Raw genomic sequence first — 72,089 nt, 5'->3', positions numbered from 1 at the left:
TGCAAAAATGAATGTTTTTAAAGTTGTATTCCATGTGTTATCCCTTGTATTCATGTTTTTATTTAAACATGTAAAATCTTACACCAGCCTTACTGAGGATTGCCCAAACTTAACTGTAAATATAAATAGGAATGCACTGGTCCATTCACCTCAATGGTATCAGCACAGATGCTAATCTTAGTGAGCAGATCAGATATTGGCCGAGATGTGACCAAAATAATGGTCAGAATTTCACATGTCACATCAGTCAGTGTCAATATATGTCAAAATAAATTTGGTGTTTCCACTATCAGTTATGTTTTATTCTAGCTGTTTTTCTGGACTCTACTTAAGATGTTTCACTCTGTGATTTTACTTCCCATCTCCCACAGTTCACAACACACACACATCTTTGCGTTAAAAGATTGAAATCTTTATATTACAAAAAAGAAGAAAAAAACCCACTGCCCATCTTTAACATATTGTAAGCAGGACAACAGCATTGAAATAATCGTTCTACCTTTGCCAGAAAAAAATGTCATATACCTTACATATGGTCAGATAAGAACGTCCAATTGCAGCCTGCTACAGCTACCAAGGATCTGAGAGATTTCATCTTTCAATCAACAATACTCCACTAATCTTACCTTCACAAAAAGATCATCCTTGCTTGATTTCATTGACTGGGAACTTATAACACTTTAAGCCTATCACACCACCAATACCAATACAATGTGCCCAATCATCACCTCTTGAGCAATTCCAAGATGTCATTACGAACAAAAGACATTTAAAATTGTCAAAATATGAAAAAAAAGCCCAAAGGTGAAACTCAAACATTAAATCTGATATCAAAACTTTGTGGAGACATTGTAGTTGACATCAAAGCTAAGTTATTAAATTATTAAATATCTAAATATCATTTTTGTAACTTGCTTTTTGAGAAAACTGAAGAAAATTTGACTTTTTAACTATGACAATACCTGTTGCCTCATAGAATTTGGTGCAGTTTCCATAATCAATGTCTTCTTGTCTGATATCAAACTGTGGCAGAGCGATGGCATCCATTTGCACTGGGTCTCCTGTCTGCCACATGAACTGCAGGTCATCTGTGGTGTAGCCAACTGGATGAAAGAGGCACACAAAAGTTACACAAATAAAATGAATGCATACACATACAGCATACATTCAGAGGACAACAATGTAATGAAAATGCAATAATATATGCAGAAAGCTGTATGTCTCCGCAGTTGGGTTTGTTATATTGGAGGGAAATGGCTTGAGGTTATTTGCTTATTTGGTCTAAACTGCTATGTAAACAAGATGCAATAATCACAGTCATGCTCAATTAGCCGTGAGACTTTCACAACCATAAAATATGATGATTTATTCCACTTATCAAAGTAAAATTGGCTTCTAAACACAAGCAAAAAGCACCTATTTACCCCAAAACAACAACCTTAAAAAAAGACTGAATATATTCCCCACTCATAAATACTGAATCGCCCAAATACCAACAAGGAGATGTGTTAACTGATGAGGTGGTTTAAAGTGATGTCATTTCAGGAAACTCACAGCTTTCAAGTTGCATTTTACACCTCTGTGTGTCCATAGGGAACAGTGTCAGGTCCAGTGGGCAAGACAGGGTGACGGACAACCTGGAGGGGGAAGAGAAAAATTGTGTTTTCAGTTTTTTTGTTTGCTTTTTTAAAATTATTTATTTATATCCTTCTTGTTGTTGCCGACTTACACTCATAAAAGCACCTTGTTTCCATGACACTAGTATTGCCTGGTGATATTTTTCTAATATTACGCCTGTTTCTCTTATAATGAATGCGGACAGGATAAACAATGATATGCTCAAAATTGCAGACGAATCACAAGGTTTATATCTGAAACCTAACACAACAGTTGCAGTTGTATATCTAAAAACTTGCATTGAACTTATTATATCATGATCATAATTATCTGTGACTGGAAATAAAAAATAAGGAATCATTGCAAACAAAGAAAAAGCTTACCCTAACTTGCCCTAACTTCCTAACTAACAGGATTAAAAATAATCATTGAAGATTTGGAATGCATTAAAACTACAAATAAACAGTTTTTAATTTAACACTTTAGGGAGGGTTCCCAGTTAATAATCCTTTAAAGCACAGGAAAAATCATTATAATGTTTTTCTTTTGTATTATTCACACTTGTATTTAATATTAGATATAACTTTCACATTTTTGTCTGGAAATAACTTTTATGTAGCCTGGTAATATTCAGAATGAGCTGCCTTTTTCTTTCATTTGGTTTCATTCTTTCAGCCTAACATCTTCAAAGTATTTTTTCAGACAGGGGCTTTTAGTTTTGTTTTACTCTCATCGGTCAGTAATGAGTGGATTGAGTGAGAGAAGTGAAGTGAAGTTTTGGTATATATATATGTTCAATAAAGAGTTCATTATATAGTGTTCAATAGTTGCTTTTTCAGTAAATTAACTAAAAGCAACTTGTACGCCATATTTCATAAATGTATCTAGCTATGTAAGGAGATGCCATTCCCTTTCCTGATCCCACCTCCTCAGCCCTGATAACTCAATTGTTTCTCTATAATAAAGTGTGCGCTATATAACTTACTTTTTTATTAGACATCAGACGTTCTAAAGGTGAGGTTACATTTTTCTGTAGCAACTGAATTACTGCTGAAACAACCTTACTTTGGAAGCATATTTCATTAAACTTTTAAATAGCATGTATCGTGTGCATTTCCAGGTCTATATTTATATTAAGGGGCTCGACTGGAATATCACGATTTACAATTCAAAAAATTCTCTTCATGCAGCCTCTTTTTTAGTTCCTATCTCTTTAAGGTCCTCCTCCTGATGAGCCCACTCTGTTTTGATTAGTCAGATATTGGGAGCTGGCCCTTGTCAGATTTCTGGAGGCCATGTAAACAAACAGTAGCAATTTCAATTTCTTATTTATATAGTGCCAAATCACAACAAAAGGTATCTCCAGGTACTTGCATAGTTTTGCTTCTTTTTTTCATTCTTTACTCAAAATATTCTCAGCTACATTTGTACATGATATAGCCTGAGTCCAATCTAAAATATGCGTAGATAATTAGGGCAACCCATGGAACAACCTTAGCAACAAAGCCTATGGATAACCAAAGAGGTTACATAGCTATTTTTTAAACTTTGACATAGACATCCAACATCATAAAAGGAAGACAATGGAGAAAGAAAATGAACAATTATTACCTCATACTGATGAGGACATCTCCATTACGGAAGATGAAAAGGAGAATGTTTTCTTGAGTAACGTCATGAAAGTTGGCACTCTTTTCATTTGCGAAGAACAGGTCAGGTTTCCAGAGACATTTAAACATCTTGGGATCAACAGTGAGAGAATCAGACTTGAAGTCCTGTGGCAGCTTCAGCCTGGGGTCATTCCAGCGCTGCCGCAAGAAGATGTTGACTCTGTAATCCTGTTAGATTCAATGCCAGACAAAGACAAACATGGTAAATGTTTCGTGTCGTATTGATACTGCAGGACACAAAGTAAGTATATGTTTTTACCCACGACACATTTGGGATGCTCCTTGAATACTAATGCTTTGTTGTGGAGTCAACAATGCGAGATTAATGTGAACATTTGTTTTTACTTGTAGCTTACGCCTTTCCCGTGTTAATACGTGTCTTCTCCGGTTTTAACACAGTTCATTGACTTTCTTCAACATATGGAAGTTCAAAGGTATTGACAAGTAACCTTTTGAGTTGCTCAGTGTAAACATCCAGACCACTTCGAGGTGCTGAGTGAAATTCAACAGCTGCACTGAAAATTCTCATGACAGGTACATTTAAGAAAGTCAACATGCGGGGAACTGCACAGTCGAAGGGTCAAATGTTATCAATACAGCAACATATGATACGGCAAATACCTCAATAACGAACCTATATGTGAAACATCTACACTGATGTTGGTGGGAAAGTGGGAAAGTCTTTGGGGCCTTCAGACTTTTTTTTGTGCCTGTTTTCATTGTGTCCCTCAAGCTGTTCTGGGACCAGGTGTTAGGAGAGACTATTAATGCTGAAAGTGAAGATGGATGACGTGTCAAATAAAGCTGCCAAAATACCAGCTGTATGTGTGAGCGTGTTTGTGGTGTTTCCATGTTTAGCTTCTACCTTCCATCACTTCATTATTCACAGTTTTGATGATTTCAGTTTCCCTTTTTTTATTTATTTTTTTTAATGCAAGAACCTTGTGTCTGCTAAATCTGTCTTCGCTTAATCTTCTGTATTTTCATGCATCACTAATGTTCTGTTTAAATATTTAAAATGACTGCATTTTCTCATATACTGAGAACTTGTGACATCACCGGTAGGACCCATTAGAGACCATGACCCCACCACCACCCCCACTACCCACCATCACCACTGACATAAGAGACAGAACACGTACACGGAGGATGTACTTTTCAACTATAACAATGCAAATAATGGAAGTGGAGTACTCTTTTGTGCCAGTTATTTTTCCTATTTAAAAGAGCACTCTACTGATTTCACATTGCACTTATAATATATTGTCTGACTCCTGATAGTCAGATTTTTTAAAGTATAAAACCAAGCAGAATCAGATATATTATCTTTCTTATTCTACATATTCTTCTTGTCAAAATCTGGTGCCTGCATTATCCACAATTTAATCAACTGCACAGATTGAAGTGTGTCGTGCACGTAACAGCTAATGTAGCCTTGAGACACTAGCCTTAAACAGAGATGAGCAATGGTCTATAAAGGTCTGGTAAGCTCACCTCTTCCTAACCCCAAATCCCCAAATGCAGTAGGTCTCCAAAAGAGCTGTAAACAGACTTTGGTGAGTAAAGTCGAAGGAGTTCCCTTAACACAACTGTGTTCAGAAGCCAAAGTCTGGTCAATAAGTCTTCCAGTGCAAAGAAACTCACTTTAAACGGAATGGATGAGGTGTCCAAACATAGTGGAGCATAAATTCCAGTAACATCTGCTGACCTAAGTCAGACTGGATTGCCTCTTACTTCCATGACCGTTACACATCTGTTATAGCATGTCTGTGGTTGAGTCTTGCTGACTGCTGGTTCATGTGAATGACACAAAAATAATATCTTGAAAGTGTTTCTGGTGTCCCTTATGGTATGGTTTAAACTATTAGTAAATTGTGAGGGGTTTGTCAAAGTGTGATGCTCAGGAAACTACCTTCATCATTTTAGAGCTTTCATTCTTCTCTATTCTGTCATGATCTACACTTCCAACTTTGGTAACCTTGATAAAGAAAAGTCACCTTTTGGTTTCCAGTCAGTATTTCTACTGTAATTGATCTACTGAGGCAAATGGAAAATAACAAATAAAAACAAAAAACTCAATGATCCATGCTCACTGGCTATTCTTTTACATAAGCGTTTTGTCAACATGTCAACATTATTATTATCACATATTTTAGCTACAACTACACCAAGGGAGCCAATTTTGGCATAATACCTTTTTCTTTTACTACGTTTTCCCTGGTTTGCTGACAAAAATATATCCTAACTGGAAAATATTTCAGTTACTGCCAAGTTTGATACTTAGAGACAGCCAACTGACCTGAATGCAGTTATATAGAACATCTGTTCTTAATGAAAGTACATTGGTTATGTGATTTTCTTTTTTCCAGCACTGTGGTATCTTCATCTAAACCACGGGGCTGCAAACCAAATGGACTGTCTGTGTGTTTCTTTACATACACAGTAACACTACGAACATTAGAGTCGTAATCTTTCCTCCTTCTTCCTTTCTACTGTTTAGACAGTAAGACATTTTTCACACTAAAATCCTGCCTGGGGACCAAAACAACACATACACTAAGCCAAATTCTCCTCTTCTACAGATGTTTGTACCATCAAAACTATCCTAAAGTGACTAATACAACAAAAATTCTGAACCCGGAGGAATTATTTGAACTCTCAGGGCCATTTTTACCTTTCATGGAAATCCAAAAAGCTAAGCACAGTATTGTGCAACAGTTCATTATACTATATATCTTATAATAAACCAAATATCATCCTGGATACATGCAAGATACATTGTACAACACAACTCCAATGCACTGATATGATGGCCCCTCTGCTTTGCTGCTCATGAAACTGCTGTGTTCTGTCTGCAGGGGCAGGTTCCTGATTAGCTGGTACACTGATCAGCAGGATGGGACACACCTGGGCTCTGTGTGCCCCATATATAAGCTTGAGAAGCTGGCAGTCCAGTCTCTCTCTTCTCTCTGACATGCATTAGTAACACCCGCACACTCACTCACTCACCCACTCCCTACATAACTGATTTCACAGACTAACCCTAATTATCTGATGTTTTGTGTTAATTCGGACTGCTTTGTTTTGATTAAATTTACTTTTGTAATATTGACCTGTGCGACTCCCTTTTTTTGCCATAGTCAAGAGACTGGCTGTGACAAATGATTATTGTCCTGGTGAAATGCAGAGATGATTGAAAGATGAATCTCGAGCAATGCATGGTCAATGTAATTTATTGTTGCACATGCATAACCTTAGTTAACCTTAGTAAACTATGTGAAAGGCATTCTTCTTCACTGTTATAAATGCATTATGGAATAGCACAAACAATTAAAAAAAACCTCTGCTTGCACAGTTTTATACACAGAAGCCTTAGTGTTGTTTATAAACTCAGCCATAACCCAGAATGTGCTGTATTTCCCTGCCAGTAAATATTTTTAGTGAGAACAGTGGTCAAATATATCTCATTTTGGAAGGCAAACCATCATTCCTGTACAACCTACTTTCAGATTCCAGATTCCAGCTAGTCCTCAAGCGACAGCACAAACAGCTACTGCTGGCTCTTTTCTGTCTGATAGAGACACAGGCCAATTCCCACACCTTCACCTTTCTAAAAACCAGACAAGGAAATACATCTTCCCTTAGGCTCACATCATGCTGTCAGTACTGTATTAGATTCCAATGAGATTTAACACAACCGTTTACTATCATCAACAAGAAAAACTTGCACAGGAAAACACAGATGCATTTCATATCATCACACAACATCAAGTTAGTTATTCCTCTCCTGATGAATACAATCATAAAGTGAAAATAGATCTATTAACTACAGTGGATGCATGACAGTGTTTGGCTGGGGGAGGTGAAAATGATGAGAGAGGGTTTCCTGAGATCAGATACCCCACAGTGTGATAAATTGAGGGGGAGAGGTGGCCAGCTGTCTTTCTCCTCCTTGAATCGCTTCCTTTCATTCTCTTTCTGTCTTTCATAGGTCGTCCAGGGGGATAGGAAGACAGAAGCTGCCATCTGGGAGTGTCTCATCTCTCTTTTTTCTGTATCAGTCATGGCTCTTACCTGTTCGTCATTTCTCTATCCTGCAGCTTTTTCCACCTTTCTCTGTCTCTTTTCTATGTACCCTTCTCATTCTTCTCAGAAACCTACTTTCATCTTTCTCCTCTTATGTCTCCTTTTTTCATATTCTAACTCTTCTTTCAGCTTATGTATTTATCTTCCTCTTTCTCCCGTAACTCCATCTCTGTATTCATTATTCCCTTTGCTCTTAACATCTTTAGCCACTTGTGTCATCTTTCTTTTCTTTTTCCCATCTCACCTCTACTCCCATTCTTCCTGTCTCCCCCCTTTCCTGCTCTTTCATTACAGTACATTGCCTTTGACTTATTTATTTTCTCTTCTTCTTCTACTTTTTTTTGTTTAATTCAGTTCCCACCACCCCATATACCTTGAATTTGAAAGATTTTCCACTTTCACCATGTATCATCCTAATAAGTCAATAATTAATCCTTGTGTGAACGCCTCCACCTCCAGTGGTGGATTTTATAAGAGAACAGACTCTACTGATCTGAAGCCAAAAAACGTCATTCCAGACCAGATTTTCATGCGGCTCAAACTTCAGAATACAAGAGCTAAGGCTTTTCTTACACTCTCTTGAAGTGAAGTACTGTATGGTATTGATCACTACTTTTGGACTGAGACACTGTCCAAAACCAAAGAAGGACTGTGGGAGACCAAGTTGAAACTTTTGAGCATGTTAAGTTACTTTGAAGACTGAAATTGGCAGTATATTCTATGACAAAAATTATGTTGTTCAAACATCAAAATATTAATTGTACCTCAGCTGCAACACTAACCCAGTATCACACCAAAGTATTTACACCCACCGGGTTCAGTGTCACGCCTAGGTGTGAAAAGTACACATGTGTATGTTAGGAACGTTTTACAATATGATGCCTCTATCAGCAGTAATCGACAGGACAACATAATTTCTCTGTGCTTTCCAAACCCGTTACAAATCACTGTTAAATAAATAATAAATCTGTTGTCACGTAAAAAAGATCAGGCTTGATGAAACAAATATTTTCCTACTGGAGCAAGAGCCTGCATGATTTGTGGGAGATGACATGAGGAAATATTTACTTTCCAGTATTTTTTTCAGTGAGTTAAGGAGTTTAAACTCTATAAAACTCTCCAAATAACAACCTGTAAAACTGTGCAGATTATGAGAGTTTGTGAGGTAGAATCAAGTCAAATCTTGATTCAGTCTCTCACTTTACTAGAGTTACCTTGTCACATGATTAGAGTGACTATAAGAGACTATAAATGTTTATTGGCTCCTCCCCGCAGCTTTAACTTAAAACACACTGGTAAGAAAAATCTTATTAGGAACCTTCAGGAATGTTCCCTTTATTGTTTCCTAAGTGATCAAGAGTCGACCCAGCGCTGTCCTTGAGTTTAATCTGTTCATTAGTATTCAAACTGCACTTCTTTATCAGCAATTAAGCCATCAGATAAATGAGGCATGAAAACCCCCAGTCTTCATAATGATTCACTGCTAAATGATCTGATACCGTCTAGAAAACATGCTCACGCATTCTTCCTCAAATTTGTTGAATAAAGCACTTTCCAGCCATGATCCACTGCTCCTGATTGGCAGAAATATTGATTACCAATACTGTCAGGCTGAAGTGGAATTGAAGTGAATTCTTACCATAGTTGTTTCCTGGATTGAGCCAAAGCTGTTGATGAAAATGTTCACTCTGTCCTCCACAGGAATTCCTGGATTTAAAAGGAGGAAAAACAGATATTAGTATAGAGTCCACTGTGCAATGAGACTGTAGTAAAAATGTCTTTGTTTCTGTATCAATACATATTGTTATTGGTGATTAAATACATTTTATTTCTGATCAAGATTTTTGAAAGACCCTATGAACTTTACAAAGTATTTCAAATGCTCCCTTGAGATCATCCTATCCCTACGCTAAACTGCTAAATGCTGTAGACATACTGCCATCTCACTCAACGCCTTTTGCATAAACTAACAAAATCCATGAATACAGTCCGCTCAACCTGCTTTATATGAATGATTTCCTTTGAAGTGTTTACTAGAGGATAAATTCTCTCAAGCAATTCAGAAAATGAGTAAACATAATATGGAGGCACATATAGCGCACATCTTCCATGCAGCAATGAAACCAAGCAAACTAATTAATATTCACTTTTAGCATTAGCTTAAAATTCTCAGCTCTCTTTTATAGACCTGCGTGGAGTGATGCACAAGGCGCAGTTTAGGAGATCATGACATAGATGTTAATGGATGGGGAACTTTCAGCCCACCCTGAAATCAACAGCAGATGTTTGGCCATTGGACCAGTCACATGCAGTCAGACAACACATCAAACACTGAGTCCCAGATACTTCTATTGCTGCCGAGTGGATGGAAACTATCATCCATTCACCTGAAGACTGGTAAGACCATCAGTCAAACGTAGAGGCAACCAGTCACCTCTTTGTTATTTTTATTGCAGTTTCTGTGAGACTGGAGGGTACTCCCTACAGTGTGACATTTACAGTACACTGTAAACACTGTGAAGATGGATACTTGGTGGGCACTGAAGTGACAGATATTAGAGGCAGAGATTTGCTTTTCGGTGACTTACTTTCAATATTTATGCTTAAACTCAAGTAACAAGATTAATGGAATGTGAACCATAATTTCCTGTGCCAAAAAATTCCATGAAAATTCACATTTTATCTTGTTTTTTATTAAGATTTGTGTCTGTCTTAAGTCACAAAACAGCATGTGTGCATAAATCAATGAAAATGTTGAACTGACTTTGAGAAAAGACAGTCAAGCCAAGAACATCAGCTTACCGTAACCATGTTATAGTATGTGATATATGCAAGTGCATGTTAAGGAGGGAATACATTTTAATTAATGTCTCAAGCCCCATTTATGCAGATACCTGTTCCAGCACCAGATCCCGCAGAGAAATCTAGAGGTACATATTCAAACTATATTTGTTTCTGTAATTAGCATGACACCACCACTGCAAAAATGTAAATTAAAAAATAGGCAGAAACAGATGAAGAGAGAAACAGACTTGCCTTTGAAGTTGGGCCTTATTCTGGGATCATAAGTGATCAGTAACCTGTTCAAGATGTTACTGGTTGAATTTGCAGGGACTCGGGCCAGATCCTCAGATGACAGCTGTCTGCAAACAAAGAAGACCGGGAATCTTAGGCACGATTACATTAACAGATCAAATTCCTGACAGATGAACAGTGCAGATGCACAGCACACCCATTTCTACTCTGTATACTCTTTGATTAAACTAAAACTTGAGAGAGCTACCAGTTAGGGATTAAATTAGCTTTTAGTATTCGGACCACCCATGCAATGTGAGTAAAGATATGATGTGGTGCTATTCTAAGATGTTTCCAGAACCTGACTGGGAAGGATGCAGATAGATGATAGAGATTTTTTCCACCTTCAATGACAATTAAGCTAGTTTTGACTAAATACCAGCAGAAATGTACTAAGCATTTCAATTGCTAACATCTGTATGCTATCATGCTCACAGTAACAATACAAACATGCAGGTAATGTTTATAATTGATGTTCAACATTGTAGATTAGCCTCAAATATCAGTATTGGCTGAGTTACTATTAATTCACCCAATTTTCACCAGATTTATTTTTACTTGCCTTGAGAAAAAAAAGATTTCAAAGAATTTAGTCAATCACTCTGTGTGGGTATGAGTATAAATGATTTTGTCAAGACATTCAGTATATATTTGGAGTGTATTTCTACATTTTCTTGAAACCAAAGTGAAATTTTCCTCTTCAATCAACATGCGAAAGAGCAAAAAAAAAAAGCTGTCTACTGAAAATGACCACCATAATAGAAAGTGGCGACTCTCAAATACGTTGTGTCAAACAGCATTTGTTTTCTGAGGTTGACTGATGAAAAAACAATGGGACAGAGAGGAGGAAGGGGAGAACAGGATCTGGCAGGAGAGAAAGGAGAAACTTAAAGCATCCCTGTGGGTGGCAATGAATTCTCCTGCCAAAGAATTTCCCCTTCTTAAAGCACTTTACATATCATTATGTAAACCTTATCATGCACTGAGGACGAGTTAAAGTGCTCCGCAGGAATGCTGTGCAGTGTGTGTACGTTCTGCGGTTCCCCTGATCAAAGTGAAACACATAATTCCCATCCCCTAAACCCTTTTTTTTCTCTCTTTTAACAGACCGTTCTGACAACCTCCAGCACAACAGCTAAACTGGAACCAAGTGGTTCTCTTGATCCACAAAGGCATCTGCAGCACTAAACACGAGATATGTCATACAGCTTACACTTGCCAATACTGGGACTACATCAAACGGTTTCTCCCTCATTTCAAGAAGTCTCATTGTCAAGACATTTGTTACCATTTAAGGAAGCAGTGAGTTCAGCTTTCCAATACGGAGAGCTAATGGACACTCCAAAGGCACGTCAGGCCATACTGATGCTCATTCTGGACATGAGAAATATAAAGTATTTACTTATTTAGTCTATTCATGACCCAACAACTTCTCTGAAACCTTATTTATTATTCTCACACTTCTTCACAGTGACATTTGCTATCAGACAACTGCAGCCAGAAGTGCTTAGTAATGACCAAGATAGTAATCAGTGTTGTTCAAAAAATATGTAGCATTTTAAAACATGTCAGATTGTAAGTGTTCAGTGTTTTTTATTCATTTCTGGAATCCTCATTGGTAAAGCAAGAGATACAATCTGGTCAAATAAGGTACTGGGGAGTTTGATCCAAAATAAACAAAAACAGACAAGATTATTTTAGTTAATCTTTTTTACTGAATATATATTAGAAATACTACATGAAAACGTTGTATAATGTCTTCTGTGGCTGTGCAGGAAAATAAGCCGAGTGATTGCATCAGGGTTATCTCGACTTGGGCTTGAAACTACAAATGTAAAACCAGGGTCCCAGGGCTGTGAGGAAATTCTGATGCAGTGGTCACTCTGTTTTGTGGATCATGTGAGATACACTGGCTATGAAAACACTCAGAAATGTTCAAAACATCAGACAAACTCAGAAAGTATATAATGAAAATTCCATCTGTCCTATTAAGAAGTCTAAAATAACTGTATCTTTAAATGATTGTATGCCATTCATGTCTGTATGGAGCCTGCAAGAAGTCAAGCAGCATGGTCAGAAGTCTGTAACACGTATGCTCACTATCTGCTTGGAAAAAGAAGGACTCTATTGATGCAGAACGGACCTCAGGAGCCTGAAGAACGTTTTTTGGCGTGTGCGTCCACTGAGCAGCTTTCATAGGAATAAACAGGGCATCATCTTTGTTCCAGTCACCAATGAATGAAAATGTGTTATGGGAAATGTATTAAGGATGCCTTACTGTCTACAGCATCAATTCCCTGCTTTAATGTATCTCTTGTGAGTAGTACAGCTTTATGAAAGAATAACACTAAACTGCTGAAATAACCTTTTTACATAAAACTTCTATATTTGAGCAGAGAGCCGCCCTGACACTGAAATTAATTCATCACATCATCATGTTGTGTCACTGTACTAACTCCGACAGACAGCCCTGGGTGTTGTTTCCTCTATACTTACGATGGACAGTAAACCTGCTTCCCTTTCTTTTTCCCCTTCTTTGTTCCTTTTTCTTTGGCAGATCCTCCCTCTAGACACAGAGAGAGAACCAAGAGAAAGAGGGCAAACTTCTTAATGTCCATTCTGGTGCGAGTTGAGCCTGTGGAGCATAAACATAAACAGTGTAAATAAAGAGAAGAAGCCATCAGAAATTACTCAAGCTTAATAGCGTGCAATTGAACAATTCAAACTGAATTGTTTTCTTTTAGAGTCAACACATCTCAGCATTTATTTTCACACGTGACAATGGAAGGCGGTAATAAAAGCGCACATGGAGGAGTACTTAATCTATTTCCTAAACACTGTGACTTTGGCTCTTACACTCTTGATGTGATGCATTCTCATTTGTTCTGAATTCCTGTCACATACAGTACATGTCTGAAATGTAAATTAATCAATCTGACATGGTTTAATCAAGTAGAGCAAGTTCAAGCATAAATCCAATCAGTGGAGTAATGCACCTGAATAACGATGGTCATTCAGGACTCTTCAGTTGAATGTGACCTCTACATGATGGCTGAAATCTATTTTATGTGAAATACTTTCTTCTTCAGTTAAGAGCCAGCAGGCAAGAGGCCGTTGTTTTGCATGTAGTTGTAGATTCCCATTGTTTCTTCCACACTTGTGTATCATGATATTTATAAATTGTGTCATTTGATTTGATCTACAGTGTGAGAGGTGTGGCATTCAGTCACCTCTTACACCACAAATACTAAAATGTAGAAGATAATATGCTGCTATGTGTTTATCATTCATCTTTTTGATAGAAAATCTAATTCCGATATAATGCTAACACAACTATACATGTACAAATGAACAGTTCTACGAGCAGGCAGTACATTTTTGCATTTCTTGATAGGGGCTATTAATCAGCTAGCAGCTATAGTACCTGTGTGATTAATTTCCCATCTAGAATATCATTGCCCTTTCATTGCATAGGGACATTGAGACCAACAGCAAAGCCAACAGTCTCATCCTCTGCCCTGCCAGCACGACTGTATATTAACTGAAGCAGTTTATTGTCTAGACAGAGACTATCTCTCTCTCTCTTTCTCATTGTCTTGGCCCAGTAACTCCCTGTCTGCTGCCCGCCTTCACATTGATCATCATCTTCTCCAGCGGAAATCGCTTCCACTGCTGTTCAGAGCCTTTTGTCTCCATGCAAACACCTTGCCTCACCTGAACAAAGTCAACATTGTTCCATCGATTTGGAAAATTCCTACAAAACAGGAGGTTGGTTTGTGCTCCCATTCATGAGTAACGAATGGCTAACATACGTCAGTGTTGACACACACAGATCAGGTGGCACCAGCTGAAACGATGACGAATATACATGTTTCTAAGCAGACCAACTACTTTGATGTACTATCTTCTCTCCAGCATTTCTCTAGATGAAAGCTCCCATTTCTGACCCTCTACCCCAGTCTCTGACATGAAGGCACAAGAAGAAGCAGACAGAAGACGGGTCCACAACTAGAATGTATACAAATATAGAGACTGAATACGTTTTTGTGAGTTTTCACACAGAAGAGGACAATTAACAATGATGACACTGGCATTTACAACTAGATCACTGCATACTGCACATTTTTGACAGTGATTCCCAAACATTTCGGCTTGAGACCTCTTAATATCTAAGCAATGTCCAATATTAAAGCTGCAGTTGGTAAGTCTTATAAAAGTCATTCAAAAGACTGTCACTATGTAAAGACAGCATTACATGAAACTAGTAATCTGTAAAAAAAAAAAAAAAAAAAAAAAGGCTCATTTAGCCCCACCTACTCCTCAAAGTTATCAACTGCAGCTTTAATGTGACTTAGATTACAAATATTTCCTGATTCATTTATTTTATTTTATTTTTATTTGAGTTGGGGTGAAACTCTATCTTTTTTTGTTTTGTTTTTTAATTTAAATCCTTGGAAAACACATTGAGGAAGAGCTGTTGTTGACAATGGTGCCAAGGTATGGACATACAATACAGACAGACACAACTAAAGCTAGGAGGTAGCAATAAAGGAAAAGTTGCTTACATTAATTAAAAACAAGACGAAAATAAAAGGGCTAAAAATGAAAAACAATCAATACAATCAGCAATCAAACTTTGGAATTGACTCAACTTGAGGTCAACTTGAAGCTTGTTTAGAACCATAGTATGTGGGGCACAGTAACAGAAAGCAGCTCTATCTAACTCTATATGATTTTTTGGCACATGCAGTGTGGGCCTTGACTGCACGTGGGTACAATAGCTACCAACATTTCAAGAAAGCAGAGCTGAGAGATAAGGGGGAAGCTTTGGTGGAATAGCTTTATAAATAAATGGGAAAAAAAGGCTGATCCCTCCTCGTTGACCGAGCAGGCAAGCCAGGTTTAGGGTAAAATAGACAACGGTGTGTCCCATAACTAACTCCAATGATAAATCTTGGTTTGAGAGTGTAACTGGCCGCCTGCCCATAAATAACATCAATGTAATCCAATATAGAGTGGAAAAGTGTTTCAACAGTTCTTTATTGTTGTGAATAAAGAAAAACAAGATTTCTAAAAGTAGATGCCATTTTCAATCTCAGCTTTGATAAAAAAACATATCAGTAGGACTAAAATAACATTTTCATCAAACCAAGCACCCACATATTATGGTGTTATTAACATAATTAATTCCCAAACTAACACAGTCAATATTTCTCACATTCCAAAACAACATCGCAGAGTTTAGGACCAGTGTCAAATTATGAAGGTGTTTTGTTAAATGATAGTTGAAGATTTAGAGGTGCAGCATGAATACAATCTGCACAATCTGAGGTAATATTGTTTATGTAAATAGTGAATAACACTGGTGCAGGGACAGACCCTTGGGAAAAGGGACAAACCCTAGGGACAAAAAAGGACTGGATATTAATGAGCTTGTAACCCTGAGACCTATCAGAGAGATAAATCTGAAACCACAGGCAGCTAGTACAGTCAAAACTCAAATAAGGAAGTTGCTGTGAAGGCATAGGCCTACAGTGGTTAACTGTCAAAAGCTTTCATTTAATCAATAAAAGAGCAGCACAGTGAAGTTTCTTTTTTATCTACTGCTAAGACCATATTGTTAATATCTAAGGATGTAGCAGAAATAGAGAAACAATGCTATATTTAGGCCTGAAACCAGACTGGAGTTATCTTTAACAAGAACAAGTTTGAGAGAAGTCATAAGAAGATTTTATGCAGCATCAATATTTTTCTTCTTATTTCCTGTCCTGTAAAATATCTCTCAACTGAAGATTCATCTTTCCATCCCTTCTGGGGCGGGCTGGGAACAATGTTATTGTGGACTTCAAGCTTTTTAAATTACACAAGTGTCAGTACACAAACATACTGATGAACTGAAGGTTTTCATAAAAAGGTCAATACAAACAAAATAAGTCTCACAACTTTTCTCCACTATGCTTTATTCCCCAGACTTCTCTGCAATTTTACCTTCGTCTGGGTGTCATCTCAGTTTGTTTCCTGTTTCTATTGGGACTAAAGCATGGTTTATTGGAGGCGGGTTTTGCAACTTATTAAGTTTTGATGGACTAGTAATAACGCAAAAGTGTCCACATCTGTGTGTGTACGCAATCTCAAATTTACACATTTGACTGTATGTGTAATATTACATATGCCAGTCATACACACCCATGGTAAACAGATAACCATGCAGAGAAATGTGGGTTCAGATGAGTCAAAGTCCAAAAACTGACCTTAGCACTGCCTGAGTCAACTCTCGCCACCCCTTCAGAAGATTACCCATGCTTGTATTTTACTCCTGGCAATGTTTAAACTACAGAGGATTTATCATGCAATACTTGAAAGTGACTCAAGCAGGCTTACACGGTCTGCCCCATGGGTACAAGGTCAATAAGAAATTATACTCTGCCCACATAACCTCCTCAGGCTTATGCTGAATGTTACAATAAGGAGCATTAATGTAGCATCAAGGGAAAAATGATGACTGATCATAGTGGATAATATATGATGATTATTTTAGAGCTATTAATGTTAACTGTAATACCATAAACCTGTCATTTGGTGTAAATAACATTCAATCAATAATATTATATCTGTTTTTCATTGCAGATAATGTAACACAATTTAATGGATTGGATTTGGTAGTAAACAGCCATCACCCACGAGGACAGGCCTGTGCTACGCTCATCAAAATACGGATATGCAGCCAATACATAACAACCGCTATAGGTAGGCTATCAGGGGCTCTCCCCAACCTGTGGCTGCACATCGCCTTGGGTCTCTTTCTAAACAGCAGGAAAGTAAGTAGCAGAGGCTGACACTTGCCAAGAGCCAGAGCATCAGAAGAGCGTGAGTAGAGAGTGAGAACAACACAGCAAACAGCGACCACCATGACGGCAGAGGAGAGAGGGGGGTGGAGGGGGACGCAGGAAGAAAATGCCTGCACATATGAACGAGAGCATGCGATTTCACTTCACATGACGGCACGTTACTAACATATTAAACGTCATTAAAACACAAAAACATGCCACGCAATCCCACTCACCTATTGGCTTTGTCACCTGTCAATTCCTCAAGAAATTAAGACCCACTGAACGCTGACTGAGCAAATAGTCGTTAACACAGCCTCGCAGACCAGTCGCTGTTTTTCTTTTTCATTATGTTCTCCGCTTTCTCTTTCTCCACGGAAGCAATTTGTTGAATGGGTTTCAAGAAAAAAGTTACATCTCGGCAAATTGCCAATTTTTTTTCTTTTTTCTTTTTTTATTCCCTCGCCTGGTTTGTTGTTATTTGGGATTTAGTGTGTATATGGCTGCTGCCCTTTCGCCTCAGCTCGGGATGCCCAAGATGGAGGCTTGCGTGTACCTGTCATGCAACATGCGCAGTAGCGGCTGCACAGAGCCGGAGAGCATCAGTCTCATCATCAGCACCACGGACAGCCGCTCCCCGCCTCCACTCTACTCACACAGCCGCTGCTAAACGCTGACGTGACGGCAGGGATGGAGAGAAGAAGAAAAAAAGGAAAGAGAAAAAAGCCTCGCTATTTATGGCAGTGTCTGTGTGGTATTTAGCGGCAGATGGACGTGAATAGTGAGAGCTTTAGACCATAAAACACAAAACGACGGCAAATTATGGATGCATTACACTTCAGGCTCAGGCGCTATAAGCAGACGGCCATCGGTGTTTATTATAATGAACTCCCTGGCATTCAAAGACTTGGTTTTATACAGAGACTACTGTAGTACTATAGGCCTATATATAATTTGAACATTTTATGGTCTATGTCTAAGTCAGATTGAGTGCATGATTGAGTGAGAGAGAGAAAAATAAAAATAAAAAGACAGTTAGTAGCCTGATTTTTGACCATTTATCCAGGTATGCTTTCTTTGCATTTTAGCATAACTGAATGGATAGCATTTTTGACTATGTTTTAAATACTAGTGATCCAAGCAAACCCTTAACAGCAGAACAACATTTCAGAAACAAAACAAAACAGTCTTGCCATTTCAACATTAGAGATTTAAGCCATTCAAGTTCTCAGGAAGAAAAAAAAAAACAAGGAAATTTGAACTTCCTCAAAAAGTAGGCAAACACCATCTGCTGATGAAGATAATATGATATGATCAAAAACCCCAAAGCTGCAGCTAAATTAACCATGCTTTGAGATTGTTTTCTACGATTCTGTTTCCAACTTTCAAGAAACCACAGATTAATATATTAGATTTGGGTCAAGTCAAGTCAGTTCTGTCTGTATTGAATTTATACAAATAACACATTTCCCTCAGGTAGCTTTACAATATATACAGCAAGATAACATCATCAATGCTTAGACCCTACATACATAGAATAGACCAAGATGTCAAAATTATAGATAAACTGATAATATACATGGTGAATATGATAAACTGTTGTCTATTAGTCAATCTGCTGGAATACCATTCATATCATGTTCCAGTCATTTGTCATTTTGGTGGTGGGGTGACACATTTCTTTACATTTTGATTGTGTCTTTAATGAATGATGAGAAGAGCAGATGAATGACTGGGTGAATGACTAAAAGATTAGAAGCATTATACTTTATTATTAGCATTAAAAACGTTTTGGCAGGGGACCAAATAGTAACAAACTCATCAAATATTATATATGAGTCATAGCATTTCATCGAGAATATACTGTACAGTTTTGCAGCACTTTTGTATGTAACATGCTTAATGCTCCTCTACTACAAAACAATCTGCACAGAGCTGAACTTTCTGATTGTGGTGAGTCACATATGAAGCTTTCTTGGCCAATACCTTACAGTAATTGAATTAAATTCATTTTTTAAAACAGGTTCTACAGAAGAAGCATTTATAATTAATATAACCTTTGGATGAGAAAAGACTGATATAAGCATGAAATATCAGCAATCAGACATTTACTGTCAGTATTTTTATCAGTTGACCTGAAATGATTATCAACCTTTACAATATAGAGTGACACAACTCCAGCAGTTGACCAGATGTATGAACTGTAGCTTTCTAGTATTAACTTTGTGTGTCCAAATGGTTCATATAAAATGTTCTGGTCCATTATGAAATCAAGTCAGTGTTAGGAAACAGGTTATCTAGATGATGATGGAAATTACTTTGAACATTTCAAAAGAATTCCCTAATATGATTTGGTATTATTATGTTTTTTTATAAACCACAACTTTAGCCTGGATTTAGTTGTGGCTATTTACAAAAAGAACCTCTCACAAACTTAAGCTGTGTCATTTTTCATTAACAAAAAAAAAAAAAACTCAACAGGAAGTTTGATCTTTTGTTCTTTCAGTGAAAATCAAATCCATCGCACAATGCAAGCAAGCTTTTTGCGAGTTTTCCCACAGTTTTGATCCATATCTCATTTATCACTTTATGTCAAACAACTTGGGAGGTCTTTTCAACACTGATCCCTGTAGTACAATTTTAACTGACACGGCATTCCATTTGCATACACAAATTAATCGGCACCATATGCACAGAGATTAATGATTTATGTCACAGGGCATGGTTCTGGAGATACAATCAAGCGGCTTGCAACAGAGCACAAGAATCCTTTTGTGTTGTCTAGAAAAATGCTCACTGGCTGGCCGTGAGCCATGTTAGTGATGGACAACCATGTGCCATTCCAGAAATGTGTCAGGCGGGATTGAACCAATTAATTGTGGTATTATACCTGGCATGCAGGCCACATTTCTGCTACTTTACTGTAGCTGAGAAAAGTAATATATGCTGTCATATTCTTATTAAAATGAAAATAAATCTTTTGACAGAGATGGAGACACAGCAGTATTGCAGCTTAACATCTTTTTCCCCCCACCTCTTTGCACTGCTAAGTAACATGTTTGTTTTCAGGCCAGACGTTATGAATGGTTCTTCAACTGAACCTAGAGAAGCTTCATGGACATAATGTTACATCAGTGACAAGATAAATTGCTTGGAAGAGGATGTCACAGGAGCTGCCAGAGTGAAGCAAATTTTGATGTAAATCATGAAGGACAAAGATAAAACAAAGGGCAGCAGAACTGAGGGAATTTGAAAAAAAACATCAGCACAAGATAATGTTTTCAAGGGGTCTTAGATATAGTACAAATGTATGTGTGTAAAGTGAATTTGATGTTCCCACAGAATGGTAATATTATACATTCTTGAGGGTAAAAAGACATTAAAAGAAATGGTGAAATTGGATGCAGATATATTTTTTTATGAGATCAGACATTTTCTCTTTAAGGGGACACACACAAAAAGCCTCTATTAAAATAATGATTGGTGATTTTGGCTGTGATTCGTGTCTTTTCATTCATTTTATGATGCACAAATAAATACATCTAAAATTAACTCCAGAACAAAAATAGCAAAGAGCAAAATCATGCAAGACACAAAATAAAGTCCTATATTCTCTGCCTCTGCATCCTAGTTTTAGCAGCATGATAAACAAGCAGTTTTATAGATTATTGACATGTTCAGGTATTGGCATCATCCAAGCTGCTGAGTTCTTCCTTTAATTATTGATCAAGGTCTCTTCCCTACACATGGTGCTTCCTCTATCTGACCTGTAAATATCATATAAGAAATGAACAACTATTAGAAGAATTTGCAACATCTCTCAACAACACAAATGAGCTTATACAATCAACTACCAAACTGCACAGATGAAGTAGGATATTAATGCAATAGGTTTGAGTAAACATTTGCATAGAATTTCAGGCTAGCAGATGTTCACCCTCATTCAATTCATAACAACACAGTCCCAAGCTGAAGTACAATATTGTATTGATTAAGTTTGGTGCTATAGTAGATTTGACCCCTAAATCATTAAACAGATTGCCATAATGGAATCTGAGTCTTCCCCATCAGCAGATGTTTAGGGCAACACTAACTGAGAGTACGATTGAGGCATTGAGCCAGGAAGCTGTTCAGCAGGAGAGCTCTCTCCTGATGTTTTTGGACCTCTCTCTATTCAGACGTAAGAAGGGAAATCCTCAAGGAGAATGTTTTGGGTTGTCTAACAGTTTTTTGGGAAGTTACACAAAATAAAAACATGTTTTTGATTAAATGTATTGTAAACTAGTATTCATACAACATACAGTAATAGCTTTCCCATTTAAGGGATACGATTAATAAAATGAATGAATTCCACATGCAATTATATTATTTTCATTCTCAGTATTTTGCACATCACAGTAGTATTCGAATCAGGTACATTGTTTAAATTCCAGCTTGTACAACCACAGTGGGGAGCATCCAGGAGTTTAGTTCAGATTTGGCTGAAAGAGTATTTATTTGATAGCTATAGTTTCTACTTACTCTGCAGATTATGATTTTACACCAAAGATGTGGTCAGATGATACAATGTGATTCAATGTTAAATTGAACATCTCCAGCTCAACCTTCAACAGTATTAAATAGCTGATTATCTTAAAGGTGACATTATGCAAAACAGTTACTCTTGATACTTTGGGTACATTTTGCAAAAATTCAAAATGCAGGACTTTTAATTCTTGTTGTGTATTTTTGCAAATGTACTTATATTGTAGTATTGCTATTTTACTTAATCTTATGTTATTGTAGGTGATACATTTGATTGCATACCATTGAACAGTTGACCATTTTACTGTAGTCACCACTGAATTAATGGTTAGAATATTAACCCAACTAGGAACACATTAGCCACTGACATGTTGTCTTAAACACAAAAGAACAGCTTGTAAATGCCACAGCACCACAACAGAATAAATCTGCACATACCCAGTGACAAAAACACTAACACTGAGAATCAGCATGATTGTCTGGGTTTCTGTAGCTACTGTATGACTGTATGAGAGTTGTTTCTGTTAATGACAGCAGTGGAGCCCACACTGGAAAACAACCATATATCTTTCCACAATGGTCTAATGATGCATGTGTTTAGATGTGGAAATCAAAAATGTGCAAAGATTAAGTTTCCAATCCCCATGACACTGAACAGGATAAACGGATTAGATGGATGGATGGATGTATGGATGGATGGATGATTCTATCAGAAAATAGTTTTACTTAGATGTTAATGTTTTACCCTGGAATTAATTTCAGTCACATGATGAAATATTATTTTATTTAGTAGAATGAAAACACATGTTGTTTTGTACAGAACTAAGTAATTTTTTACAGTACTTGCAATGGCATCAACAAGTGATCTGGGGCAAATGCCTGACTGTAGCTTTGAGGGGCACCACCAGGGGGCTCTGGTTTCAAAGCCAAGTGCAGTCAGGGGCAATTAATCATTTTGCTGCCACACTTTACACATCTCAAAACTTAGGCAAAGGACCTGAACATCTATAAAAGAATCTCAAATACCTATAAAGGTGTACCCACATACTGAGGGGAAAAAATAGGGGAACATTAGGATGACTTTTCATCATGATAATAACTCATCAGGCATAGCAGTGGAGGTCAAAGGTTTCAATTGGTATATATTCTAAGAACAGACAGTGTCACTTCTATCTAAATTCCTATGCTGGCACATTTATCATTCTCAATGAAAACCACAAATGACTCCTTGCAGGACCACACAGTGAAAGCTGCTTCTGCTACAGATTTTACCATATAAATGAAGTCATCTCAAAGGCCTTTTTCTACAAGGTGCAATAATGAGCTGCAATCTGGATTTAGCAAACATATCCTCTCCCTTGTGTTTCACTTAATTTCACCTGGAACAAAACTGGTGTTTTTGCAGACGCTGTGACAGATGTGTTGTGTTATAGAGACTGATTGGGAAAGGGCATTTGTTTGTTTGACAAAATGCGTCCCGAAAAGGCAAGCAAGTCTAATGGGATTTAGCTTGGAGTCAACGACTGTGAATACTCAATTGTATACATTTCCATCTCAGTCTGCTCAGTGGACACAGAGCCCTGCTGGCTGGCATGTCTCTGTATGTTAGCCGTGACCCAAAAGGTCTGTCTTGTTTCTAATTTCCTTTGTTTATTATATTTCTTTGTATCAAAGCCTCGGCGTTTCACAAGACCACCGTGGAAGCGGCAATCAAATGTGGACAACGAGACAAAATACCCCGCTTTTACAGACAAAACCTCAAGGGCTGAATGAGTGTGTATGTGTGTGTGCGAAAGAGAGAGGGATTCCACAATGTGAAGTGCTGACATCTGCTGCAGGCCCTTGCAGGGCTGGAATGTGATACTCTCCTTTACACAAAGGGCCTTGGCCCTTGCAACAGGCACAAGAAGACCTCTACATGCCCCTCTCCACAGGGGCAACACACGAATGAAATGACTGTATCAAAGCCCCATGCCTTCTTTTCCCAGCCATTAACTTTGATTAAAACCACAAAAACCTTCCTTCATACCTTAATGCCGGAGAGATGGCTGCGCTGCACTTTCTTTGAGGTGGTAGTTTCTGAGCTATGTGAGACTGGGGGTAAATTGCTGCAGCATTGCATCATGTGTCTAGCTCAATGGGTTCAATATGTCTCCAGCTCTCCTTTGATTGTTGTGTCTGTGCAGCAGCAGACCTACCATACAGCAGGGGGATACACTAGTGAATTTTGCCAACAATAGGATGGGAGGAACCACATGAAACACGGTTGATGAGGTACAACATTGTGCCGGGGAGAAAGGAAATTGCGAACAGGAGGGAGTATTGTTCCAAACGGTGTCTCTGCTTTGATATGACAAATTGAGAAGCTCTTAAACATTTCCTTCCAGAAACATTTGGAGCAGAAAGCAGCACGGTGCGTTAAAATGTCCTGTGTGGGTCCACATTTATCTTTCATCTCTCTATGGGGAAAATGAATCAAGACTTTAAACAATCTTACAAACTTTGATTTTCAAAATTTTATTATGGAAATTTCCTATTGAATGATGAGGCCCCTGATGTGAATATGCAATGTGGACTGCGTGTGTTGAACCATGTTCAAGAAGGCTGCAATGTTGTAGCCCAGTAAAATTAGATGAATTAAAAGTAATATTTATGAGCACTTACACAGTGGAAGCAAATGTGATATGCACAGTAGCAAGTAAATACTTAATGTTATATCTCCAACGAGACACACTGTTAGAACATTCAGTTCTGTAAAACCCACAGTAATTGATTTTAATGGGATATATATGTATATGTACAATAAGTGATACAAAAACCACATGAATTAAAATGTACTTTCTCTTGGTTTTGCATTGTGAGGCAATATATAGAAAGTAAAATATAAACTGAAATGTGTATGTGAATTAATTATTCTTCAAAACAAACTTTCTTATTTAGTATTAAAAACGACATTTTGACAAATTCACCTAGGTACAATTTTTCAGCAGTTGTGGTAATATTGTTCTAAATACAATGTAAGATTTTAATTGTTCCAGTTTTCTGTAGGGTTATTGGTCATGTAATCTGGTGTTTTAGTATTAAACGGACTTTTTCAGTTGTGGAGCAAACAGTCTGCATAGTTATTTTAAGCGTTACCATGTGTCAAGGCTACATCTTCATCATAACAAACAGAAGAGCTTCACTCTGCGTCATCAAACTACTGGAAACACGTACTGTGTTTGCCAATTTGTCAGTGAAAGTGGATGAATCGCCTCATTGGTGGAGGCAGCAACGGAATAGTTAACATCCCGGGGAGTTTCCTCGGCTGGGAAGTTGTACTTTATGTATAGCACCTGTTGCGCCGTCAGTTGGCAGTCTCCAAAAACCCAACCCCGGCCACGCAGCGATATTTTATCTCAGTCTCCACCAAGTTATGACTCAAGACCTCGCCAGACAACAGAACTTGTCTTGGTGTTGCGAATGGTCTCTGGGTACAGACTGTATCAAGTTGCTGGACTGTCTCGCTGTCTCTCTGTGTGAGCTTTTGCTGTAATGCGTAAAGATCTGGGAGGATTATTCACACTGAGTCAAGAACGCAACGTGGACGCGCGCTTTAGCCAAAATGCATCTGTGCATTTCTAATGATCTCGAGCCATAGATGACATGCCTGCATTAGGACGCTTTCACAAGTAATTCCCGGATTATTTTTTTTGCTAAAGCCAAACTTTCTGCAACTCAGTATTCAACTTTTCTCAGAACCAACAGGTGCGCACTTGCATTGTGCAGCAGCGGCAGATGTGGAAAAGGTCTGGAAAGGATTTGCCGTGATTTAGGGAGATATAAATTTCACTTTCTCCAGAACGACTGGTGATTAAGATTATGTGGATTCTACTCTGCTTTTATCCTCTCCAAATGTGTCCAAAACAGCACTGGTGTCCTGTAAACGACGCCTGTGTGTGGTGATACAGACAATCCCGTCTACAGCGCCTTGTGATCGCCATCCACCACTCATCCAAATGATCCTTCCATTATTATTCCTTCTTGCATCGCTTCTCCCACAATATGGCTCGGAAGCTGAATCAAGTCATGTCAGCAAATTTCACCTTCCAAGCGTAAAGGAGCAAAACGGTGAGTTTTCAATGTGCTTTTTCTCGTGCAGCAAAGCCATAAAGTTTAACATAAACTTGGGAGTTTCTCACACACACACACATAACAACATGCTTATTCTTACTGGGCTTAAAGCCATTCTTTAAAATGCACATCTTGCTTGAGTTTAACTGCAATGAATGAGAACGTTTCATTCATTTCAAACAGCTTTATCCAGGATAGGAAGTGCAAAATTACCTTTTTACCTTTAAAGTGTACCCGTGTATGTTTAAGGGGGGAAACCCTCTGAAATTCCATGTCCCCCGGGAGACGTTTTCCCTGTGATCATAAAAAAGGCTCCATTCATGCAGCAGTAGACGCTCCAGGCGATATAATTTGCTTACCCTCTGCACTGCACTGAACTGCACTATCAAATTTAGAAATACGGTTTTGTCAATGTTTAATGTTACGTCCAGGTTGCAGTTAACGGTGTTCCCAACTTTAACTGAATAAGTGAATGATTACCATTCAACGATTTCTTGCCATCTTGGACAATTTGGCAATCAAGTTCTTTGGGGGGGGGGGGGTTGTTGGCACGCGTGTTTGGGTGTGCGCGTGTGAGTACCTCGAGTGGAATTTTGTGGGCAACATGGGGCTTTAAGTCATTACCTTGCACAGATGCATCTGATGCACGTGTATGTGTTGTCTTTATTTTCTTTTTCATGAAATGTATCTTATTATTTTCATTTTTCATCTAACTGTTGAACATCAGTTTATCCACTGGGTCTTTACCTTCATCACCAATAGAGTGACTTTGATGAATTATTATCCTCCAAAATATACCAATCCAGGACATAGGGTACTAGAAATATAGTTTACAAAGACAGTCTTGCCCAAACTTTCCCATCCTTAATTGGCATTTGGCCAACACTGTAAATAGAGGCCTCTTAAGCAGGAGTAGCATGCTCTTGCCATCCCAGTGATGTGTAACCAAAATATTTTTTAGGATCATAATTGCAATTTATTTAATAGGCAACACAAACAAACAACAACAAAGAAAGTTTTATAAGACCATAAAATCATCAGGATTTGACGGGGTACAGTTCAAAGCAATAACAGCCATGCATTCTGCAGATGTTACACTAGTCAAACTTCATTCATTCCTCCGTATTTTACAGCCAGTGGGTTTGACTGGCCTTGTGTGAGGACATGCAGCACTGACTTCACTACAGTAACAGTCCGGACTGGGAAATCAGAGCCTCCCCCTGGGATCTCCAGGTTTAATCAGGATGGCTTAGAAAGGAAAACAACAGGGGGGAAGAGGGGAGGGCAAGAGGGATGAAGGAGGTGGAGGAGGAGAGGATGTGTGTTGGTGAAGAGATGTTAAACTGTCAAAGAACTCTTTAAAACAGCGGTCACATTGACTCAGGGCAAAGCTGCCCAGGCCGTCTCTAACCTTTGACTGGAGTGTCTGAGAACTCACCGTCCAGGCGCGCTTGATTGCTGATGGTTTGTGAGACAATTTGATATCGATCTGGATGAGGGGAAAGAGCCAGACCTGTCTGGCATGTTTAGTAGTAGTTGCCTGGAGAGTTATGGTCCCCAGTCGTATTAAACTTGGCAAGCAGCTGCTGATGACTCCATAAGATATCAGAGGCTGTCTCCCATTGAGGGCCTTTGCTGTGTAGAGTAACCATCTGTCACAATAAATGATTTGGACAAAAGTCTCAAAAAAGCTAACAGAATAGGCATGAGCTCTGAAATGTAAATTGTATGTGTTGTGGTCGTAAATAATATGAACATTTCCTTCCTCCGTCTCTACCACTGAGGATTATGTTACAATAACATGTATTTCAGTGCCATTTTCATGTGTTTGCCACATGGCTATAAGGTTTCATGGTTATTAAGAAAAAACATCGCTGAAAATGACATCTGCAATTGCACTACAAAAATGCTAAGTATGGTTTTAGAATTAAATGTGTATACTTCCTCTCTGACCACCACCGCAACTTCTGCTTATGTCTACAAATTAGTATTTTGCTGGGAGGAAAAATCTTTCTCTCACTGTTATTTCACATTTGTATGTTAGACTATTAGGCTAATTGCTTCATGATGATTGACAAAAGGTCAATATGGTGTTGATTTGCGCCCTTGTTTCCTCAATATTACATTAATACACAACTCATTTGCATTACCAAATATATTTAGTGAGAAACAAAAGGCTTACCAGATTAAGTTTTTATCAATTTAACAAGGGATGTGTCTGCAAACCATTCACTGCCAAAGCACAATATTCATACCGAGTGCGAAACTATAACTAAACTAAAGCATTTCATTTGCTTTCCATACAATTTCCATTTCTGGCAGCTGACATATGATTTTAGCTTTGTGGTTATGTTTAGGCCACACAAAACACTTGGTCATGTTTCGGAAAGGATACCGCATCAGGGTTAAACACTGCCAAAATATACATGATAACTTGAAGTATGATATGGGTATTTTTCTAACTTCAACAGAGTATTTTAGGTGCCTTGATCCACCAACTAATGGCACATAAGACATGAAGGACAGTGATTTGTGAACATAGCCATCGTGGATTAGATCAATTGTTGTTGCCTGTGAAAGTTACTATAAATTTCTTCTATTTGAAAAATCACATATATAAACATGGGAGATATGGTTGTGATTTATTATAAACGTTTATAGAGAACGTTAAATTGATGTTCTACTGTCTAAGCAAATAGACTCAGCCATTTAATAATAAAGGTACACTGCACCTTGCCTTCAGTCGTTTTAACCAACAGCCTCTGTGAGGTTGTCTCATTACACTGAGAGAGATACAGTGTTTACAATGCTCGTTTCCATTAGGTTGTGATTCACTGGCAGAGCAGTCGGTTATATAACGTTTTACATCCAGATGAAGATACAGTACATCTCTGCTTCCGAATCACTCAGATCATGTCAGGGAGCGCCTCTTCATATCACTTCTCTGAGTTAAGTGGTCTGGCTTCACTTTCCCCGTAGAAGGCCATGTTTTCACCACCACCTAGCCCACCCATAAGCACAGTCCCAGCTCTTATTAGAAAAATCCGACTGCAGGTATTTGTAGGAGATGCGGATTACCTGCAGATATTCCCACATATCCCCACCGAGCGCCACTGGAGGAAGGTATGCACCACACCAGACCTGCCAATGATCACAGAGGCTGCTGTTCCGCTAAAGATTACGAGATTAGTGGGTAGACTAGGGTTATTAGGGTCACGGGCCTATGGGGAAAATGTGCTGTTTTCTACATATGTATACATAGAGGGTTAAAGATACAGAGCTGTATTGTGCATTCATTAGATTATGATGCAGACAAATAAGTGGTTATAGTGAGAGTTTAAAAACAGGAAAGAAAGTGGGTGGCCCGCGTCAGAGATTATAACTGTTTTAGGTGCACTGTGTACATCATCCATTCATTCAAACGTGACTGGGAGCACAGTTTTAAAAGCACACATATAGAGTTATGAAGTGGGAGGAAATATTTTAGGCATTCAGAAATCTGGAAGTGCTATTCATTTGTTTGCAGCGATTGGCAATTAGCAAACTTCCAAGGCTTGGGTGGGCAAGAAACCCCCCTGATTGAATCATGAGTGCAAAAGAAGAGCAACTGTCTTCAAAGATAACCATGTATTTGCTAAAAGAAGTTACAATTTACAAGCCTGTATACATAAAAACTTATTTGGACAAGTCAGCTACTCCCAGGAAGTATTTTTGAAACATCTAATCATGGAGCTTAAAGTTGAATTCCACACAATTTTTTCTTTTGTTTCTGTTTTTACAGCGACCCACCATACAAAACAGAAACAAAACAGAATTGAAAGAATTATAATGGATTCAACTTTTATACTCATAAGATTATCCATATCTAAATATATAAAAAAGTCATCAACCGATTATTATCAAATATGACCAGACAAGACCAAACATAGTGGTTTATCTACTGTAGGTACAGGCTTATTCTGCTGGCAACTACAAGTGTGGCCAGATGGCATTCAGGTTTCCACTATGTTATTTTAAGTGGTCTCCAGAGTGCTTAACTCTGTGTTTTAATTTGAAATTACGATATGGCTCTTAAACCGGTGAAACAAAACTAGCCGCTCTTGGAATCTCCATTCATTCTTTAATACAGGTCAGATGTTTCCTGAGCCTGCTGCCCTGGGAAAGCTTGTTTCCAGTTAGAAGAAGCTGTACTTTGATGGATATGCTTGAATGAATGAATGCAGCACTATGCAGTTAATCATTGTAGTGGGCAGTGCAATAGCAGTCTATATGCTTGGCTGAATTAAAACCATCAAAGAAAATGGATGGTTCGAATGTTCAATGAACTCAGCGTGAAATAAAGAGGGCCGCAATTACACTGAGTATATCAGCATTGTCAGATGAAAACCACATACATAAAGAGAGGTTTGTCAGCATGGTTCAAAGTGGTTTCTTAATTTTTCAACAAGGCTAATGTAAATTTGATTCTGAAAGATGTATTTTGAATAGCTCTCATGGGCCTGTCCATTCTGACAGTCACTAAACACATCAGTCCCCATGTAAACATTCAGTGTTAGCCAGAAAAAGAAAATCCCTTAATCTGCAGTTGTGTGATTTTTTCTGATTTTTCCACGATAGCAACAGTACAACCCCTCGACCACTGAATACAGGCAGGTCTATGTCTCCTGGCGGGAGGAGTTTTTCCCTTCAACATCTCACTCTGGAGAGGGGGACCCTGGATAAAAGTGTCTATGTTTTCCCTGTCAGCACTATTTGAACATAGAGTGCTGTATTTGGCAAGCAAAGCATGCAGCCGCCTGCCTGCTGTTTGTCATTTCGGGCAACGAGTGCACCATCTCTCCCACCTCCTCAAGCAGTTTTCAAGAGATCTGGGTCACAGGTTTAAGATCTACTGAAGAAATGCCCTTTACAGACACCAAGTCTATCTGTGTCTGACTGAATAAATGTTAGAGAAGTTTTTCTCTTTTCATGCAGACAGTGTTTTGTTCAGATCTAATTAAGTAAAAGAACGGGAAGTACCTTGGTCTCCAAAGAGTGTGTGAATTGACTATGATGTTTTAATGTGATAAAGCTGCTCCAATTAACATGGATAAAATGACTAAATATGTAATCTGAAGGGAGTCACTTTGTAATGATAAACACACAACGAAAATATCACTTGACTCCTTAGTTCCCACCAGCTTTAAGTAGCTTTTATTAGCTACTTTGGGCTCATAGTTTTGTTTTTATGGCCTACAACGTCACTGTTTTTTTCACCTCAGTTTCCTTATAAGTATAATTTCCAGATGCAGAAGGCATTTTTTTGTTTGTTTGTTTTTAATCAAAATAGCTCTGATGAATCCGCTGTATGCTCGCTACCAAGCACCAAACAACAAACATCCAACCAGTGCACATGAAGCTGAAACTTACCAACTTAAAAGAATGAAAAGGTTATTGAACTAACTGAGGCCAAAAAGACAAGCTGACACTATAATAAAGGCCTTGATTTATGATAGAACCTCATTGTATGAATCAGGTACTAATAAAACACTTGCCTACTGGTACTTTAATGTAGGTACGGTGGAAAAAACTAGACTATGGGGAAAAGGAAGTAACAATTGTGCATTTTAGAGGAAAGAAGAATGCATTATACTTTAAGTATAGTGCATAATAAATTACACTCTAAGATCAAAATTGGTTTAAGCTGCATAACCTCAACCGTAATAAGTTATCATATACTGTATGACTGAACTTAACCATTATCAGACGGTTTCTTAAGAAAACACATAGACACTGATATATGCACACTGTCATTAGATATAATTGGTAGTAAAGGTATATAACTTTCTTTTTATTCATAGGTACGTAATAGTCATTAGTTATGAATAGCAAGCTTCAGATTAATCTTGGACCAACATGAAGGTTCAGAGAAAAACTAAATCCTGATTAACATAAACATAAAACAACAAACCTTCATCTTAGCCGCTACTGAAGTGCCCTTGAGTGAGGCACTTAATCACAGACTGGGTATTCAGTATCAGAGTGCAATGGTTGGATTTGCAGCTCCCAGGTGTGCCTGAAACGGTATGAATAGAAATCAGGGTGTTGGTGAGGAAATACATTCATTCTGAGCAAACATTGCCTGGATAAATAATGTCTTTAAATAATATCTTTGATGTGGCACTGTGTTTCTCTTCATTCTGTTTCTTATCTGCTCGGCTTCTGTAGTGGTCTCATTGTCCAGCCTCCGTCTGCTGCCCTCCAATAAGAAACCCACTTTCTGGAATATTACCAGTTTGCAGATAAGGATTGTCAGCCGGTTACACCATCAGCTTAGCAATATCACATCAAATGTTTGGCTTTGTCAGTATTTCATTGAAAAATACAACTTCTGAAAGCCACCATTTCATTGGCAGTTACAAAGATGTTCTATTAACATTTTCCCATCACAAATAATATACATACAGATAACATTTCTATCATGTGTTTTTCTCCTTATCTGTGGAATGAAATTACTCAAATCAAAAAGCAATTTAACTTCCTAAGCGGAAGAACTTGAATGGTGAATGTTATCAGCTGCCTTTGCACAATGATTCAAGTAGCTACAGTCTGACTAGCTGGCACAGAGCAAAAGAGCTCTGCATGAAGCAGACTGATTGAAACAAAAACAAAAAAATAGTAATTGTGAGTCAATTTAAGTGATATTTCCATGGCAGAAAAAAATGTACAGTACATACATTTAGACTTCTAAACAACGTCAGATTAATAGTACCAATGCTAACATTGATTCTGATGGATAGAGTGAAGTGTCTGCCTGGTGCAGTCTAAACATGAAGGGTGGAGTACGTGTGCCTAAAGTCAAGCTTACTTGTCAGAGCAAATACCTGTTATTCACTGTGAGGTTGCACCATTTCCTCAACTCACTTTGTTGTTTTTTTACATGACTGAGTGTTGTCTTGACCTACTGTGACTAAGTCAAAAACACATACAAAGAGGAAGTTGTGCTAACCCCTCACTGGCACTATATATATTTTTGAAGTGTTTTTTTTTTCACAAGTTTGAAGGACTTTGGGTCATAAAAAAATAAAAGATGCGTCATTTTCACTCACAAGAAGAACAGCTGTATATTTACTCACTCTATGCAACCAACACATCCCTCAAAAACATACATACAGAAAACATAATGCATTTCCAACTTTGTGTATTCCTACATAATCCAATATTCATTAAGGGGTGCATCAGAATGTAAGTAATACAATGGTAATTTTTGAGCATTTCGCACTGAAAACCAAGCATGTCAAGGCATGTACATGTATTTATCTCCTAAACTATGTCGTATAAAAACTATGATAGTGTGAAAAAAAAGAGGAGCTCTGAAAGATTGTTTGATCTACATGCAAGAATGATCATCATTCTGCTGTTACAACACATTTTCTCCCTAAAACAGAAGCTTCCATTGATAAAAGACTTGGATCTGCTTGAGGCTGTGAGCTTTTGAAACGTCGCCAAAATGGCACTGTTTTTATACAGAGCTCAGTTGTCCTGCGAGTATTGGTTGTCTTATGGCAACTGGAATTCCACTGGACTAAAAATCTTGGCAGCGAGTTGAGTTGACCTTGGTTACCGTCTCTGGAGGGCATGTCTGCATAGCTTGGCAGATGTCATCACCTCCTATCAGAGAGGTATTTCAGTGTCCTGTAATGACTCTTCTTTTCAATCCACTGGGCTCCGTGAGCATCACCTTGCAGTTGACTGACAGGGAGCTTGACCCAGATCAAGTACTGAAGAATCTCACAGCTGCGTCTCTTATGATTGAATAAGAGTTTCTTGGTAACACAAAACAGACGTGAAGTACTGAGTAGCAAGGAACAAGTTAGAAACAAAATAATTAACTGCAAATCAATTAATAGAAAGTAGTTCCTGATAAATTGACTGAGAACAGACTGCTGCATACTCACTACTTTCTAAGGAAATCAGCTGTTATTAACTGTAAATCAGGTGATAAATGAAACAAATATATAACCATAACTATCATTATTTTCTTGTTTCTTTGCATATTTGTCACTATTTGTGTCTCCTTTTTTTGGCAAATAATTACTGAGAGGTCACTGGGAATGTCACCTCTCATGAATACATAAAATAATGATCAATAATGACAATGATCCTGCAGACATACATTCACTCTGAAACTTTATTATTCTATTAAGGTAGATTTATTTGATCATTACAGCCACCATACACCCTAAACTGATTCAGTTTGTTGTGGGACAATATTTCAAATAAAATTATTACCATTTTCTCTTGGAATCCAGAGGCAACAGCAGACAATGTCACATTGCTTGATAGCAGTAACCACACTGCCCCAGAGGTTATAGTATGCAGACCCATCAATGTGCTATCAACAAACTCAGCTGGTTTCACTTCGCAATGTCTCCCTCCTTTGCATTATGAATGTGTCCTCATGTGTGAAACAGAGCTACTGGATTAATCTGATGCAGCAGAGACATTTCATGGTTATCAAGCACAATCATTAGGCATGCTAATTTTAGAAAGCAGCAATGACAGTTACTGATGCATGAACAGCCTCATACAGTTTGGAATACACATTGGACACCTCAGTGCAGATATGATATGAATCTCTAGCTTCAGCAGTATAAACAAGAATAAAACCAAGACATGTTTACAGTTATTTTAATGACTGTAAAAGACTACTCTGTAAGTTAAAGGTGAGTGTTATAGTTTCTGCTAATGTAATATAACATATTGATGTTCCTTTGAATACACTCAGTTAACCAAAAATAAGTGGCTTCATAAATAATATGTTCTATAAGTGAGTGGACTTACAGTAGGCTACTGTTCAGATTTGTGCTCAAATCCTAAGACTGTAAGGAGGTGCAAAGGTGTTGGTGACTTGTTCAGGTCAAATGTTTGCTAACAGTATTTATCACTGCATATATTGCCAAACCCTGTATTGTGCAAATACATTCTTTATTTAAACTGTACACTTTATGTAGAGGCAGTATGTAGACTCAATATTGAAATAAATCACTTGTTAGATGGGCACTTTCAACAGTGTAGTCGCATTTGATATCAGAAATACTACTGGGACATTGTACTGGCTTGTCTTGATAGAGCTCATTTATGCATAGGGGGAACTGATGTATACCTTAATGGAATCATCTATTTTCTCCATGTAGCATTCATGTGGCACACAGTGCATCCCTGGGGTGTGACATGACTCAAATGTTCATCCTTTCAAAGTTTATAGGAGACATTCTTCTTGTTTCACTTTCTATTACTTAAAATACTCACAATACCAACTCATAAGTCATGCATGCTCACTGAAATGAAGCCACCACTGTGTCTTCTTTATGTGCCATTAGAGTAGAGTGAGAAAAGAACCAAAAGCTATTAAATAGAGATGTGAAATATCCCAGCTCAAATGCATTTAAGGGGGGAATAAAAAACACACCTGTCCCAGTAATCATCGGTGCAGTGCCGCTCCATGCTCGCTGGATTATGTCACCTAGCACATGGTGAGATGTGATATACGACGCTATGCCACTGGCATACAGAGACGGTAACCCAATCACACATACTATTTTGAGAATGTATGGCTTTTCCCAAAGCACAAATAGGTTTTCGGTGCAGACTGGATACGCTCTGCCACGGCATGCTTACACTTGGATCCCCGTGGGAGGGTATCCATTTCTAGGGCCCAAATGGAATGAAAATGCACATTAGCTATTAGGTCTTATGACTGACTGGAATGATTTCACCAACTGTGTGTGTGCATGTTTGTGTGTAGCTCACCGCACACTGAACAGGCTCTGCAGCAATCCCCATTTAATAAAATAAGAATGAAATTACCTTTTAACTCAAGCCAGTTCCTCTGTACAGAACAGGGTTGTTCTGTGTTATTGGGGAAATGTTTAGTCTCTGAGATGCAGCTTCATTCTTTTACACTCTTGGCTTCTGGTTGTTCCTACTGTTGATAATCTGGAATTGTATCCTCCTGTAACACTTAATAAAATATGATCCCAAGGACAACTGACCATGTGTAATAGAAAACATAGTTTAATACCCACTGGATGACATTTTTAAGCATCATTTATAATATCCTAATATTTGGCTTGGTCTCATCTATTCCACAGCCAATTGTACGTTGAGGAAATAGTTGTGATTAATATTGTACAATGTGCAATCTGTACCTTTGTTGCAGTGTGAGGAGCTGCTGTCCTTGTACGAGGTGAAAAATAACTTGGCAGCAATAACTGACTTACTGGAAGAGGGCACTTTATTCATTCAACAGCCCCATGTCAAAAACACGAAGACTCTTCCAGTAAATCAGTCAGTGATGCCGAGTTATTTTTCACATTTCGTTCTCTTGTTACTTGGACATCTAGCCGACTGCTGAAGTTGCAACACTCTTTCTACCTAGCACCGTGTGCCAGTGCGTACTGTGAGTAGCTGATTTGTCTCTGCACACGTTGCCATGCTAAATGCCTGTAAATTTATCATGCTTGATGATACAAAGATAATCTCATTCTGGTGGTTGTTAGGCAGTTAGCGCAAATGTGTGGAGAGGAAAGGGCTTGATGCCTCAGATGCTGCATGGCTCAACACCAGTTGAGGCATACAACTTATGACAAAGTCAGTGAAGTGATGAAAACACAGGCAAGTTTAAAAATGATCTGGAATTACACAGTGACCTGATGGTGTGATGAGAGGATGCCAAACAAGCTTTGAGCTGAAAGTAACATGATATATGCCAATTGGCAGTTTTTTCCACGGCTGCACCAAGACAGTGGGATAGCCCTCTACAAAGCCAGTCTTTGGAAGTAGTGGGTGTGTTATTTGCTGCTGGATAAAACAGATTTCTTTACTGTTCTGAAATAAATAATAATAAGAGAATCCTAATCTCTGAGGATTTGGCAAGTTAGCAGGCCTTTATCACTGCAGACATTTTGTCTTGTCAAAGCAAGAAAAGCACTAGAGCAACTAATAACATTAATTATGGCTACTCCATTTAGGTGTGCCAGTAAGCCTTACCAGTGAGCCAGCATGCATAAAACAAAAATCCTGGAACTGGCACACCTAAAACACCCATGATCGCCAAGTCAACAATGTCAATTGTAAAAAAGGACTTAGTATTGTTGGTGACACAACATATTGTTACAACTTGAAGCAAAGCAAGAAGAAACATGAGAGTGTCTAGAAACGTTGAAAGAATCCCAAAATGTCTAAATCGCAATGCTTAATTAAAGGCCTTCAATCTTGAATGTAGTTAAATAATGTGTTTTTGGTTTGGAATGAGTGTGGAGTGAGTTTGTGTTTCCGTCCAGGTGATCATTACCATGAAATAAACTGGGAAGTGCGCCACTGAAGTCAGTAATGGGCATTAGGAAAAGGAAAACATTATTTATTGGTGTTTTCTTTGTGTTTCTACTAGCCTTGACACATTTGCTGCACATTAATTTGTAAGTTGCACACATGGCTGCTGTCCTATCAGCTCTTTCAGCAGTTCAGTGTTCAGTTTTATTTATAAGGCACAATGGTGTACATGTGTATTTTTTGCTTTTCCGTATGTGCTGATCGATTGTAATGTATATTTAAAGTAAGTAAAAAATGCACTACATGCATTAGTTTATGTTCTGGCCTTCTATCTGCATGAAACTGGCATTTTCACATCTGGAAGTTGTGTTTTTTTAAATACATTCTCCAGAGTGGATAAGTCTAAAATGTATGTTCTAGCACTGTAGTATAGAGATACATTTTCAGATGTCTCTTTCTTGGCACTAAATCACATGCTATACATTTGTGGTTGTACTAATGCATCTGTAAAACAACTGCTGCTGACCTTTTTGCACATGGAAGCAAGGATTTGCAAGCACTACTTACACACAGATTGCATATGGTGGCAGTAGAGCAGCTGAAGACTCTTGTATATTCATGCATTGGTCACAAATAGGGTGTATGCTCGGTATGGTATTGTGAGTCAAAATTATGACTTTGTATTTTTGTTGAAATGGGCCACACATTGCTTCCACTGGCTTAATAAACACAGTAAATCTAAACAGAAAATTTAAGGAAAAAGACCCTCATATTACCATACCTAATGGTACAATAATTATGTTTGCTTAGGAATTAAAGTGCAAATATGCAATGGCAGTAAGTGCTCATTTAAAATAAAAATATAATATATGTAATTTAAAGCTATATGAAATTAAGGGGCCAAAGTGTTAAACATTAACATTCACACTTCACGCCTCTCTAAGACTTTTTTCAATCCATTTTTGTCCTCACAGGGAAGATTGTGCGATAACAGCTTCAAAGGACACCTTCTGAATGAGTAATGCTGAGAGAAATACAGACTCTGTAAGAAGAGTGTGACAGGTTACCAACCAGTTTGTACAAAAGGTGTTAAGCCCCCTCGTCTTCCTCCTCCTCCTCTTTTTTCCCTCCACATCTTACATCTGTTCAGCTGCCTCTAATTAGGGCTTTTACAGACGACAGCATTAACATGGCCCCGGAACCACGCCAACTAATGAGACACCATTGGCAAGGCAGATCTTTCATGCACAACTCCGTTTGTCAAATTCTATCTTTCATTTTCTGCCTTGACAGCCAAAGTTTGTTCAACACTTTGTCTCCCTTCACACCTGTTGACAGGCCTTAGCTCAGATTTAAAGCGGGTCACTGAGTTGGCTTGTTTTTTACATAGTTTGCAGCATCAGATGCTCGTGGTGATGGATTTTCTCAGGCAGATAACTGACATCTTTGCATGCATGCATGAGATATTTTTCATCACTGTTGCTGACAACATTTCTATTCATCACTCTATTTCCCTTTTGTTGACAATTGTTCTGTGGAAATCCACATTTGTAGCACACATCCACATTTCAAAGAGATCACTGAACCCTAAATTCCACAACACAAGCACATTGTGTTCAAATACATTTTCCCAAAAACAAATCATAGTAATGGGACATTTCTACAATGTGCCCTTATGTCATTAAAGCATGGTCATTTAAAATGTAGATAACCACCACTTAATATACCCTAAAAATGACTGATAATAATAATAATTGAATGAATTATGATGCATTTTCTAGGACAGCAGCATTCGTATCTGAGATAACAAAATCAAAGTTTGATTGATGATACTTGTTGGACATGTTTTCTTTTTGGCATTTGTAAAGCAGATGAAAGATGGATTCGGTGATCACTATCATGACTCACAAGCAGTAATATTTGTTATTCACAGGATGTGAGTTGATACAGTAGTATGGTAGCTACCACCTTATGAACCCTCCATGCAAGACTGTGGCTATAAACTGCCTATAAACACATATTACTATTGCCTAAATATTAGGTAATCAATCACTTTTGATCAGGTTAATTGGACTTGAATAGTTATGTAAATCAGGAGTAATAACTACACTCTACTAATCAGAGTGGCAAACAAATGTTCTGCTAATGAATTATCTTTGTTAATTAGGTTGTGTTACCATGAGCTATAATTTTAGTACCAATTTGTTCTTTAGGAAGTGTTGGTACTTGAAGAATATAAACAAATAATCATCACTCACTGAAAAACTAATTGTGCTATTGAGTAGCAAGGGTATTTGCATCACTCATTACATTACTTTCTGTTCCTCAAGGTGCCTTATATGAACTTCATATATCAAATCTTCTTGAGATTGATTAAGCAGTGAGCCTATATGCAACTGAAGTGTCTACTGACCATCAAGGGCAAGTGTTGGCTCAGCATCTGAAAGCAGCACTCCTGAAGTTTCACTGACCCAGGGAAGCAGTGGGCCTCCCTCCAACTGTGAACAAAAGAAGGAGTTTCCTGACTGCAGTTGTAGCAATGCCTGGCTTGTTAGCTGAGAGGACACACCAAGTAAACTATGACAGTTTTGGAGCTGCTAAAATCTAAAGTGGTGCTAAAAACTGCAGTGGTGAAAGCTAACAGCTAACATGTTTCTTAGTAAGACTTAAAGTTGAATTACAAAAAATGAGTTGAAAAATGCCAAAACACCTTTCACAATACACATACCCGTTTAATCCATTTTATTTTGAAAATGTTAATAAGAAATGTTTCATGTAAAAAAAATAAATGAATAAATAAATAGTGAGTCTGTATGATATATAAATACAGATTCATTATTGTGGGTCTATAGCATCTTTTTTCCAAATCATTACCCATTCATTAACCAACAATTGGCTAATCAGTAACACATCGGTAATTACTACTAACTACCAATCTCTCATAATATAATTACAGGCTGCTGTTTAGTCCGCAGTTAGTAATTGCTTAAAAGTATTTACCTAGATGTACATATCCAATTTCCACTTGCAGATAAATTATTAACTCAGTAGATACTTATGGCTATTGTTCATCTTCACAACAATTTATTGACTCCAAAGATCAAATGATACTTTTTATTGCTGGCTGCGTGCATCCATTTCTTGTTTATGTATCTGTGATAAGGATCGCATCAAAATGTTGAGAAGGAAATGGACGGAGATGATTGAAAGGCTTTTTTATGTGTAGTCAGGGAGAGGGGAGGAAAGTACCGGGAGGCCTTTTGTCAAACAGTGGACAGTCAGAGGCTTAATTACCTGTGTAAACTATTAATAGAAAAATAAAAACTTGGTTGCTACCATTTCCATTTATTCATCATTTCTCAAAACCATTGCCCAAACAAGAGCATAGAAATGACATCCACTGAGTTTGGTAACATAACAGCAGTGCCCAGAAGAGATTAGTCATTTTGAAGTGTGCATGTGGTTAAATGCAAAGGTGACTGAAGGTCAAACACAGGTTACTTGCAGTTCAAATACTTAAAGAGACTTAATGAGGTTCACCCTGTACAATAAGTGACTAATGGTGGATGAGTTACAGTACAATTACACACAGAAAGCAACTGATTACACAGTTAACTAAATGTGAGCAAATCCTAATTACTTTCCTCTTTCAACTACAGCTTCAGATTTTCAGTTTAGTTGCTGGAGGTGTTTGTAAGGAGTAGAGTAGTTTGAAATGAGAATCACTGTTATTTCTTTTAAACATTTGCATAGACAGACAATGATTGGGTCAGAGCATGTAAAATGATCATACTAATATAATGATCAACTTATAACTTCTAAAATGTTTTATAGAATTAACTTTGGTAGCCTGCTTTTATATGTCCTGTGGTATGTCATTTTGACCACATTGTTTTTACACATTTTATACGTCTGTGGAAGAGTAACTTCAAAAAGTTTAGAAATCACCTAGATCACAAAAAATCAAAGCAACCAACCACCTATATGAATTGAAAGGGCCAAAGACATGTTGGTGTAATATTTTATAATCATAAATGGTTCATATTTGATATCACTGCTAAGTGTTATTAAACAGTAAGAGTAACAAGGCAGAAAGAGAGAGTGTGAGATGAGGCAATTCATCAAATGACTTTAGTTTCAGGGAGTTTTTCTGGTAGTAACTGCATTTCAAAACTTTATATTAGTACGTATTTCATTAAACAACACTGGCATTGATTGAAATACAAATCCTTTGGAAACCCTTGGATGAATGGCTCCATAGAGAGCCTCTCTGTGAGCAACATTGCAATTATACAATAATTGTATTCCCTTCTTATGGGAATTAACCTGCAGACACTAAGTCACTGCCCTCGCCTAAGGACGTTTCCCCTCAGAAACATCAATTTTCCCATTTTCTAATCCTCAAATTGCTACTCATGTCAACTCTGAAAATCCAGGTACACACTTGCTTGGTTTAGCAAAGCCAGCCCTCTGGCAAGTTGTTGTGTTGGGATGTATGCACAGATGCTGCTCTCTGGGGTCTGGGGGGCAAGCATTTCATTTGCAGTGAACTGTAGAAAGCAGTGGACTGAGCGGTTTGGATGGTGGCTGCTGGACTGATGTGGAAGCAAGCTGTTGACCAGAGGGTCTTCAGTCTGAATCCTGTGAGGATTTTAGCTCCACACCGCTTTCAACAACTACTGTCACTGTTCTCTTGACCAAAGCAAGAAACTGAGGCTGTAGTGGGAAGCAACGGGCCTGCATCTGTGTAAGTGAAAGCAGCATGTTACAGGAAAAGAGCAGTTGTGCTCTGCAAACCCTCCCTGGGTAAATAGAGGTTGAAAGGAATATACTTTCATTATGCTGGGTTTTGCACTGCAGCTCCCCTTCTCTCGACAGCTGGGCCAAAAGGTTAGGAAGGCTTGGTGGGTTGGCAGTAATTAGAGATCCAGGGCAATCCTCTTAAAGAAATCGATCTGTATCTGAAAGCAGAGCAAGAGACCAGAGACTTTTATTCTTAAACTGCCACAATTAAAATGTTCTTTTACTTGTCTGCTTGTCTACTGCTTTGGATTAATCATTCAATTTGCCACAGCTGAAAATCTCATCAGATTTTTGAAGGCTTTACACAGATTTCCTTGCATTGCTCCAAGCTTCTTAATGGTTGTTCAGGGGTTGTGTTTTCTATGTAAATTGGATGATTTTTTGGAATTTCAAATAGTTGTGTTAAGATGGCTATTACTTAATGGCTACAGTGCTTTAACCTTTTACGAGAATCACCTATGCCAGGAAATTTAGTACACTGGGAACTGGGAGATTTATGTTATCTAGATTTTCATCCAAATAGCAGTAACAGGACAAGGGGAGGAAGATGTGCAAATACAAATAACAGTGTGTGAATGAAGTCATTTTTCAAGTTGCAACCTAAGCGTTTCTGAAGTTTCAGCACACAGATATGTGTGTTCCCAAATCTATTTAGAAATCCATCATTGAAAACATTATTGACCTCTCGCAGATTTCAGTGTTCTCTCTTGGAGTCATGGAACTACAAAGTTGACTGTGCTCAACTATCAATCCTCTCAGCAACATCCATTGCAAAACCTGGATCTTTGATCAGTCTTAATCTCAGTGTCTGAATCTGGTATGGCAAAGCTGTCTTCCAATCTGGTTCGCCACAGATCAAACTGTAATTTTCTCCAAACATCCAGCTGTCCGGCTCACAGATGTGACTACAAAGCAGCCTGGAGCTGCTGTCCACAGCTGTGGAGAGAAGTTTTAAAAAGATGTGGTTCATCTGTCAACGCCTGGTTTCTAGCCAGAAGGGGAGGTTAGGCCTGTCTCCCAGTGTTTTTTTTGCGAAATATCTTGCAGCATTTTTACTTTAAATTTGTGCTAAACTATCAGTCCAACCACTTAACAATGTGTTCTTTAGTTTGACAGCTGGTAAGGAAAGTGTGGTTGATATGGGCTACCTGCATTAATGAAGGTCAGGGTCTTGATTGAAATTCGGAAGGAAGGAAACAGAAAATCATACAGGCCCATACAACTAAGTCGTGAACATACAGTCAAACAAAAAGTAAATGTATTAAAAATGATTGCTCTTTACTACAAGGACTGGCAACTGTTAACATTCTTCTTTTTTATTAATGTAGTGCTTTTACATTGTAAGTCTCAGAGATCATTAGTCACTGAGTATCTGTGGTATGTCATTGTCCTTGAAATGTTCTATTTGTGCCACACTTTTCTTCAAATTATGCTGGCTACTGCTTATTTCATCTATCCAGCTCTTTTTTTTAAATGTTTTATTCCAGACAAAAATAGAGAATAGCAAACTGGTATTCATTTAAATGAGTGATCATATCAAGATATAACTTTAAATCATTGCTTGGAATGGTTAGTGCACTTTATTTCATGAATGAAAAGGAAAAAAACTGAGATTGGATGGATTTATTCCTTACTTTATTACTTATTTTGGTGGTGGTATCATGTCTAAATCCAGGCTCATGAGCTCAGACGCAGAATTCCGGAGGGCCAACGGCTGTAGTGAAAAGACTGACACTCAATCTTCCTTTCTGGATGCCAAACACAAGTGTGGGCACTAATTAGAGGCTCTGAAAAAATCATTCAGGGGTGGGGAACCATTGTAACCTGAGGAGAAGCTGTTGTGTGGTGACAAGGTTCAGTCACTGGAGGAGCCAAAGCCCAAGGGGTTGAACGACTTGAGTTTAGCTTTGGTGTGTCTGCTTTTCACACAACGTCACATGTGCTTACACACTACTGAGCAATCACTATCATTAACAGCCTGCAGCTGTGGCTTTAGATAATCTTATCACAATTTGTAGTCATTTCTCAGATAACACTTTTATGCATTGCATCAAGGGTGCATTTCAAAGCAGTTATGGAAGTTAAATCCTCCAGTTTGAATGCTCAATATGTTTAGTTTTCAAAGATTATGTTAATATAAAATTGATGTGTTTCCTGCCACAGAAAGAAAAGAGCTATATCTTATCTTAACTTCTCACTTCATCCTTATACCATCAATTGTACACTATGTATTAATATTCAGAAAGCTGCACTATGCTTTAGCAATTAGTATGCAGGTAAGTCATGTTCTTTTGTAACATACAAGGCATGTGCTGAGGCACAATCGGAAAAATCTTCTTGTGTTCCCAAGATGTTCCTGGAGCTGTTTTCCACACTAATGGATGAATTAGTTAAGTTTAATAACCTCTTGCTCAATTATTTATTACACTATGTTAGGCTGATATAACATAAACCCATGTTAGGAATACATTACTGTATATGCACACAAATATCTCAAATTCATTTTACAGTGCAAAAGAAAGCAATATTACATCCAATGGTATTACAAAGTCCTTACCACATCCTTTCGTCCACATGGATGGTTTCCTTTCCCATGTAAAATAGACCAACTTGTACCATATGTTCCAGTGTTACTAATTAAAGTATGTTATGTTATTAAATAAGTACACTGAGAACTGTCAAAGAAAGTAATGCTTAATGATGCATTGAAGTCAGAGTGCATACAAAATTGTGCTTGTGATGCAATGATCGTAAAATAAACATGATAATACAATGTGATAATAACAACACAAATCTTAAATTGTTATTACCATGTATATATTTATTATACACAGGTTTATTTATACTGTATTCAACATTTCTCTTACTCTTACACAGAAAACTGAAAAATCCACAATTAAAATAGCTCATGTTACCAAAAATTCAATACATTTCCTAAAATGGCCTTAGTGTCTCTTTTTTGCCCCTTAAATGTCTCTCTATCTGGGTAGGATAAATTGATGTGTGATGATCATTCCTTATCTGGCAATTTTCTGCAAATCCGTTGTGTAAAACCTGTAGAATGGAATGTGAAGCAGCTGGCCGCACCGCCTGCAGGTTTCCCTCAGGATGTTTCACCACTGTGACTGACTCGCCATCATGTTCCAGCGAAGTGTTAACTCCAAGCTACAAATCCAGGGTTATCAAAAAGCCATGCTGCATGTACAGTACAGAATAAATCAGAAAAATCATCATACAACAAGGTTTCAAATGAGATCCCATCCACTTCCTGAAAATCCAATTCCACAACCCTATTGTCTCGGGATTTTCCTTATGATTTCATAGTATGACACCAAAAATTTACTTCACCTGGTATCAGTCAAGCAAGGCATTTCCCACATCTTTCATATAACATAAGGTTATAATCCCTTTACACAGGATCAGATAAAGTAGAATAACTTTTGCAGAAATTAGAATAGCGTCATTATCATGAATACAAGCACGGCTTGACATTAGCACACGGCCAACCACCAAATGTGGGTAGACTTTGGCAGTGGTGGTCACCTTTACAAGCCACTTTGGCATTGCATGACATTCTGTGTCATGAACTCTTTTGTCATGAACTGGAGCAGCATTGCTGATTGATATGAAGAAAACTGCTGTCAACTCGACTCTCAGTGAGGATTGCTTTTCCTACAGCCACTTAGAGGGGCTGATAAATGCCCACCCCCTTTTCCCTCTGCATCTACGAGAGTATGGGCAGGCAACCTACACACAGAGCTTACTGATGCATCTCCACACAAAGTTTTTCTCTTGCAAAATTTTTTCAATTTAGTTTTTATCTTTGCAATTAATCTTCTACACTCCGGCACCAGTTTTATTATATGCAATAAGAAGCTAGTCTAATGTCTGTCTTAATTGGAAGGGCTGTAAATCTAGTTCTTCAAGTAAATTGTGGAACACTATAGTAAACTTTAATCAATTAAAACATAATTTTCCAACAACAAAATTGTGGCTAGAAAATGCTGAGTGGCTAGTAACTTTGTTAAACCACGAGCCAGAGTGGCTGGTGAGCAGAAAAGTTAATATTAAGCCATGAATACACCAATAGCAATGAAGTTGGACACACTGTGTACCTTCAAAATACTCTTCTGAGCTAGTAGCATAGTTAATAGCCTAGCAGCTTGCTAGCTGAAGAGAATATGAGCCATTCAGTTCATTCGTCTGAAGTTATGATAAAACCAAGTTGAATATTGTATAACAGTATTTTGAATAGTAGTAAAAAGTGTTTTGATGAATATGTTGTGTCCAAATGTATTTTATTGATTGTATTCATGGTAATATGTTGAATGAAGTTATGCTTGACTAATTTCTGCACAAGCTTTTCTTTTTCATATCCTGTTTAAAGGGATTATACATATATACGAGACATGTGGGAAATGTATTTCATTTATATGCACAATGCTTTGCTTTACTAATACGAGATGATGTGAATTTTTTGGTGGATTACTATAAAATTACAAGAAGAATCCCCAGACTATAGGGTTGTGAAATTTAGTTTTGAGGAAGTGGATGAGATCTCATTTAAAGGTAGAGTGTATGATAATTTACTTCTATTTTTGACAACCCTGGATTTGTAGCTTGAAGTTAACTCTTAGCTGGAAAGAGACGGTGGGCCAGTCCCAGTGGTAAAACATCCCGAGAGAAACCCGAAAGTGGTGCGGTCAACGGCTTCGGATTCCATTCTGCAGGACTGACACAATGGATTTTCAGAAAATTGCCAGATAAGGGATGGCCATCACACACCAATGTATCCTACCCAGATAGAGAGATATTTAAGGGAAAAAAAGAGACACTTACATATGCAATTATATCTTATTACCAAGCTACAATGCTTACAATTATACATTACTTACTTGAGTTGATGGGTAATAGTGGAGGTTTTTCTTAATATTTCAGCTGTAGTTTACCTGCTTATTACAATTGATAATTCACCATATAAAAAACTGGGTAAATATTTAGTGAACAGGGAACTGTGAAACAAAGGTTCACTAATGTTGGACCATATGTGGGAAAGCTGTATACACACACACACACACACACACACACACACACACACACACACACACACACACACACACACACACACACACACACACACACACACACACACACAAACTAGTGATATCAGGTTGAGCCATCTGATATGATTTGCAAATGTTTTGCTTTGCCCCTGCAGCAGGTGTCAACAGATGCCCCTCCTGCCCACTTGGCCAGTTTGACCTACTCTTAGAGAGAGAGTATGACGTCAGTATGACCTCTGAGTGCAGCACCCTATTAGATATTATCTGCCCTGCTAAAATGTTCTTGAGGAGGTTATTATCACCCTCCCCCCTTTCTTAGGGCCACTGGTCACACCTCCCTGTAGCTATAGGGGCAATAAAATTGAGCTTTTCATTGCATTAATCAATAAAGTTTCGCATTACTATGTTACAACAGCAGAACCAAGACACTTAGTGCTTTCAGTGCTGGGACTGATTGCATTTCTTGTGACCTTTGACCCTTTACTTAAAGAGCTTTCATGGGTCATAATTTTCCACCTGTTGATGACAGAACTTGAAGTTAAGAGTTTGGAAAGTGAACTAGACAGAATGAGGAGCTACATTATACACTGGACAGCAAATACAATATTATAAGTGTGATGGTTTGCTTCCTCCCAATTTTGTTGTAAAAAGAAACATGAAGAGGAAACCGCTTGTCTGGCAGCTCTGCTACTGTTTGCCTTAATAGATCTTCACTAGTCTCAGTCTTTCTCTAATGCTCTTATGTCCATGACTGATGTAACATATTTGTCATGGGTCTATTCACACACAGAGGCACCATTATCCTCTTTTTCACACAAATCTATCCGTTGATATGATGCAAGCTAAAAGGTTATTTTATGCTGTTCAACTTAATTTGAATTCATTTGAATTAATTTAAAACCATACATGGATATTACACAGTGACTACATTTGGTGTTGTGGAGCATGTGTGGTTTTGTTGCAGTTGTGAGTGACAGCACAATTAGTTTTGTTGAGCCGCCTAGAGGCTTGGGCTCCAACTGCAATTGCATAACATGCATGTCTGAGAGCTGTGTTAGCATTTATCACACATAATATCTAACACAAGAGGTACAAAAAACATCAAAATGGTGTCTTGGTCAATGTCTGTGGTTGGACTACTCTTAAAGTGGATGATGACTTATTTTGGTATATTATTATCATTTTGTTAATACATTGTATATTTATGTTACAAACACAGTGGATTCACATGATACAGATATTGATAAAGAAGGCTCACAGAGCATTATACTACATACATGCACCAAAAAACTATCTTCCACAGGGTCTTAAAATAGAGCACAAATGGAAATGTCAGTGTATTGTATTTTCTAATTAATCATACATGCATCCATCTGGTTGTTTAGACAAGTGTCTTTTGGGATGAATCTTGCAGACCTTATCTCAGCAACCTCTACAGGGAGTTTTGGTGTCAAACCTGTTCCACTTCCTCTTTAGACCGTAACACAGGAGCATATGTCTGGCAGATTAAAATCACTACAGAACTGCATCCCCCACAGCCAAATTATTTTAATGGTATGAAAGATTCCCATGGCATATTTCAGCCTTTTTTTGCCCGACCGACTGTAAACCTAAAAGCAATAAGCAGGGTCGGGAATTTACTGCACCTGTAGTAACCACTGCACAGTCTTAATAAGCAACAGATGTTGCAGTGATTGCATCGGACCTGAAACCAATGCAGTAAGGAGAAAAAAAGGAGGAATTCATCGCTAGGCACAGTTTCATCATCTGACCAAAGCTGCTTTAGTTCTGTTGCTAAGGGGAATTCATTCATTTTGATCAGCAAGTAAGAAGGCTGAAATTAAAAACAATTTGGATTTAGTGTCATAGTAAGTTGGATGTCGATTACAGGACAGGAAATAGCTGTCGTGTGTGGTTATTCTTGATGCATGAGGTTGCTGGGAGAACACCATATAGGTCTAGAGCAATCTTTTGCCCATAATGTGAGCAAATAATCATTTGACCAACTTATTGAGCAAACATGGTGTCCCATGGCCATCTATATCAATTTGATGTGGCCCTCTCAGTGTGAGAATTGACCCCCCCACCCTTTTTTTTTTTTTTTTTTTTTTTTAACTTTTTTGGTTTGGTCAGGACCAATTGAAATGGAAAACAATGGGTATTCCCTTTTGAGAGAATCTTGTCTGACTTGTTATCTGTGGAAGCCAGAAACATTTACTCCTTTCTCAGGTCTGAATAGTAGCATGGCCAAAATGTTGCTTTTTTTGTAAAAGAAAACCAGAGTTATGTCTACTACATCAATCAGTGTGACCACCAGATAAACTCCAAAGCTAAGGGCCGCTTTAGCAAAAGACTGTAATGATATCATGTGAAGAAAGATGAATTTAGTGAGCCTAACAGAAGCACGAATGAATGGTTTTCATTCCTCCCTCTCCTTTTTTATGAGAAACATGCAGCAGTCTGAACAAAGGGACCGTTCTCATTAGTTAATCCTTGCTTGGAGGCATCTAACATTTATTAATGCATCTGGGTATGCATGTATGTAATGTTTCTGCGTGACAGCGTGTTAAGGTGAATGAGGTTTATGTGTTAGTGTGTGTGTGAGTGTGTGTGTGTGTGTGTGTGTGTTTGTGCGTGTGTGGTAGGGGGGTTGGGTGGAATATTTGGTCGTGTGTACATTTTCTAATGTACTGTATCTCCTATACTTCATAATGGCTATGCAGTTCAGTATTTATATTAATTCATATATTAGTCATTTCTTCTCCTTCCCTTCCATCTTATTGTTATTAACATTATTTCTAGTAGTAGTAGTTTATTAGCCATTTTCATTCATGTTGAAGGGTTGTAATATGCTCTAATATAATAGTTTGGAAGTGTGCATATGTCCATGGTTCTCCAGTTTTGTTTTGGCAGGGGAAAGGTTAATGTTTAACAGCATGAATGGTTCACCCACTAACGTGTGAACAAAGCACAATGGCTGCACTGTATAGGGTCCTATTTATTCAGAGTCACTTCCTCCCTTAATAGTCGGCTCTACTTTCCTCACAGAGGAAAAAAGTAGGTCAAGGAAAAGTCATGTTTGAGGTAATTCACTCTAGGGGACCGCTTCTCTGATCATTAGATGACATTGGTTAACCCCAAGAGTGAGGTCATTTTCAAGTCAAAGTTACACCCAGAATCTGGCCCGACTGGTAGCGTGTCTATGCATTTTACAGTGCACGGAGGATAAATCAGTATGGGAGGATATCAGTGGGAATATTTTTTTTTTAAAAAGCATGAAAAGACAGTATTGTTTATGAAATAGATAAAGAAAAGCTTTAGAAAAAAAAGAATAAGACTGGCTTGTGACCTTGTGTATAATGCTTTAATCATATATTGGTTTTCAGCTGATGTACTCTGAAAGAGGTCACTTTAGAGGAATTTCTGCTTTGATGCAAGCAAACAAAAGATCCACAGCGAAGAATCACTCGGACAGTTTATTCTTGAGCTTCACGCACAAAGACCTGAACTGAACAGGAATGCAAACACATTGTTCCCCCACCTACTGCAATTACTTGTGATGAGTGTGTAAGGATTAAGCAGGATATTTGCAGACTTTTTGGATTAAGTATGATTTCATCCAGGCAGATCTCAGGAATACCTTTTCATCAAGACCTAATGCTTTGATGTCAAGGGGTTTTTTTCCCCCGTCTTTTTCCCTTTCTCTGCAGCAGCAGGCCCAGAGTTTCCTTTCACATGCTCCACTTAATTACAGTTTTAATAAAGACGCGTTCCAGTAAACATTTAGTAGACTTTTGCAAGGAATTATGTGCAGGGGGAACCCTTAAAATCAGTCATCTATTTACAGTTGTGCAAGTTTTTGTTGTTGATGTTTTGTTTTTGTTTTGTTTTTTTGGTCAATTATTAATACCACATGTTCACCTACAGTCACACATGGAATACAGCACATCTGGAGTCATATATTAAAGAATCACACTTTTTTCCACATTATTAATTGTGAACGTTATGAGCCTGTGTGTAGGAGCCCACAGTAATGGGGACGTAATTAAAAACATGTCATTGTGATGGAGAGCCAAGCTTTAATAGAATGAAAACTATCGGCTTGTTTCCTTCTGAGCCAGCAACAGTCAATCAAACTTAGTGCATTGCCGCTACTTGCAACACAGATTAAAGGGCAATCAGCCTTTTTTTTTCTTCAATGATTTGAAAAAAGACATCAAAGAAATATTGGCAGCAGGAACAAAATAGATCATCCTGTTATTAACTGCAAAAGGTGCAGTCATAAAGGATTTCTCAACCAAGAAATATGGTTTTAAGGAGCTTAGTTTTCAATCCAATGCTACATGAAATGTCTCAAATGTTTTCAGTCTGCAAGGAGTACATGTATCATTCTAACAAACAGTGTGATTTGCCTTTAAAAAAAAGGGAGTCATGCTTGATGAGGCAGTTTATATTTGAGGCCAGGTCTTCACACAGTTGTGAAAGAGCCTGTTCATTGAGAAGCCTTGCCTGGGTTTTGTTTTTCTTTGAGTCAGGTACACCGTCATTCATTCTGTTCCCACCTGGCTCGCCACCAAACCCAAATGAAAACATCCAAGTGATATCTGCAGTATCTGAAGTAATTGTTTGTTTAAAGAAAAAAAGATGTAATTTATGTTTTACTTACTTACTTTGACAGACAGAATCAGTCAGATGCCAGGATTTTAAAAAGTGTGGCTGTTGCATCTTGATAAAAGTGCTGGTTTTCATTGCACTACAAATAGGCCGTCACTCAATAACTAAGAACTAAACAAAACTGAAAGGCAAATATACCAATTGTAGGTGTGAGTATAGATGTCATGTAGATCAAAATGTTGGAATCTTAATGTAAAAACAAAAAAACAACAAAAAAAACAACAACATTATATTAAAAGTTTCCCATTTTCTCTCTCTCTACTCTTATTCTCAATATTCTGTTGTTATATTGCAATATATAATATATTACCAAATACTGTTTGTATAATACCTAATTTACTAAATGTGCTTTCATTCAACAATTAAGTTCAAATTGTTATTGACTTTGAATTACCAGAACGGGTATTGCTAGTGAAATACAGACAGAACCCAGCTGCCATTGGTTTCACTCGCATATTTTCAGTGACCACTCCTTCAGACAGAGTTGTTGTCTTTGGAAACATCATGAGCAACTCGGAGTTGGTGTGGAGCTATTATTTGACATTAGGGTGAGTACCTGGCACAATCTTGACCCGTCTGTGTTTTTATTTCTATTGCGAGCAAATAACCTCAGTATGAATCACGCTCATACCCTGCTGGGTATGAATCACATCCTTAAATTAAATGTATGGAAAAATAAAGAGCAATCAAGTTTGCAATGTGTTTCAAATATAAATTTGTCCAAACAAGTTGCACTGGGAAAATGGTTACTCATCCATTTAATGAACAAACCTCCAGCAGCACACTCCTCCTGAGCACATTAAACCCCTGCTGGCTCCTCTGACGTGTAGATTTATTGGATTGGCTTGTGAAAATTGAATGATCATCAGTGGTACAAAAATAAATACCACTTAAACAAATTGAGGATAGGCTGGGAAAGATCTGAATTCATTTGAGAAAGGCTGTCATTAAAATTTCAACACAGTATGTTGATACTAATAGCAGTATGTTGATTCAGAGTTATTAGTGTATTGTTGTGCTGCCAACTTTTGTCATCCCAAACTCTTGGGGATTGCTGATAGGTGCAACATGAACAATCTTAACTCAAAACCATTACCAAATGTTTTACAGACAATATTGTAATTATAATTGTATAATTATAAAGTGTTTTGTTGCCTTATCCACTGGCCTCCGAACTGCAATCCAAAAAAAATTCCTTTTGCATGACTTCAGAGTGCAATATTCCTTTGAGGGACAAACCAGGAAAACTTTGCTGCAGAAATACATTTTGTGACTTTTCCTTATTTTCTGTCAAATCAAGAGTGGAGTGGATTTGAGAGTGTCATGATCACTTTTATCTGTATATTCATTACAAACATTGCTCATGGCAAGTTTAGCCTGGTTTAGCACAGAGACTGTATGCAGACATGCACACATGAGTGTGTGTATTTAACATGTTTAGAAACAGAATACAAGACATTGCAATCAGATGATCTGCTAGGTCACATATTTTCTGACCAACAGCATGGCCTGCAATATTTCACAGGTCACTAGGTTCACTAGGCACAATCTGCTAATCTGCATACTAACAAGAAACAACACTGTTTTGATTTGCTTGAAGGCATAGTTTCTCACTTATAAAGAAAACACTAGCTGGATTATTCCCCGTTTATAAGCTAGATACTTAATTAATCCTCTCCTCATAAGAAAACATATGTGAATTTCCTAATATTATTTCATTCTAAATAATCAATTTATCAATTTTGATTACTTTAAATGTAAAACTCATCAGCTCATCTCCCCTCATATACTATCATTTGATATATTATTTTGACTTGATGAACGGAAAAAAGTTGTGTAATCAGAATGGCTTCAGGGGGTTGTCATTGTGATGTTCGTTAGGCTCAGGTGGAAGTATCTTGGCAATTGTTCTCCTGAAGGTGACAGGGTCTGATGGAGCCCTGGGGGACTGAGTGACAAGCTTCATCAGTATGATTAAAACCATGCAGTCGCTGGTCCCGAGGGGCATTGGAGGCTTTATGATATGAGCTTTGGTAAAAATCCATCAGGCAGTGTATGCTGGGAAGTGCTTTGCATATTGAATTAATGCTTTAATTCGTGGAGTCAAGATAATTGTATCTCAACACAACAGTGAGCCAAACAGGGAAGATCATCTATGGTCAAAACACAGCTTTCACCATATATATTGAGAACTGTTACAAGCTTTGAGTCCAGCATCCCTCAACAAAGCCCTCTTTGTCAAATGATATTTTTAAAACCTTGTGGGTTAACTGAATTGAACATTTCAGTCAAATCAAAAAATGAAAAACATTGCCTTATTTGTTTTTTTTTCTCTCTCTATCTCTCTCTCTCTCTCTGACTCTCTCTCTCTCTCTCTCTCTCTCTCTCTCTCTCTCTCTCACTCTCTCTCTTTCTATCTCTCTCTCTCTCTCTCTCTCTCTCTTTCTCTCCCCTTTCTCTCTCTCTCTCTCTCTCTCTCTCTCTCTCTCTTTTAGGAGTGCAAGAATCCCAACAGGAGAAGATCATAACAGTATCTGGAGAGGGAATGATCCACAGCCCAGACTTTCCACACACTTATCCCAGGAATACAGTGTTGGTCTGGAGACTAGTGGCATCAAGCAACATGAAGATCCAGCTCACCTTTGATGAGAGGTTTGGTCTGGAGGACCCTGAAGATGGAATATGCAAGTAAGAACAAACTAGATCAACAATAGCCTCTCTGTGTAAATGCAAGCAGATCTAAATATTTTTGGCATTTTTAAGGAACAATACACCTTATACAGTACATGCTGAAAATGACTAGTTGGTCATCAATGTGTCACGATGCTAACAGGCTCCCAAGAAATTTGACAACATGACATTAACTTTAAATTTGTTATACAGTATTTCTTTCTTTAGCTTTCTTGGTCATTGTAATATGTGTATGCAGTTAGCATACAGGAGAAATACATGGCAACAAGTGGATAATATTACTACCAGGATCCCCCTCACTGAATCGGCTTAGGGTGTACTTTCAGTCATCCATGCATATACGAAAAAGAAGGTTGTATTGCCTCAAAGACAATTTTGTTCATTACACTTGAAAAAGGATAACACCCAGCAGCAGTGTGCAGTGTTTCATTAAGAGTTTTCTCTACTCGCTTGGCCAGCTCTGATCAAATGGGGACTTCCCCAGTTGGCATGCCAGATACGTGTTGGGCGGAGGTAAAGACGTGTCCTGCCTGTGTTCTAGGCTATCTTTAAAGATTTAGAGTCAGAGTGTGGCCATTTGTGAAATTGCCTTTGGTCTGCCATGGCAGCTTGTGAATATTGAAAACCCAGCAGCAGAGTGATTTGTTTTGCCCAAGACACCATAGTGACATGGTACAGGCCGGCATGTTACCCTTGATTTAATCAATATTTTTAGCTGCTCACGTGATTTTTTTGAAAAACACTTGTGATTGACATGCATACAGTACATCCTCTACTTTATTGAGGAGCCCATTTTCATTACTGCCTGGGTTTGCCTCTGCTGCCTTTCAATTCAAACAGAGATCCCAAGCCCCAACGATCAATTTACCCTCTGTGCATTATGCTTCCCTGCTGTCAATATATCACAACTGACTGGTCAGCATGGAGGAGTCCAATCAGGAGGAGGTGGAGTAGAGTTGGAGGAGGGTGACCTCGCTAATCATTCCTGGAGAGCCCCCTAATGGATGACAAAGCAAATTACAGTTCTTAACAGAGCTGACAAAGCTTAGATGTTGGCAGCACTAGATGAATGTACCTCATAAGAAGTTACCTGAAATGAAAGGAAGATGAGGCTGTGAATCATTAATGGCTGGGGGCTTTGGCGACACAAACAAATAAAGGTAGGACCGGAAAGCAGGCCAGAAAAAAAACAAGGGTGGATAAACTCTTATATAATGTGTATGCCAGTTAAGTATAAAGTAGTTACCTGGATGTAACTATAGTTCTAGGATTCATAACCCTCTAGTCTTCAATCACAGAGAGGGAAGGGAGACAGAAGAGAAAGAGACTGATATCATTCAAATATGGGGATAACAGAGTATATTTTAATAATAATGACGACAGCGACACTACATGGGCATGGGTAACCAGGTTTACCAGATTAACTTAAACCAACAAGCATCATTTAGCATGCTGCAGCTAAGTGGTGCACTGCCAAAACATTTGTTAGAATTATTATTCTGCAAGTTGGTGTAAGTGGATTATCATGACTGAAGGCCTGGTACCCTCTGCAATTGAGGTAAATAAAGACCCTTGCCACTATTTTAGGAAATACAGTAATTGTCTTAGGTGCTGTAATGTGTTGCCATGCAGAATCCATGTTACTGTAGGCTACTGTGCTGCCTCTATCCCTTCTTTATTGTTTGTTGCTTATAAGAAAAGCAAAAAATAGTATGTGAGAGCAGGTAATCCGAGCCCCCCAGCAAACCTCTTTGGTGGGCCAGGTGCCTGTTGACGAATGAGGTTAGTGCTGCTGTCGAAACCCTGTGAGGGAAAGTTCCACAGTGGGCCAACTTGCAGATTGACAACTTTTGTGCCGTTCTGCTTTTACAAGACTGCACTAGTCAGCGTCCTCAGGGAGAGGGGCAAGAGACAATAACAACATCCTTTTCCAGGGTCATTCAAGTCATCGCCACGTCTAACGTTCCACCTCTCACATTTTTCATTCTCTTCACCACCCCGACTGAGGCCCAACAGGTTTTGATTGGATCCCAAGATACACACTCTTGGCAGGGCTGGCAGACAGATGAATGCAGCATGCAATCACAAGCAGAAACAGACACAAATTCACAAGTCTATCTACAGTACTTGTCTTTTCTCTCTTGTCCTCTTTCCTTCTTTCTCTTTTAGTACGTGCACACACACTCTTTGTCCCCACCCCCCACATACAATCTCACATGAGCCTCTGGCCTAGTCTGCATATCTACTTTATCTTTCATGTGCGTTTAAAAATGTATTCACAGATTTCCCTTTAGACCTTTATTCTAATGGTGTTACAGCAACAAAAAAACAAAAAAAACAACCCCAAAAAAAACGTTCATACATAATGCTATTGATACGCTGCTCTTACCCTTGTGCCACTGCACAATGTGATGCACATAAACAAGACTGTAATCTCCTGTCCAGTGATTCAGAGCAATGGCCTCGGATAAAACAAACAACAGTGGGAGACGTGTTCGACTCTGGTAGCAAGCCTGGAGCGAAAAGTCTTTGCTAAGATGAGAGAGAGGCTGTGTAGTCGAGATGCTCATCTGGTATTCTGTTTGTCTGTGGCACGATGAAAAGCATTCTTACCAAATCCACTGGAGGAGAGGCATATTGGAGAGGGATTGGTCTTGCTGCTGGTTGGCATGGCAGCAGAGTCGTGCTTGACGGCTCACAGACAGGACTGTTCTCAAAGAGGCATTTATACTCTATTTATTTATACTGTCTTTAGTCTGAAAGGACAGGAGTAAAAAACAGTATTTGTGCTACTAATCTGCAACTATGTAGGAGAGGGATTTGTGAATACTGAACACATTTTCCTTGCAGTGTACAGGGAAGTAATCCTATCTGTGCCGTATATGAAATGTCTTTGTTGCACAGATTCTCTTCACTGTGACTGTAAGACAGTTTGGTATGTATGTCAATGCATTTGTAAATCTGAGAAACCGCTGTTTGACATGGTGGTTCTGAACACATGGCGATGTGTAATGATCAGGGCATCGTGCATTATTGATGAGCCATCTGTCAAAGCTCTGGAGCTGTCTGAGGGATGATTTTTAGTGAGCAAAACTTCCCTCTTCACTGACCTCCATTGAGAAGGGACTAAGGAGCTAGACTTATGTTTCATCCTTTTCCAAAATAGTTTTTCATTCATGTTAGTCTGGTTTGCATTTAGATAAATCGATGTTTTACGCACCAGTTAGTTTATCTACTATTTGCACATGGCATGAAATCTGTGAATATACCATTTTGCAGGAGTGCAATTTTAGTTTAACCTTTTACCAATAGGTTTGTTTGTACTGCTAACAAACTTCCTGTGTAACTTTCCAAATCAAAGGCAGCAGAGTCAGTAAAGTTATCAACACCCCTCCCCTTCAGTTTATTTAACATCACAGAAAAATCCATTTTTAGTCTTGCTCGTGTCCCTCCATGTTGTTTTATTGAAACCAGCTTGAACCGAATCTGTCAAGCCTGTGCAAAATGTAAACAATGTCCTTGAAATCCAAATATCCGAATTGGCAGCACTGACTGAGAGGTTAGCGTGCCTGTTGATGCAAATGGCAAAGTGATTAATCCCAGACCGTGAAAAGTCGGTAAAACAAGGCTTTATTGAATGCAGTGAAGCCACTGGTTACACACACAGGTATAAATAATAAAAACTGAACTCCTGAACTCCTGCATGTCTTAAGTGCTAAGGTTGGTCGATGTTAGCCTTGGCAAAGCAAAGGAGTCTGGAGCATGGCCATATGTTTCTGCACTTCATAATGTTTACCAGTATTATGGGGTGGCCAGTGGAGAGAGAGACTGTCATGTAATTATAAGGTCACAAAGTTTGATCACCACCACAACCAAAGAAATATTTAGTGCATTGAAAGAAATGATGATTTTATTTATATTTTTCTCAGCTGGAATGTATATAATTTGTGTGAGTGAACTGCATGACAGTTGATCTGTGAAACCTTTTTAAACCATTATGTCAAAACCAATATTGTTTTAAAAAATGAAAAGAAAGTTTTTTAACATAGGCCTAATATTTAGTTTTTAGCCAACAACAATAACTTCATTCTATAAGGACGTGTGGCCCTCTAACGGGCTTTGATCTTGGTTTGCCCTCTCACCACCCTGAGAAAAGATCTTTTTAGCTTTTTAGTTTTTTAGTAGGCATAAACCAGCAATCATGTCGCTGAGATGCAACTACAGAAAGGTTGAGGTTGAGGACCTGGAGTCAGCCAGGCAGATGACCTCCACTGAGAACCCCTGAACTACGCCAGCACAGATGCAATGCCAATGATGGATTGTGCCCTTAGATCTCTTTGGGGAGGACGACCTGCTGATCGCATCACAGATCAAGTGATGGTAAACAAATGGGCAGTCAGTCTTCCACAGGTACAGAATACAAAGTGTGAAGAGGGTTATCCTCCCTAATAGCATCAGGAGGGGGAAAGAAATCCCTAAAGTGAATAACCGCTGACCTGAACGAAGAGGTGACCTTAGACCTGAACGCTGAATTTGGTTGTAGTTCCACTATCTATTGTCACTGAAAGACAAACACAAGGGGTGCATCAACAATGCAGACAATTCACCTGTGCTCTTAGCCAATGCCAGGGCAAAGAGAAGTGCTGTCCTGACAGACCACTTCTAGGTTCGCCTGATCAAGGGGTTCAAAAGGTGAACTTGCTAGGCAGTCCAGCACAGGCACGGACATTATTCTGTCGGGTCTTGGCGAGATCTCCACCTCTGATTTAGGTCCATTGTGCACACTCATAGATGAAAAAACACTTATCTGGAGTTTACTTAGAAGAGGGGTGAGAAGAGCGATGAGAGTGAGGAAGAGATGAAGGAGGTAGCAGGGTAGAGTGAGTTTAGGTGCTGGTGCCACCTCTCCACCCGAGTGGCCAACTTGCTGTAATTTGTGCTGGTGGTGCTGATCTCCCAGAGTTAACATACAGCGTAACTAGTTCAAGGTTTAATGAAAACTATATTTCAACTATATTTAAGTGACTACAGGTAGCATCACAGTAATAGGCCTGTCAAAAAGCTACATCAGCACCCATGTTCTAACTGCTAAACATTTAGAAACAGCTGCTGTCAGCCAACCTGAGATTTGTCAATGTTCATTTAATTCAAGCAATAAATGATACAGAAAAATCTCAACCCTCACCACTTAGAAACTGTGACCTGCCGTTAATTTTGTTAAAATTAAATTTGTTTAAGCCATTATTTCCCTGGGCAGTTCTATTCATAATACAGTAATAACCACTCCAGAAGGGCAAGGCAGATCCAAAGAAAAAGCACCATGGCAAGCATAACAGGTGCTGACAAACTTTTAACATCTTGCTCTTTCTCTGTCTCTGTCCTATCAGGTATGATTTTGTGGAGATAGAAGAACCAACTGAAAAGACCGTCTTGGGTCGCTGGTGTGGGTCCCAGTCAGCACCAACTAGTCACATTTCCAAAGGCAGTCAGATCAGGATCCGTTTCATCTCTGATGAGTACTTCCCCTCTGAACCAGGATTCTGCATCCGCTACTCCCTTCTGCCTGTGGTAAGTACAGTGTCAATGGTCAGGAGTCAAAAAACATGTACTGTGAGTTTCCACCGATGAGAGTTTAGCTGTCATATGATGTCTCATCCTCTATCTCCAGTTGTAAGTGCACTAACCTCAGGGAGTTGACATGGCAGCAAGCAAACCCTCTCCATCCAAGCGTGAATAAAATAATTTGCTTGTTGCATAACACAACACTCTTAATGTGCAATTATACATTTGTGCTTTAGTGTACAGCTGGTTTTAAACATTTGAAATTAAGTTCAGGCACTTTGGAACATCTGGCACCTGTACTATCATTTATTTTCTTTATGAGGATGCACATATGCTAGGACATCTTTTTCACTTATACACAGAGAAAACAAAATGTCCACAATCTCTGCACAGACAGAGATGAGTACAAAGTTTTCTTCCTAAGGGTGCAGTACATGCATTTCCACTTCCAATACAGCACAATTCAAAACAACACCATATTATTTCCTGGAGTTACAGATTACAGATTGTCTTTTAGTGGATAACATTGACTCCAAGTGGTTTGAAACTCTGTAATCTTTTCATTTTCTGTGTCTAGTGTTGTTTCCACTTTTATAATCAAACTGTTATGTTCTATATTTTTGATTTATATAAAACCATAGCTTTTGAACGTGTACTGTATCTATAGATCCATTAAGATGACTTTGACGGTCAAGGTGTCTCAGTGTCACTGATGGTGGTGCTTGGGATGAGATGGAGACAATAAGTGGCTGGCCATTCAGAAAGAGGTCCTCTGACCCTTGGGGGGATTCATTCAAGCTCCTGAAATGAAAGTAGGAATTAAGAGATAGAAGTGCTTTTTGTGTGGAAAATTGTCACGCCGCTGTCTGTCTGTCTCATTTTCTTTTCATGTTTTATCCTCACATACATTAGCTCAAAAGTAATATCCGCTTTTATGTTCTTTTAAAACTATCCCATTTTACAAAGATACCCATGTTATTTTACTCTATATTTAGTCCTGCAATATATATCTGGCAACAGAACATAACCTCTTTTTCTTTCCTCCGTTTCCTATTATTTTTCTCTTTCCTTTGCCTGCAACTGAGAATGTAATAACATGTTCTGTTCACCTTTTCGACCTTTGGGAAATTCGCAGGTAGAAAAATGTATCCAGATTTTGGTTACAACATAGCCTTAAACTCACACAGAACTTAAGGGAGAGACCCGTGCAACAGATGTTTCAAACTCTGATTAGCCAGCTGTTTCTCCAAGCCAGAGAAACACTTTTCAGTTTGATTTTATTTACATAGCATCAAATCACAACAAAGGTTTTCACATAGAGCAAATCTAGACCGTACTCTTTAATTTAACTTGAGGAGACCCAACATTCTCCACAGAGCAAGCACTTGGCGACAGTGGCAAGGAAAAACTCCCCCTTAATGGGAAGAAACCTCAAGCAGTACCCATTCTAGGTGGGCGGCCATCTGCCTTGACCAGTTGGGTTGAAAGAGAAGGAAGGAAGGAGAGAGGAGCAAGAGGAAGAGGAGGAGAGAGAGACACTCAGCGTGGCAAAGTAACAACAACAATGATGATAATAATAGAAGTATGACTAAAGATAATAATTATAGCAACATGCATGGGTATCAAGCAGGACATGGTAGACGTCCCTAGTTCCATCACTTCTACAGGAACCTGGAAGAAACAGCCATCAATGAGCTCAACACCAGACCAATTTGAATCATTGAATGAATCAGAGATGTGGGCAGTGATTCAGAAGCTAGGAAGCAGCTAGGCCAGTCCAAAATTATCTTACCAGAAAAACAACGGGTCTTTGGATCCACCCATTACATTTCATTTGAATCAGTGAGATTATATTTTGACTCTACAGTTTGGCCTCAAACTCTTGCTTGCATAACTACTATAAAACTCAAATATCTGAAAAGAATATTTTATTATAGACTTCTAGGCCTTTGTATATCTAGCTATTTTCTCCTTGATCCTTTTCCAATCTTTCATTCTATTTCACTTTCTTGCATTTTTTTTCTGCCCTGGTCTTAAGACCACACACACACACACATACACAGAATCCTTTTGTCCCTGATCCCTTTGCTGACAAAAGCCTGGAGATAAACTAAAGAGACAACTGCCATGTTTTAACCTGTCATGTTTTAGTTCTGTTCACTTGCTTTAAGTAAACAGCTCTACTCCTCATTAATCCCTAATGGCCTGCAGCACTGTGCAATCTGACAAGCACAAATAGGCAACTGAGGTCACTGATGGCGCTTTGTATTCTCTCTTTTTTCTGCTTGAAAAGCTTTCCTATTTTGTTTTTTTATCCCTCATACACATTATTACTTCTTTCTTTCTTCACCCTTAAAACCCAAAACAACATTGTGGGTATCAGCTACTAACTGACACAGGATTCAGTGTCATGCTGAGTATCAAGGCAGTAATTTTCAAAAACACAGTTATATGTTGAAAGTAAACAGTTTATCACTGCACGTACAAGCTCCCTGTGGCAGAGTTAATGATTGTTGTTGAATTACAACTGATAGTGCAGATAGCAGCTCGCAGACAAATAGGCCTCACAGGGCTTTATAATCTGTAACACAAACAACACCCTTTATCCTTAAATGTTAAATTCAGATAACGAAAAATTCCCCCCCAAATAAAGAAAACATCTCAAGAAGAATAACAGTTGTGGATCCCTCTTCTGGGACAGACATGCAATCAATTATGTGTGTACAGCATAGATAGGAATGGCAATGGTTAAATTAGACTACAAATAAACAAAATTACAATATTAGGTAGATAGGTGGAGAAATATTATGAATAATATATATCAGATGACATCAAGCAACTTCCAGGTGCCAAACAATATCAAAATAATACTTAATGTGAATTCTTTTTAACCTGTTTTTCTGCAAAACAAATTTCTCCATTTGACAAAAGAAGCTCAAGTAAAATTTTATCTACACACAAGTAGCTGTCAAGGAACTTTTAACGAGAGAAAATGCGATTCAATAAATAGTCTAAATTTTCACTTAAATTTGGGACTATCTGCCCATTCATTAGTAAACTAAACTACAAATCGAGCCAGAAATTCAGTGCCAGTTAGTACCAAAAACCATGATGACGTTTTATATCCATATCTATGAGAATGTGTTGGATTATTACATAATTAATAATGTGATGATTAGTGTATTCAGATGAATATAAAGTCAAATGGAATTATACAAAAAGTATGAAATAATTAGATTTTAAATTAAAATGCTTTTATCATGGACGAAAGTATGGTATATCTACTACCAACTGTATGATAGAACAAGAGACTGACTTTGTATTTCATTTTCCAACTCTAGAAGGTGCGGAAACCATGAGGGGGGAAAAGGAAGTTTTGGCCTCTGCAGGTTCAGTTTGGTTTTTACTTTGAACGTTCCCCTGTCAGAGGAGGAGCACGCTAGAACAGCAGCACTCTGTTTCCTCTGTGGTCAAGCAGCTACTGGAACCTCGTGTCACGCAGGGGCCAGCACTTTACTTTATATTTAAGCAAGCAATAATTCCTCCCCACCACTTCTATGGAATGGAAGGGGGGGAAAAAATAAGACCCGGTCTGTAATTCACAGGAACTGATTTTGGGAAAGCAAAAGGGCCGAGGCAAAGAGGTTGTTAAAACACAGAAGAGAAGGAGTCTGTTGAACGGAGCGTGAGGGGTGTTGAGTGGTGGGCGTTGTGGGTTAAAGGAGCAAATAAAACATACATCATTGTCTCCCGATCCAGCATTAAATTGCACTACTATCTTAGCATTAAGATAACTCTCCCTGCTGTGTTTGTATTAATGGATTGAACACAAGTGTACAAAACAATGATTTTACACTCTCAACATAAAAATTGCTTATTATGTTTCTGTGGATAACAACACAAGCTAAATACATAAAACCCCCAATGTGAATCCGGAAATTTAGATAGAGAAGTTAGGACTAAAATCCTTGTTAAAGCACATGGTAATGACTGGCAAAGCCATGCAGGAGTCTTACCGTTGGCATGATGAAATTAAGGTCTGTTTTTACACCAACCTCAATTGCAGTGTGTGGTGTATAGTGAGAGAGTAAAAACACTTTTTTCACGCACAACAGACTTTGTTGCTTACTCAAAGCTCTCTTGTGCAAGGAAGTGGTTTGCAACTTCATGTGAAAGAGAAGATATTGTTTTCCAGATGTCTCCCAAGATGCTATTTCAGAATTGTCATCTCAACATAGTTAGCTGAACCTGTCATTTTAGTTACCAGAAATACGTTTGTGTGGTTGTGCTGTGTAAGAACAAAGAGTGCTGGAAATGAGGTAATCACAGCTTGAAATTAGGTTATTTCTAAAGGGGCAGGGGGTTCAGAGAGCATGGTAGTGATAGGAGGGGACTTGCATGTTATTGCACTTTGATACTTTATGTAATCTAGAAAGAAAAAGGTCCATCCTTTTACCATTTACCAGATGCCTTTAATTATACAATGGGACAGTCTGCATATATTATCATCTCATTGTAATATCCAAAGACTGGTTTGAGGTCAAAATACTCCACTATGTCTGCCTATGGTCTGCTGACTTGGCTATTTTCTACATAAAAGACTGCAACCAACAGGAAAGTCCTTTCACTGAGGAGCTAAGGAACATAATAAATGCCAGTCTGGGTTTGAGTTTAGTAACTTGAGTCTCATGTCTTGCAAGGTTCAGGTTGTTCCTCAGGTTAAGCACCTAGCTTTATAGAGAATAATGTAGTTCATTTGAGATAAGTGTGTGCAGGGGCACGGTGTGAGAAAAGATAAAAGTTTAGACACAGACTGTTCAAAATTAACATCAGAATCCAGTTTTTTCTTGATCATGCAAAAATAACTGCCTGGAAAAACTAATTATAATCTCTAAATTTACATTGCACATTCACCAAATTTGTAACTGCACAATGTTGCTCTGCAACCTTCCATTGCAACACTGCTATACTCTACTGTGGCCTTTGTTTATGCAGAAGACATTTGTGAAATCTATGCACTTTTTGCTTCTGGTAAATGGAAACAAGCAGTTTAGTCAGACAAAAATAAAATGTCTGGAGTGACCTGGTGGCTCAGTGTCTGAGCCCAAGCCTTTGCTAAATATCATCTCACTCGCTCTGTTTCAATCCCTTCAATTTCTAAGTACCTTCCTCTTTTTCTTACTCTTCTCTTCTCTTTTAATGTCTTATTAACACAAAAGTGAAAACAAATGAAGAGTTATTTATGGTGATGAAAAAAGCCTTTTTCTATTCAGTTTTCAACATTTTTATCAACTAATTGCATGTGTGTTCATACATCAAGTCCTTATGTGTCAAACTTGAAACATTGCTCTGAATCCCCCCCCCCCCCCAGTCAGAAGTTATGGTGGTCCATTTAAGTGCTCTGTTCCTGAATTTCTTAAATGGGGGCTCTCATCTGCTACTTATAGTTTTATTCACACCATCTTGATGTGTCTCTGAAGGATTGCTTGGCTACTCTATCTGAAGCCGAGCTTGCAGAGTGCCGCTAATTGGGGGAGTGTTGCACCGCCGACATTCACAAGCTGTTAATGGCTTCCAGTCCACGCTGCTAGCCACTGCCAAGGCTCGACTAATAAGAATCACAGCTTTCCTCTGTTGTCTGGAAATGCAACTCTGTTCAGAAAAAGGATTGTCCAATTCACTCTTACTTGTTCTTGTGTACTATATGATCTGTCCATTTTCCATAGTCTTTTCACATTTGTGTCTATTTATCTCAGTAGGTTCCAAATAAACCAAAGATATGCACAGTGGTTATCAAGGCAGTCTTATTACAATGAGTCAAATCTGTGGCATGAGCACAGCTGTGCATCAGCTGTGTTTTTGCAGCCTGTGGTGCAGCCATGTCAAACCACTGGCATCTTACTTTAAAGTCTACTTATTCAGTGAGAACGCCAAAGGGTGTTGAGATTTGACAACATATGTTATATGGACTTATACTGTCAATAAATCTGAAGGGGGTTCTCTGTTTTACAACTATTCTGCATGAAAATGCCAATACAATTACTGATCTGATCTGTTTTTTTATTATTAATAGTCTATCACAAAATAACTACAGTATATCTGTCTTAAATCTCTCTGCTGCCCCTGCTGGGAACCAGCTGAAAGTCACTATACTCTGGATTAATTCCACAACATCTCCATGTTAATGAACTCTATGTTAACCCTGAAAAATATTTAAATCCCTCCAGTTCCTTGGTTTTATATTTGTATTCTTGTGAAATAAATAAGCAATTTTACTGAAATATTTTATCCAAATGGTTTTCCCAGTAGCATGACTACTTTCATTTTAGCATAAGTATCCATAACAAGAATCAAACCACAAATCCTTGCAATGCAGTGCCTTGGCCTCTGACGAAAGGGAAACTTTTCCTCTTCTATCCCCCATTTCTCACTGGATTCCTTTCTAATACCCCCCTAGAAGTCATCAAAGGGAAGATACAGATTCCTGGAATCACTTTTTTTTTCTTTTTGAACATTTCTTCCTCTCCAGAAGCTTAAAGACCCAGCTGCCAACAGCCAATGTTTTCAATGCTCCACAAGCTGCATTTTTTTTGTAAGTGTCACAATGTTGCCTTCTACCTGTCAGTCACATAAGATTAGAGAGACCAGCGAGCTGACATGTTGGACAAATGCAGCGTCACAGGACTGAAAGGTTTAACAGATTAGCCTCTTCTCTCGTGGGAAGACCAACACCCCAGGTATCAATCTTCAGTGTGGCTTGCTGTTGCCTGGAGGGCTGGTAGCTTGAAACAAATAATGCTGCCACCTAAAGGGAGCTAAATGGACAAATATTGTTATGTAAAGTGAAGCGGATGGGGAAGACAGAGATGTGATCACATTTGACAACCTAAAAAATGACATAATTTATTTATATTTGCCCCTCAATTCAAGCGCATGGAACCATTTCAAATGTATTAAATGCCATACAGCTTCAGCATGCATGACAATCTTGCAATTTTTCCCACCCAGAGCTTGATTTGCCGTGAGCTACTGATTGTGAAAGAAAAAGGGACACACCCAAAATTCCCACAGTGTAGTGAAAAACAGACCTGCCAGGTAGAATATGTATTCAAATATTCATTTAGTTTGTGGAGTAGGTAGGATTTCTTCATCTGCTGTCAGAAATAGCTGATAAATTGTTTCCAATTCAGTGTCCAGTGTGGCAATGCCTTTCAACTCTCTGTTATAAAGGGCTCTGTAGTCACAGTACTTCCACACATCACTAGATCTTACACATAGAGCTTTGACTGGCTACCAGCCGGCGAGGACAGTCATAGTTTCTGTTTAAATCAACTGTAGCCAAACCACTGTAGCATTTAATGAGCCTGAACTCAATTTAAACTCAATTTCTCACCATGACATAAAATGTACCACTGCAGAGTATTTTTATACCTTAACAGTTTTTCATACTGCAGACATAAAACACAACTTGTCAGTGCTGACAAAGTTCTTCCTTCTGGATAATTGTGTTGTTGTTTTAGCATTTGTAACCAACGGCAAGCTTGCAAGCTCCACAATGTCACAGAAAATGACTTGTGAGCTTCCTCAGGCAGTTGGTGAAGGGAGTTTGAAGGGTGTAACCTAAATGTCTATAATAGTCTCTATGGCTAATTTGTTATTGTCTCCAAGTACAATGTTTCTATTCTTTGAGAGAAATGTGATGGGTTACATTTTATATATAATAATAATATATTATGCTATAATTAGAATGAGGAAATGTTAATTCACTTGTAGCAAATATATATCTGATGAGTCACAAAATGTTGATACTTTACATATCTGCAAAATGTTCACTGATGTTCATTGTATCACATTTATTTCCCAGTAAAATATCCACTCTTGCAATACAACATCCTCTGCTAACTTTAGTGTTTTCATGGCTATATATGGTACCTAAAGCAATTTGGTTAAAGTTGGGGACGGATCATGTTGTCATTTAAATATCTAAAATGTCAACAGTTTTCTTTATTTTATTAGCTCACAATCATGTAACTAAAACAACAATCTTTCCATAAACTAAATAAGAGTGTTTTTGTTCCCTAAACCCTAACCAGACACAGAACTCAGGAAGTGAACCCTGGTCTCCATACTCCACGCAGCAATTACATTTCTATTCTAAACATATTTGGAAAAAAAATATATATAAATGTAATTTCTAGGGAACAGGGAAGCTATTGCAGATTTCAAAACGTATCTGGTAGAGAAAAACAAAGAAAATTCACTTCCCCGTAGCAATGCTGATTCATCATCTTTAGCCCTGTGGAAGGCAGATCAATAAGGAGCTACATGGAACCTCAAATACAGGAAAGCCTTAGTCCGTCTGCCTGCCACCAAAGAGCTGATCCTGCTTCTGACAGAAAGGTCCAAATTCATCTCTCTTAATTGGCTAAGAAAGTTGCACATACATTTCTATGTGCTATAGTGTACAGCCACATCAAAAGCAGCAGCCCAACTAACTGGTATCATATCTACATTAGGGCCCTTTCTGTTGCGTCTCTCACCGTCTCATCTTTTGGTTTTCCAGCAGAGTGTATCAGAACCTGAAGTTCCTGCGGTGCTTCCTCCAACCCTGCATGGAATTGATGAGTTGTCAGACGCTGTGGCAGAGCTGGGCACTGTGGAGGAGGTCATGAAGTACTTGGAGCCAGAGCGATGGCAGTTGGATATAGAGGAGTTGTACAAACCCTCATGGCATGCACTGGGGAAATCCTTCATCCATAATAAGAAAGCCAAAGGTAGGATGCTTTAAACTTGTGGGTTCAATGGTCTAGTATGTAACATTGAATATGTTGAGTATGTAACTCAAATATACTTTTGTTCTGTAAAAATGTTGTTGTTTTGACATGAAGTGACTCTGATCATATCTTCTCTGTGTCTTTCAGGAGGAGCTGATCTCAACATGTTGAGGGAGGAAGTTCGACTGTACAGTTGCACTCCACGCAACTTCTCTGTATCCCTGCGTGAGGAGCTAAAGAGAACAGATGCCATTTTCTGGCCCAGCTGCCTACTGGTGCAGCGCTGTGGTGGAAACTGTGCCTGTTGCGCTCATCGCTGCTACGACTGCCAATGTGTTCCCGCAAGGGTCACCAAGAAATACCATGAGGTAAATATGAATCTGATGCAGGGCTGTACAAGCAGCAATATAAACATTTTTTTTCTTTTTTTAAATCACACTTTTAATAGTTTGTGAGGGATGCAATTCTAAGTTTCAATCGTGTCTTCAGTCATTTCTTTTTTTCTTTTGTAAGTTTATTTTAACAAAAGTGTCTGCCAAAATGAATTAAAGTGATGCTATTTGCTCTCTCTTCTGTGTATATTTTTTGGTTACTTTTCATTTTTTGGGCTGAAATGAAATGCAATGGCCTTGAAAATTGTGTTTTTAAAACCAGAAGCCAGAAATCTTAGCACCTGGTGATATTAAGTCATAGATATTTCCAAAACCTCTACAGAGGTGTAGTAGTATACTGATTATGTATATGCTATTCGTGCATCGACCTTATAGAAAAACACAAAACAACATTATTGCAGAAACACATTGTTAATCTTGTGTATCTTCTGTTTTTTGTGGCAGGTTCTACTGCTTAAACATCGAAGCGGTGGCAGAGGCCTGCAGAAGTCCATGACTGATGTGGCCTTGGAGCACCATGAGGAGTGTGCCTGTGTGTGTAAAGATGACTGGGACTGACCTCAGACATGTGTAATAGCTGCCACTGGAATCACACGGGACGTTAGAAATGAACCTCCGCCACTGTTGCAATGTTCTGTATCTCATCCACTTCCACTGGGAGCTAACAAGATTCTCTTTTTTTATCCTGTTGTCCTTTCGCTAATTGGATGAAGTAGAACAGACTGGAATCTAATAAATCTGACTGAATGGATCTGACTGCTGAGGAATACCAATACTGTGCTCTGAGTGCATTTTAGGGAGACAAAAATTCACTGGAGCAGATCTGGACTATTACCTATATGCTCTGAAGACAATTTTCGTCAGCTCCTCAGAGATAAGAACTGTATTTGGTGTTGAGGCATTTTTGCCTCCTCTTCTTGAGATTTTTTTTAAAGTTCAGCCAGCATGGGCTGAAAGTGTTATGGAAAATGGGAGCTTCTTTGTTCAAGTACTATTTTTAAATGTCTATAAGTGCGTTGGATTCCTCTGCTCTTCTATTATTACCGTCAAACCAAAGAAAGGTGCCTTTTCATGAGCAGTTTTTCTTTGCTTCACTCTTGTTTTACCACAAATTTAATCTGTGGTGAAACACAGCGACAGCATTGCTGAACACCTCCCTAATGAGACTGTATCATGTGTAAATATTTCATTTAAATTTCTTTTCCATACCATCGTGCCTTTTCTACCAAAGAGTCTCAAGCAGAAGTTGCACATGTAGAATCTGTTGGGTGTTGTTCATCACGGCTCTGCATCTATCTCAGCAATGCTTGTGTCATGTCTGCTTGCTTCAGGAATGCCTAGTTTTAAGCAGTTCTTGCTATTTGAGATTGTTCATATTAAGTATTTATTTGTTTATTGAAAGGGAAATTTAGGTCCAAAATGCTGTTTGCTTGTGTCACTGTACAGTAATATTAGCCTCAATTTTTATTGTTAGTAATTTTACATTTTCAATGTGTCATGGCTGTTTTTCATTTTCTGTATGCCAAAGTTATTTATCTCTTTTTTCACAACAACTGTTTGTATTTCATTGTACTGAACTCAAAAATAAATTCTTCCATTTCTTATTGGAGTAGCAGTACCTGGGACTAGTGAGCAGTGGGGGAAAAACTCAACAGAGAAGTCAAACAGGATAAAACTAAAAAAAAAGAAAAGACAACATTGGCAGAAATTATGGTAATATTTGGGAAAGATGTGTGGTTTCCATTATGGTAAAAGCACATTTAAGTAGGAGAAAATCTGACCTCACAATCTAATAAATTAGATTGTGAGGTTCTCTGTAAAACGTAAAAATTATTGCCCACAGATTCCAGTTTCAAATAAGGTAAAAAAAATGGTTCTGCCAATTTCTGCCATGCTTTCAGTATTATATATTCCTCTCAGAACAACAAAACCACATGGGTAGTCTGAAGTGTGTTAGGTTTATTCACAAACCATGGAATTTTAACAGCAAGTAATTTCCTCTCTTTGGTTTTTTCTCTGCCAAGGTGTTGTTTCATCTTCGGTGTGTTGAGCATGTTGCAACTTGGCTCACACAGCTATTTACTAGTTTTATGCATGAATGAGTAAGTTGGTGAATTGCGATATGCAAAGTGAAGCACTACTCTGCATATTCTTAACAAGGTGTGTAATTCTAATGTTTTAAATTAGTATATTCACTCATATCAGTTCTAACCCTAATATTAGAAGTATTACATTAAAGCATAAGAAGTAAGCACATTTCTCTTAAGCCTTATCTATTGTCTTTATTCCACAAGCTCCTTATCAGACACTGAGTTGTGTTGTTCATTCTCCCTCTCGGCCATCAGGTGACCCAGGAGGAGGTTCTCATTTGTCCATCTCACGCTGCTGTCCTAGCCAATTATTCTGATCTAATGTGCGCCCTGGCAGGCATCTGCGGTGACGCCAGATGCTACTGCATAAACCCGCCGGCTCCCAGTGTGGTTTTTATAATATTAAACAGACTGCTTTCCTTAGTCGGTGCAGTGTTTCTTTGCAGAGGAAACCTCACTGCACTGGCACAAGATGTGACACCGCATGGGCAGTTGGTCTGGCTCTTGGTATGTTTGTGTATGTGTGAGCGTAAGTGTGTATGAGTGTAGCTACAATCCAGCACTTGACACTTCCACCCTTCACCCACATGTCCCTCTGCTCATTGCCACCTTTGCTGTGAAACCAAAGTAGCCTCAGTCAATCTAGACCGCAGCAACATGGTGGAATTTAAGTGTCTCTACTCAAAGCAACCAACTTTAATTCATTTTGTCTCTAGGGAAAAACAAACTCTTAATGTGCACCCAACTTTTAGGGTAATCATTTTCTACATCTCGCTTAAAAAAAGATGTAGAGCGGTAACAGCCACTGTGGACTC

At 38.3% G+C, this 72,089-nt stretch overlaps 2 protein-coding genes across 2 annotated transcripts in view; one reads left to right on the top strand and one right to left on the bottom strand.

Moving 5' to 3' along the window:
- Positions 1-13,090, bottom strand: part of glrbb (glycine receptor, beta b) — a 20,543-nt gene extending 7,453 nt beyond the window's left edge. The window contains exons 1-6 of the mRNA XM_053323931.1: positions 12,945-13,090; positions 10,410-10,516; positions 9,013-9,080; positions 3,229-3,455; positions 1,555-1,637; positions 963-1,103 (exon numbers count right to left, since the gene is read on the bottom strand). Coding sequence (XP_053179906.1) covers positions 963-1,103; positions 1,555-1,637; positions 3,229-3,455; positions 9,013-9,080; positions 10,410-10,516; positions 12,945-13,066 — 748 coding nt within the window. The 5' untranslated portion in view covers positions 13,067-13,090. The remainder of the gene's footprint in view (positions 1-962; positions 1,104-1,554; positions 1,638-3,228; positions 3,456-9,012; positions 9,081-10,409; positions 10,517-12,944) is intronic.
- Positions 13,091-25,601: 12,511 nt separating this feature from the next.
- On the top strand, positions 25,602-70,670 carry pdgfc (platelet derived growth factor c). Its single transcript, XM_053324084.1, has 6 exons — positions 25,602-25,909; positions 54,261-54,453; positions 59,844-60,024; positions 68,582-68,792; positions 68,940-69,160; positions 69,629-70,670. The coding sequence occupies exons 1-6, from the start codon at positions 25,798-25,800 to the stop codon at positions 69,740-69,742; spliced, it is 1,032 nt and encodes a 343-aa protein (XP_053180059.1). The 5' UTR covers positions 25,602-25,797; the 3' UTR covers positions 69,743-70,670.
- The last annotated feature ends 1,419 nt before the right edge of the window (positions 70,671-72,089 follow it).

Source organism: Scomber japonicus, chromosome 8 (assembly GCF_027409825.1).
Source record: "Scomber japonicus isolate fScoJap1 chromosome 8, fScoJap1.pri, whole genome shotgun sequence".
Classification (NCBI taxonomy): Eukaryota; Metazoa; Chordata; class Actinopteri; order Scombriformes; family Scombridae; genus Scomber; species Scomber japonicus.
This window is presented reverse-complemented; position numbering and strand designations above follow the sequence as displayed.

Bases quoted from the DNA above. Each gene is read 5' to 3' on its own strand.
- pdgfc (XM_053324084.1), top strand. From the start codon at position 25,798: ATGATCCTTCCATTATTATTCCTTCTTGCATCGCTTCTCCCACAATAT. The intron at 25,910-54,260 runs GTGAGTTTTCAA...TCTCTCTTTTAG, and splicing joins AAGCGTAAAGGAGCAAAACG to GAGTGCAAGAATCCCAACAG. The intron at 68,793-68,939 runs GTAGGATGCTTT...TGTGTCTTTCAG, and splicing joins CCATAATAAGAAAGCCAAAG to GAGGAGCTGATCTCAACATG.